The following is a 72,089-nucleotide window of genomic DNA, read 5'->3' as shown; positions in this document are numbered from 1 at the left end:
TTTGACCTCAGGTCAAGGTCATGACCTGACCGGAAAAGGTCATGTTGCATATCAGTCGATCCGCAACGTCGAGCCGAACACATCTAAGGCGTTTTCAGCGCTCTAGCACGCCTCTATCAGAAGTTATCATCGAAAAACTGTTAGATTCTGTTCGTGACCTGAGATGACCTCGCGGACATAACGAGGGGTCACAGTTGCCATTTTCTGGTTCAGTGTGTCTATTTTACCTACATCTCGATGTTTGAGAGTGTCTAGAATAGCGTTCGTGCAAAACAGGCGCTTTTCAATTTTCTCCCATTGACTTATAATGGAGAGGCCGCAAAATTGACCTGACCTTAGGTCACCGATATCAAAATTCCGAGATATAAATTTTATAGATAGTGTTGCTCTAATCAATCACTGAAAGTTTCAAGGCAATCGTTCAGTCTGTGTAGCTATGACGAGCATTCTTATTTTTTCTGAGGTGAGGTCACTTGGCGTGACCTGGTGACCTGGCCTAAGGTGACCTGGGTCTGAAATTTTCACAACATGTGCGGAAAAGATGCACAAACAGGTGTGCCAAAAACGGCGGCGCTCCGCGCCGCCGTTTTTGAGATATCTGCGAAAAACCGCAAGGGGGGTGTTCAAACACCCCCCCGGCCCGGCGCAGGTTAAGGTCAAGCTGACTGAAAACTGTAGCTCCCTGGAACTTTGTGAACAGTTCCTCAGCCTTAGGCAGCGGATATTGCGCCACCGGTGTAACCCAGTTTACGGTTAATCTGTAATCGCCGCAGATTCTGAGATTACCTGAAGCCTTCGGCACTGCCACGATGGGAGCCGCCCAGCTGTTCCACTTCACAGGTACCAGAAGTCCAGCCTTCAGCTGCCGCTCCAGCTCAGCATCCACCTGAGCCTTGTACGCCAGCGGCACCGTCCTGGGTTTGTAGAAGATCGGTGATGCAGACTCGTCCACTGGGATGCTGACCTCAGCATCTCGAGCACACCCTAAGTCGTCCTGGAAAAGCTCCGGAAACTTGTCCACCACCGCCTCGACATCAGTTTTACTGGACACCGTACAAATGCTCTGCCAATTGAGCCGAATCTGATGCAGCCAATTTCTTCCAAACAGCAATGGCCCCCTTCCTTCCAGGATCACAAGAGGTAGTTGGTACGTTGAACCCTGATAACCCACATCCAGCATCACCTCACCTCTTACCACCAGCTTTTCTCCAGAAGAAGTGCGCAGGAGAATGTCTGTGGGTCGTAACAACCGGTCACCAGTCGGCCAGAGTTCCTTGAACCTACCGTAGGAGCAGACAGACACGGACGCTCCAGTGTCCAGTTCCATCTGGACCTGCTTCCCATTCAGCGTCACGTCCAGCAGGATCGGAGGTCGACCTCTGCTTAGCCCAGCTGAACAGGTGAACACGTCTCCCGCCACAGTGTCCTCCGGCCCGGGCTCACCATCCTCAACAGTCACCTCGTCAGATTGGTGAGGCACATCTCCGAGGCTGTTCACGGTTCCTGCTCTATGAGCGGCACTTGTATGACCGTATTTGGAACAACGAAAACAACGCTTGCGTTTGAAAAAAAACACTCAAGACTCTGAATGTTTGCTACTCAAGCAGCGCCAGCACTTGTTAGCCTCAGAATCAGAAAACTTGGGATTACTTGAGTTTTCACGGCCTCCCTGCCGGTGCGGCGGCCGCGACTCCGATGTGTGGATGCGTTGTACCGCTGGCTCGGTCGGTGGCTGTCCGACCCGAGGTCCTCCTGCCCAAGGCCCTAAATACAAGGTTGCACGGACTAATTTCTACTAAACCTACCAGCATATAGTTTTACGGTTGAATATTTAAATAATTATTCAATCAAAATTTCTTCATTATTATCTTGTAATCATCTATGTATGTATGTATGTATGTATGTATGTATGTATGTATGTATGTATTTACGATCATGGGCGATCCACACATGGCGTGGCGATTACTGCCCAGAGTCTGTGTCGGGTATATGCATGCAGGAACAAAGACCAGTCAAACAACAACACACACACACACACGCCCACACAGGAAGACTATATGCACGATTTCTAACATACCGTGTACTTATATACAAGACGAGTCCCTAATTCAGGTCATCACGATGGTCTATCGTTTTTCCACAGAGACTTGACAGCGCGTGCGAATTTAGAGGGTGGCAGCTGTGAAAGTTCGGGAGGTAGGTCGTTTAGGAGCGCGGCGGCACGGTAACTGAAACGCCGCTTACCGGTTTCTAGTCGGGGACGCTGGAGCTGGAGAAGGTTATCCTGACGTGTATTTCTATCCCTGGTTGAGGAGTCCCGGTTTCTGGCAAACATAGAGGCAAGTGCTACCGGTTCGCCGTAGTGTATCGCCATGGATTAGAGATAACTGGATGGGGCACTCCGGCGACTTTAGCGTCACACGGCCGTTATGCGCATGCGCGAGGAACGTACACGACCGCGACCTTGGCGCCTGTTGTAAACTCAATGGCGGAGTGCTTTGCGGCGATCGTTATTTTGCTTTTACGTGTGATTACGTGTGTTTAAAGAAGAAGTTGGGGCGGCATATTTTATATTGAAAGGTGAGAAATGCAGTGAAGGTAAAAGTTTGGTCCCAACCAATAGCTATAATTGATGAAATAACGCCATGCTCTGAAAACAACACCGTTTTGGCAAGAAGCATAAATCGGTGAATATCTCTTTGATACGGTAGGCTAAGTAGATGTGAGGTAGTGGGTTTTATTCAGAATCGTTCCGAGAATCGATGGCATGTAGAATTAAATGAATATTCATGTGTGGTAATAGGAGAATGGCCTTTGAACTGGTGACTACAAATATGGCGCACATTGTTCATCACAGATTACACTGCTTTTACATTGGTTTGGAATAGTTTGCCTTATTATAAGAATAATGCAAAATAAATACATTTTAAGGATACTGGAATGCATTCTTATTTAGCCCCACATTCATTTCAGACCTTAACTACAAGTTACAACACTATAATGACTTATAATGCTGCATATCAAAATAGGTATCTTCCACAGCGCAAAGTATTATATGTTGAGCTTGAAGTGTTGTCTGGATTGAACAGTTTATTTGTAAACCTTTTTTCATGAACTGACAAGATTTATAATAAATATACTATTAAAATATGGTCACAGAATTATTATCTTCCACCTACCAATAATTTTTCGTTACGAGTTTACGCTTCTTCAAGGAGTTCTTGATTGCAATCATTTTATCATAAATAGTTAATACCTTTTTTTAGGAAAAATGGAAATTTATGCCTAGTAAGATGCTAAATTCCTCCTATAAAAATGAAATGATTAATATTTTATCAAATATACAAGGAAGTGCATTCGTATTTCTACCTATCTTGTATTCAGGAACATTTCGTTCTTATAATGCTTTCTAATAATATAACTCAATTAAAATTACTATTATTTTATAAATATGCATTGAAATTGAGTTGATTCTTCATAATATCCACCTATTACATCTAATCACATCTGTACCTTTTCCACTTTCCAGTTTGACCAGCTACCAGCATGGGCGTCGAAACCGGGGGGGACGGGGGGGGACGCGTCCCCTCCAGTCGAGGAATCCGGGGGGGACGTCCCCCGCAAAAATATCCCCATGAATGATTTAAAAAGTGACCTACGACATTGGTGTATTGTCGTTTTGGGATGAAATTGCGGATACCTACTCGCATACAAATTGAATCTGCGAATTGCTTACACTGTACCCTTGCTTACAGGGCTGCGGAGTAGATGATTTTGGTAACTCCGACTCCGGCTTAAAAAAAAAAAAAAACGCTCGGAGTCCCTACTCCATCTCCGACCACGGCATCCCTCGGCCCGCATCGGAGTGAAAAAAACATGTGATGCGATGCTTTTGTCTCTTTGAACGTTTCTTGGCACATTAAAAGATAACATTGCCTACGAGGTGCAGCTCTGGACTGTCCGTCCTAGGTTCTCGATAGGGAGCCAAAGCTCCAGTTGTAGGGGCGACCATATTCAACAAGGGCTGAAGATCTGTCCCAAAGTCTAAGAGTGCAGTAGGACAATAGCTTGCAGAGACCACACATTTTACATAGGATATTCGTAATAGTCAAGACCTTCAGCTCACTCTCAAACGGCCCTCTTCCCGTTCGAGGCCATCCGACAGCAGAAGGTCTCACCATGGCCTTTGAACGCTTGATGCTTGAGGTTGAGAGGACCTCGTCCTGGTCTGAGAGAGCCCAGGAGGACGTAATGCTCAGTATGCCCCTACATTGGTCTTACCATGACCCCTACAATCACCACAGCCAACAGAATCTCCAGCTCTTATTCGACCCATCCTCGGGGATGACGTTGACTCTGACTTCAGAGTTGAAGTCTGTTACGATTTTGGTGACTCCAACTCCGTATCCGATCAAAACCGTCGACTACGACCGAAGTCGACTCCGACCCCGCAGTCCTGCAGCTACACTGCACAGAAGTTGGAAAAAAGCTGTATGTACCTATGGTTGACAGCGGTTTACAGAGGACCACACGATTTTTTAGAGGCAGGGCTGCTGGACTTGGTGACCAGACCCTAACTGTCCTGGTATCAAACTTATTACGCGGGATGCAAAATTTATGCGTTTTGGGACTGTTTTGCCAAGAGTTTTTGCCAATTTTCGCGGCGCTTCGCGCCGCCAATTCATGCACAGGTAGAAAAGAGTGTGACTAATAACGCCTCCACGCGAGAACATGAGAACATGTGTATTGTGTATGCGTTACAAGTAGTGCATAGGCCTGAAATTGTACGGTAAACTAACTAACTTTTGGGTTTTTAGACAGCCAATCCGTCCCCCCCCAGTCAAAAATCCGTGGCGACGCCCCTGGCTACCAGCCATTGGTTCTGGATCAGCCTGTTTATGAGCACTGGACTGGAAGGATGGGGATTGGGGCTGGGGCAAGATCATGATGGCAATGCTTGTGTGGTGCCTTGAGTGTTAAGCATGTATGTGTATTGGGTGTTGTATACAGTGCCTTCGTGTTAATGTTTGTAAATGCCAGTGTTTGCTTAATTTAACTGTTTGATTGATGCTTAGGGATGACATTGGGCAATAATGTATGTATTGCTAGGATGTTTGATATTGAAAGTAGTTTTGTGTATCACTTATGTTTATAAAGACCAATGGACACCTGAACCCTGATGCGTTAAGGCGTGGAGATCTACTGGTCATGTTTGTATCGATACGTCTCCACTTCCCTACTTGCCCCTTGTTCTATCAATGGCCTCCGTTACTGGAGGGCAGTGGGCACTGATCAGTGTTTTTTAGATGTCTGTGAACTTGTCCGTCCTTGGGAGTTGTTTCTGATGGGCTGTTGTTTTGAAGAAAGCTAATGCTGAGCGCTGTAGATCGGTGAGTTTTTGTTGCAAATAGAATCGTCTCATTCAGCATTCTGTTTACTCATGGCATTTGCTAACTTAATGTGCGGGTGTGTCGGTTCCTGTATAGCTTCTGGTGTATTATAATTCTTTGGGGCGTTAAATAAGAGAATAGGGGCATACATACAGTGGGCCGATTCGACCGTCGACAGGCGGAGCTGAGCTTCAGGCGAGACCGGCATGTCTCGGTAATGCAAGCACTGGAGGGAAATGGTTCTCCTCGAACTGCCCTAGTGCCCTCACCAGTCGCCAAGGAGCCGGGTGGGGTGGCTGGCTATCAGCTCAGAACAAATATGGGTGATCAGTGATGAGGTGAGTTGGTTGTGAGGATGTAGAGGACGAACATGCGCAGAAACTGTGGGCGGAATCCGCGATTCGATCGTCGTTAAGCGGGCTAACGTATCCGAGCGACCACGATTTTTATGAAATCGAGCACATTGCACACGTGTAGCATCGTGCTGACTACCCGTTGACACCCACCCACCCATCTATAGGCCCCAATAGCGCAGCTTGAAACGGCGAGGAGCGTAAGATACGGCCGCCGCTAATGCTCTCAGCCGGCCCGGGCGCCCGGCGGTCGTGTACAGTCACCAGCACTTGCTACTAATCACCTCGTTTTTGCTCAGTAGTTTGAAGACCGATCAATTCTCAGTCGAGCAAGATACGTCAAACGATCGGTTTGGTCCTCCGATTTTCGAATATCTAACTTGTTTTTGTATGTTCGAAGCATTTTGGGATGAGGAGCCAAAAAAACGTCTTTTCTGCCCTAAAGTTGCCCCAAGAAGTCGTAGAACCTAGCCCCGCCTCTGATCCACAGACCACTAGTGCCATCTCTTGTCAGCCGAACAAACCGCAGAAGTAAATAATGTCACGTGACCTTTGCACACGCTACAATTACTTCGCAGTTGTAGTGGGGGAAGCGGGGTGGAGGCGTGGAGAGGGACGCGATCGGTCGGCTGGGGTCAGGTCGCCGAGGTCAGAGGTCATCCGCCGGAGGGTGTTTGGGCGGTTGGGCCGTGTGGGCTGGGGCCTGCGGAGTGGGGAGCGCCTGGACCTGTCTGGAAACAAGTTCTACAGCGCTGTGGCAGTCGAGAATATTGTGAGAAAAGAGAGAGAGAGAAAGAGAGAGAGGAGAGAGGGAGAGGGAGAGAGGGAGAGAGGGAGAGAGGGAGAGGGAGAGAGGGAGAGCGAGAGAGGGAGGGAGAGAGGGAGGGAGAGCGAGAGAGGAGGGAGAGAGGAGAGAGAAGGAGAAGAGGAGAGAGATAGAGGGGAGAGAGAGAGAGGAGAGAGAGAGAGAGAGAGAGAGAGAGAGAGAGAGAGAGAGAGAGAGAGAGAGAGAGAGAGAGAGAGAGAGAGAGAGAGAGAGAGAGAGAGAGAGAGAGAGAGAGAGAGAGAGAGAGAGAGAGAGAGAGAGAGAGAGAGAGAGAGAGAGAGAGAGAGAGAGAGAGAGAGAGAGAGAGAGAGAGAGAGAAGAAAGACTGGAGGGAAGGGATACGGACGGGAGGAGAGAAAACAGAGACAGAAAAGGAAAACCAGGGAGGGTAAAATGAGAGAGAGGGTAATGGGTAAATCAATGAGGGGGAGCGAGAGCGAACATATTTAAATGTGTCAGCTTGTTTCGTATGTAAAATGTGCTTCCCATCATTTCAGCTTCGGATTGGAAATTAAATCTTAGCATCCTTATGATAAACAAACGCTGACGGGATCGGGACGTTTTTATGGTCGTCGTTGGCAGCTCGGCACTAATGGGGATGATGTTGAGGGTTTCGCAAATATTTCATAAAAGAGATGCTATTTTTTGCATCACCTATTAAACATTTTTTACGTTTGCTATAAAAATGTTAGGCCCAGTTCCTTCAAGATCAGCTCCACGACTCCACAGCTTACAACAGGAGCTAGCTAACATAACAATTCACCCGAGCCGTGTTGATGGCATGAACTTTCCGTCGAGTGCTGAGGGGGGGGGGGTGTTTCACGCCCCTCCGTCTAACTCAGCTCCTGGGCCACGTTGCGACACGCGGTAAGCGGCAATCGAAAGAGCGTCAAAAATAAGAAGGAAAACACTCGGTCATTTTAAGGTCAGGGCAAAGGTCAGGTCACCAGAGTTCATCAAAGGTCAAATTATGTCGATTTCAACGATTTTAAACACCCGACGACTAACTCTGGAACCAATAGAGCTACAGCGCCGTGGAAAAGCGCATTCGATAGCTCTTTTAACGCTCTTTCGCCAACATATCCTCAAATTTGACCTCAGATCAACGGTTTAGCCCCCAGAGGGCACCGCTCTGATTGACTTCAAATCTGACCTCAGATCAACGGTTTAGCCCCCGTGTTTTCACCGCTCTAGCACGTCTCTGTCAAATCAAAAGTTATAGTAAAAAAAAAACTGCTGAAGACCTTTCATGACCTGAGATGACCTCAGGGGCACACAAAGGGGGCACAGGTGCAATTTCCCGATTCAGAGTGTCATGTTTACATATGAACCGATGTTTGAGAGGGTGTAGAACGACATTCGGCCAAAAGAGGCTCATTTCAATTTTCTCCCATTGATTTATATGGAGCATTCGTAAAATTGAACTGACCTTAGGTCACAACTCACAGATAAAGAAAAAAATCCGAGATATCCATTTTATACATACTGTTACCCTAAGCAAGTACTGAAAGTTTAAAAGTGATCGCTCAGTCGTTGTAGCCACAGCGAGCTTTCTAACTTTTTCTGAGGTAAGGTCACTTAACGTTACCTGGTGACCTGACCTTGAATGACCGGGATCTGAAATTTTCATAGCATGTGCGAAAAAGATGTCGGAGCGGGTGTATCTAAAACAGCGGCGCTACGCGTCGCCGTTTTTTAGATATTCGCGAAAAACCTAGGGGGGGGGGCGTAAAAACCCCCCAGGACGGCGCGGATCAAACGGCCCCTGAGACCTCGGGATGGTGCCCCTGAGACCTCGGGATGGTGCCCCCTCAGATCCGGGGAGAGTGCTCCTTCAAACCTCGGATTTCGGAAAAAAGCCGCTGGAAACTTGGAATGGTGCCCCCGGAGACTTCGAGATGGTGCCACCAGACCTCGCGATGGTGCCGCCGGAGACCTCGGGATGGTGCCCCGGACCCTCAAGATGGTGCCCTCTCCGACCTTGGGATGGTGCTCGCGGAGAACTCGGGATAGTGCCAGCTGAGAACTCGAGATGGTGCCCCGCGAACCTCGGGATGGAAATAAATGGACAATATTAAACTAAAAACTAAAAAACTAAACTTAACTAAAAAAACCCGAGGCGAGGGACAGAAATGGGCCTCCGGGAGACCCCAAAAAAGGTACCCTATTCCGATAGACCTGGATGGTGCCCCCTTAGGAGACCTCTGGGTTAAAGCTCCCGTCGGTGACCTCCGTGATGAATTAAAAAAAAAACTCCGTGATGGGCCCCGGGAGACCCAAGGGGGGGGGGGGAGAATGGCCCCCATGCCCCCCTCTGGATCCGCCACTGAAATGATCTGACCCAAGACCTTACCTAAAAACGACCAAAAGCCTTCCTTCATTGTCCGAAAACCGCTGACAGTTGATAGCTCAATGACACTAGAGCCGTGCATAAGGAGGCGTGAAAACACTCTCCTCATCTCGATCTATTACGAGAGGACCATGTCAGGGCGTGAGAAAGGTGTTCTCAAAATAGATGACACTGTATGAATGAGTAAATAATTCGCGCCCCGTTGTGTTATTGGCGGACCCTACCACCTGATGGGGTGGTGCAGCCATTTCGTCCTCCACCTGAGATCTCGGAAAGTTACCGACCGATTTTGAAAATTCGAAGAACGTTCGATAGCCCCACCAGGGAACTACCTTGTTTACCAGGTTTCGTTGACCTAGGTGCAACCCATGATGTCACAGGTCAGGTCAAATGTTGCATTTTTTCACCGATTTAGTCTAAGGAATGCGTTACAGTCAGTTAACACATCAAATAAAAGGCATGTTATCGAAAAAAAATCAATGGAGCGTGGTTGCCCAATACATATGTTGCCTAAAGAGGTCACTGATGCCAGGTCAGGTCAAAGAGGTCAGGTCACTAAGGGTCACAATATGAACCCAACTATGCTAATTGCTAGGGTCACGTGATACATGTTTTATGGTCAATTTTACATTTAAAATTCAATGGTGTGGGCTAGACGGCCATTGGGGCCGGTTTAGATTGCGTTCTGGTGGAGGTCATGTCAAGGTCAGGTCAAAAAAGGTTAAATTTCAGAGTTTATATTTTGCATAAAAGGGGTATCTATTCGATGCAGCTCATGACGGGAAATCCAATGGTGGTCTTTGGCTTGCTCTATGTGTTCTGTGACGGCTAAAAATTGAGTTTGAAAATTTTACGTAATACATTTTGAGTAGTGCTTTTTTTGCCATAACTTTGCTAAAAATGGAGCTATCGAATTTAAGTTTGGCATATCTAGAGCAGATAGTTCTATAACATACAGCTTTATTCTGCTGTATATACAGCTGTATACAGAATACAGAATACAGAATATACAGCTGTATATTCCAGCTTTAATTTTGAATGTTGTTGGTATTTTCGGGGTGTTATACTTCTATAGTTTTGATGGTCGAACTAAATTTTTGTTTAGAAATCAGAGTTAGCAGTTTTGTGGTGCTGTTTATTTTACATCTTTTTTATCTTGAATATTTTTTGTTATCTTCAAAACTGTAAGCGTGACAGCTCTTCCCGCTAAACCTTTTATTGGGTCGAAAATGACAGAACATGACGTCACTCTGACGTCATTTGTGACTAGCCTTTTATAAGAGCTCTGGAAAAATTTGGTCACAAGGTGTAAAAATGATGCCCGGAGGGGTCTTGAAAGTTTGGTGGCGCCCTACGCTATACTTTAGGAGATATCGACTGAAAAGGAGAGGGGGCTGTTTCGCGCCCCCCTCCCCCCCAAAGGGGCTCGAGGCTTTCAGTTGTTGCTCTCACATAACTCTTGGTTATATTACAACGTAGTGGAATTGCAAGTGGCAATATAAGCTTCCTGCCAGCGCCGGACCCGAGTTTAAACATGCAGGCTGAATTTTAACATTTGACTTTAAAATTTTTACCGTTGAGCTTTTTAGAAGTTGTATGAACTGTTCAGCTCCTTTTTTGGTCCATCACAGCGGGCTTGTGTGTCATTTGTCAATCAAAATCGAATTAAAAACTTTTTATTGGGTCTGGTTATCTCGCCAAATTCTTAACTGAATCGTTTAGTAGCTTTGGATTGGGCACTGCCCACGTTGTCTGTCAAACTTTTTGTGTCAACGAGAAGAGGCTGCTGACATCGTTTGTCGCGGTTAGATAATACCAATCCACGTCCCAGTGTGGCTGCTCGATCGCACTTTCCCTGGCCCACCTCTCCCACCAGGCTAGGTTTTGCCCGGCACAGCCCTCAGTGCCTCGGGCGGTGACCCGTTCAAAGGGGCTCACAATTCGTATGGTGCCGTGGCTCTCAAACCAACACAGAACGGTGAAACGCACAGGCTAACCTTCCATATAAGGCGAACGGCTGATTCTGGCGCTGGGGCTTCATTCATGCTAAGGCGCCCAATCACAGCGCCGCATTTTAGTTAGTGTCGGGCGCAAAAGCTGCTATGCTCCGCCCCTCCATCACGTGACCCTGCCCTCACGTGGCCTCAGTCACGTGGTGTTTCCACTTCTTGGCGCATGGCGGCGCTAGTCTCGCAAGGGCGGTGGTAGCTTGCTCCCCCGCCGTCCGGGGGTGATGGGTAGCAAGTGCTGGTGACTGTACGTTGTTAGTTCCGGGTTCCGCCACCAGGCGGCCGCCGGCCGCGGCGGTGTGACGCGTAGATCAAAGGGTACCGCCGAGAGTGCCCCATCCAGGTATCTCTTATCCATGGTATCGCCTTACGTGCAGTGGCCATGGTTTGAAGTTTGTACATATATTCGGGCGGCATCCAGTTGAGTTTCTCGCGCAGGTCAGTGACGTGGTCGAATTTGCGGCGGCCAAAAAACTCGAGTAGCGAAGTTCAGGATCTTTTGGAGTCGATTCAGGTTCTTTTTTGTACCATTTCCGTAAACTGAGAGGCAGTAATTTACTCGGGAGATGACTAGAGCTGTGACAATGGTTTTGATGATCCCATCGGGAAGACAGTGCCGCACATGGGAGAGGCCGATGAGCAGGCCCATACACCTCCGGCTGAGCTCAGATATATGGGCTTCCCAGGTCAGACAGCTGTCAAAGACCACGCCGAGGTTTCCTGCCTGCGCACATGGTTCCAGCTCCGCGTCACGAAACGATACGACCACTGGGGGCAGGTGTTTTAGATTTTGACGGCTGCCGAATATCATGAGTTGCGTTTTGCTCGCGTTAACCTTCAGGGCGTTTGAGTGGAACCATTTGTTCAGTGCTTCTAGTGAGGCCTCCATGCGCGAGATAAGGCCACTTACATTGTTTTTTGGACCACTCGCTAGAAGCTGGGTATCATCTGCATATTGGAAAACGCATGCATCATCGGCGTGAAGCGCCAAATCGTTTGAGAACATCGTGAATAAAAGAGGACCCAGGGCCGAGTCTTGAAACACGCCCATAGTGTTAGGGAGTGGTCGTGACAGTACCCTGCGCTGGAGTCCATCGGTCATTGAAACGCTTTGTGTGTGACCTTTTAGATATGCTTTAAACCAAGGAGTTTCGATGCCGTACATTGCGAGTTTGTCGAGAAGGAGTTTATGATCTATGACATCGAAACATTTGCTGAGATCGATAAGGCATAGGAAAGATATTTCTCCCCTGTCCGTGGCCGCTAGGATGCGGTCGGTGACGGACAAAAGTGCTGTTTCAGTTGAATGCTGGGGTCGGAAGCCATGCTGACTAGATGCCAAAAGGTAATTTTGAGAGAGATAGTGTTGTAGCTGCTGCTGGATGACTCGTTCAACAACTTTCATGATAACTGGTACTAGAGAAATGGGTCGAAAGTTGCTGGGGTCAGATGGGTTTCCGGATTTGAAAATGGGATGGACTATGGAATGCTTCCATTGGTCGGGGATGTCAGATTTCGAGATGCAGGTGTTTACGATGTGCTGTATGACGCTGCCAATAGCCAAGAAGCTGGTTTTTAGCATGCGGATGCACACACCGTCCGCTCCGCAGGCGGCTGAGTTCCGCATTCTGAAAACCGTGCATTCGAGCTCACCGAGAGAGATAGGCCTCGGCTGAAAACCGCATGCGCAGACGCGTGGCAGCCGTGCGTTTGTGTAGGTACCTGTGTTTTGGTTTCGGATCTCGGTAGCAATATGGGGGCCTACGGACACGAAAAATGAGTTTAGTCCGTCAGCGGTTACATCGGGTTGAACTGTTTTGTTTCCTTTTTTACCAGCTATGACTGATTTGATTCCCTGTCACACCTTGTTGGGGCCATGTTCGCTAATTTCCCGCTGAATCACGTTGCGCCAGTCACGGCGAAGGGCAGAACGAACTGAACGATTCAGGTCTTTGTAAACTGTAGATTCCCGACCATGCAGACGTAGTGCGGCGCGCCGTTGGGCCATGATATCACGGGTGGAGGCTGAGACGGGGGGAGCGGTGGGGTTTCTAATGGTCAGGTTCTTTAAAGGGGCATGGTCATCTAGGACGGATAAGAAATTAGTCAGAAAAGCTTGCCATTTGTCATGCACGGTCATTGCAGTGAACACTTCGTCCCACTCGAATCTCGATGGACATCAAGTCATGATTTAGGGACGCGACATCGACACGGTTGATTGAGCGGGTAGTGATGACAGTTGCAGTTTTACGCTGTTTAGGTACGTTAACTAGCACGTTTACCAACTTGTGTGGGCTGAAGTGACAGTGTTTTACATGACAGTCGAGCACGAGTTCACGGGTTTTGACAATACATACGTCTAGGAGCGAGCCGGAGCTGTACGTGGGTGCAGTTACAAGTTGATCGAGAGAGTAGTCCGATAAAAAGTCGCTTAGGTGAATACGCGCGCGGAAACTCCGGTGTTTCAGCAAATCGCAGTTTAGGTCGCCGCAGATGACAAACGGAACCTTGGGGTGGTCGATCAGGATCCGTTGCAGCTGAGACTCGAGATCGTTGAAATCAGCGCGTAGGGCAATCTCATATCTCATAAATTAACTTTCAATTTGCTTGCCTTTTACAAGCAAAATAACTTTCTAGTATTGGGTCAACATAGTGGTGTTGCAGTAGGAACCATATCTGGCAAAATCCCAATACCTACATACAGCAGAAAAGCAGCCACCAGGTGTCGCTATAGTCGCCGAACAGATGTCGCGCGAGTCGCCAATCGCCACACTTCCGATTTCCATAAGGACGCATATGTACGGATATGTAACGGAAAGTCGCCCTTAAGGATTACGCTTACATCCTTTGCTTATAAGGTCGATGGTTAGAAATTGGGAGGGGCTTGGCTATTTTCGGACACGGATATGGCTTTATCAGATGATGAGGAACATGCTGATAAGCGTTTTATGTGTCATACCAGCACAAAAGTATTTTTAATCATTTTTCAAAAATAGCCGTTCTGCCGTATCTTTCAGTGCAAGGTGCCGTCGGTCACCCCCGACGCTACTTCACGCCGGGGATTGCCAGATTTTCCTACTAGACTTCGACGCCCCCTGCTCCTGCCAGCTCCTGCTGGTTCCGGCTGGCTGTCTCCAGCGCCACACTGAAAACAAAATGACACAAAAAACGACTAAAAACGCACAGGCAGAGCGTGTTAACTAGGCTTTCTTGTGTACCCTGCATCATGCATTTTTTGACCCGTCGCAGACATGTCAATTTACAAATGTGTTAACCCAGTCGTGTTGTGTCCTAAAACACAATATCATTGTGTCTTCAACACATCAGGCTTGTGTGAATAGGTACATTTGTAGAATAAAAGAATAAAAAGTACACTGAAAACAAAATGACACAAAAAAACGACTAAAAACGCACAGACAGAGCGTGTTAACTAGGCTTTCTTGTGTACCCTGCATCATGCATTTTTGACCCGTCGCAGACGTGTCAATTTACAAATGTATTAACCCAGTCGTGTTGTGTCCTAAAACACAATATCATTGTGTCTTCAACACATAAGGCTTGTGTGAATACATTTGCAGAATACAAGGTAAATGTGTTACTAAATTTAACACAAATCGCAAGTGAAAGAAGGAAACACGTGGTGATTATGTAGTTGCTGTTGCCGGGGCGCAGTTGAAGGGACTTTGGCTTTGGCTGGACAGGCTGATTGCCAAAGCCGGGCCCCGAGTGGAATCGGGCGCATGGGTACGGTCAGGGCTGAGCACCCGGCCGGCCGACCCATACGGACAGAGCGCGGTCAGCCATTCTTATAAAGAAAAGAACGGAGGGACGCTCCGTCATTTCTGAGATTAGACGGAATTTGGTTATCATAAAAGGACGAAGACGAAAGAGGGAACCCGTTAAAAGAACGAAGCCAGATTGACGCTACCCCCACCCAAAAGGACGCGTTTCCGTATCATAAAGAGACAAAGACGCCAAGACTTTGCGTTGTTCGTGAAAAATAACGCATCAGAAATAGCGCTGCTCTTCAGCAGCGCTTTTTTACGGCATTGATACGATATTTAGCTGGTTGCGAGAGCAACTTGTGCGAAATGTGTTCCAGGCTGCATGCTAATCGATATGTGAACTGTATGACATTGGTCGGGAGTTATTTCACACGAAAATTAGTCAATTTGACATGCAGACCAAGTACCTATAGACCGCCACCTTATCGTTCTGCAGCTATCGTTGTTTATCAGGCATACACATGAACAGGCAGGATTGGACGTCTTGAGATGCAATATCCAGTAAGTGGTAGGTGTTTGAAACTGCCTCCCGACAGCTCCACCCTCACCTGGCCTGTGTCCTGTGTCCTCTGGCGCCTCGACTGGTATCACGGTTGGAGGTCTGAGTCACGTGGCACTACAACTTCTCGTTAGCACTTAAAGATCTTGTTTGCACGCAGAGAAATTCGTATACACTCCGCCACGCTCAAGCGCTATTCGCCTCGTGACACCTCGCTAGGTGGCAGCACTGTAGAACCGTATAGATAGGATAGCGAATATGGCGCACGAGTTACGAATACCGGTAAACATGTATTTTGTGTATCAGCTTCAGTGGGGAAATTGGGGTTGGGGGAAGCTGATTATTATCGATTTTGATTCCTTTTATGTAACGTTTTGGGTTTTTGACCTTTGGAGTAAATTACCCTGCTATCCCTAGTGAATATCATACAGCATTTGGCTGCATAAATCGCCATGACCTTTGACTTTTGGTCTCAGTCTGAAGCAGCTTACAAAGACGCATGGCAATTCGTTAAATGATCTTGTTTCCATTATTAGAATGGATACATTTCAGGCAATAAGGTGCATATGCAATCTTTCATGCTGTAGCAATAGCATGGTATGACGACATGACCACACAAGTACAAAAGACAGGACTCAGACTACAACTAGTGGCATTTGACCGAAATCGGAAGTCAGAAGTGATGGCTGCCAACCCGATGCCACTGCTAACAGCAGCTGTTCCACTATGCTAGGGTTTCTGAGGCAGTTTCCAGCAGCAGGCTGCAGCCCTGGAAGGAAGGAACTGAGGAGTCTTTCTGCTAACCCTCAAAACCCACTTGCTGCTGAGAGGGCTGCTTGTTTCGAGGAGGTAGCTGAAGGGATTAGACCTAAAATTAAGTCTGTTGTTGGCATGTGTGGTGCAGCACAATATGCTACATGTGTTCTGCCACATGTGTCCAGCAGAGCACAGAACATATTTAGCTCATTGCACCTCACCTCAGTCACCTCCTTGCTCAGCATTGAATTGACAAATGGTCTGCTCAGTGCTCTATTAGTTACAACCTCTGAGTGCTCAGTGCTTTAGAAGTTGGTGCAGTATTGGTGGCATTAGAGGCATTGTAATCAATGATACGTTCACAGCTGGCCTGAATTTACACATCTATCTCTTTTGTTTCCTGAACTATATCAACATCATATGATCAATGGTGTGAGAATACTACCTGGGAGAGGGAAGCAATCTGATGTCCTCGGGTGTTCATTCATACCTTCCCTTCAACAAGCCTGGGGTACCCTGAGTTATTTTCATTGCCAGTTTTAGGCCATTTATCTTTCACATATGTAACTGATAACTGAATGGAAGAATGTAAAAGTCACAAATTTTTGGTGTCAGTGGTCATAAGGCCCCACCCTCTGAAGGCTTATGAATCTGAAGTGATAACTCAGAACTGAGTTTGAATTACACAGATAACATATCCAACCCCCTATCATTGGGAGCAGAATCAGCCCCTTCTGAACCGAATGCATCCCTCATTCCCTGCTCAGTGCTCAGGCTAGTAGCTACTGCCTTTTGGCCCTGACATACAGATATCATTAGCAAAAAGCAATGTGAAATGAACATGTTCCTTCGCCTTCCAGGCGCCGTTCGAGCAGCTGGTTTTGTAAGTCTGTTCCATTCCATCCCACTGGTCAACAGGTCATTTGATAGGTTGAGCGAACCCGCTCTGAACTCACCGTTGGCCCGCACCAATCATTCTACATCGGCACCCGAGGGTCCACGCTGGTTTCTGAAGGCTACAATCTACAGGTCTTTGAGGGCTCCACAGTGGCGTTTTGGGGCCCATCGCAGGTCCTTAAGTTCCGACGGTAGTCAATGAGGACCTTATGCAGGTTTCCGAGAACTCCATGCCTATTTCTGAGGGCCCCACGTCGGCCTGTGACGGGCTATAAAAGGTGAATGTCTTATGCCGGCATATGAATGCTCTTAAGATCTCAGGGCGGTTCCAAAGCATCGGGCGGTACCTACCTGCGTAGAAAACCGTTACGGCGAGGGTTCAGACAATGTGTCCGGACTCCGGAACCTTGCTCTTTCGGCGGATTGCAATATCCTTATCGGCCCCCCTTACCGCCCTAACATTGGTTTGGTTGTGATCACCAGTACTGCTTACGAAGTGCCAAGGGACGCTTTGTTCAGGGCCCTTTTGACTGTGAAAGGATGTATGATGTGCTATGCGAATCATTATTCGTGATCTATGGAGAATTTGGCGTCGAATTATGTGCATTGCTTTCCAATTTTGAAAGAAAAAGTATTCGAAATCCGAGGTCACGTGAGATTAGACCGGCCGGTCTGCCTGTGGAGCGGCCGCCGGATCCTACCTATAGTAGTTCGGGAAACGGCCACCAGATGTCAGCCACTTCTGAGTCACGAGGCGAATCGCTGGACTGTCCTCGCTGTCCCCACACAGAGAAGATCCACAGGCCATTTCTTCCCCCGCTCCCCCTCCCCCCTCTTTAGCGTCAGTCGAAACCGTCAAAACAACACCTGCCTCACCCGTCTCTCTCTCTACCTACTCCCACCCTCTCTCCCTCCCTTTCATCCCGAGCCGCCGCGCGCGTTCGCCGCGCGCCGCGTCGTCCCCTAGCTGATAAGATGCCTTATCAGTATCCCTTCCTCTTTTATCTCTACCGCCTGTCCCGAGCCGCCTCGCTAACTCAGGGTGTCTGCGTTGTTCCCTTACCGCTTATTAGACACCCAATCACTGAGTAGGGCATAGGTATTACCACATTTATACGCAAAAACAATCTTTGGTGGGTTTCAGCACAGCAGGAAAGACTACAGCATATTACACACCTCGCCTATGCATAGTATCCTTGATCGTAGCGATCGTAGCAGACAACAGCCCCCGGTCCCATAAAAATTCAAACATGATCCCAAATAATTGCAGGTTCTCATTTTATATAGTATACTATTTTTATACCTATATAGCAATCACAGTATTTTCTTAGTCTTATTGCATTCTTTGTGACGAAATTTATAAGAAAATATTACAGAAAATGATTCCTGTTTCATTTACTTAAGCTCTTGATCATTTAGACGAAAAACGCATCCTAGCAAAACAACGAAGGGGGAGGGGTAGAGGGACGGAACCTTTATGATAACCAATAAAAACGGAATCGTTTAATTCATTGAGTTCTTTTTTTTCCTTCCGTACCTCCGTCCTTTTTTTTATAAGAATGGCCAGGGCTGAGCACGCGGCCGGCCGACCCATACGAGGCTGCCGACCCATACACGAGCTGGAGTTGCGCCCGGTCGGCCGCTTCAGAGCAGAAGGGTGAACGCGTCACGTGGACGGCTCAATCAGAGCACCAAGTGACGATGCCCCAAATTGGAGGGCTATTGCCCAATACAGTTGTCCAGACAGCCGGGATAAATTTTCGGCCTTGTTTGTTTGTTTGTTTTGTTGGGTTAGGCCCTTTCGGTCCAATGAGACCATTTCAGAGCCGGGAGGATGATAGGATATAGGGGGAGACATTGGTCTGGGCAGGCACCCTAGTGAGTCGCCGGGGCTGAGCCCGTCCAGAGGACAGGCCACCCAGCCCCAAGGCACTCACTGCACCCGGCTACGGGGTGCGCTCCCTCGGGAGCAGCGGTGCCGCTCCAAGGGAGCAGCCCGCATGAGATAAAGTTGCCTGTCCAGCCCGGAGGGGGTGCGGCGTGGAGAAGGATTTCAGTATCCTGAGGATAGAAGCACGGAACGGTGAATTTTCGGCCACCGATTTTTCAAATATATCCTATATAGACCGAGGAGTTTCTTCCTCCAAGCACACGTTAATTACAGGGTCTTTCATAATGAATGTTGCTTTTGAACATTTAGTTAGGAGCTCTTATTTTATCACTTCCACGTGAATTTTATGTGCGTATTGTTGCAAATTGATTAGGGTTTGTCCCAAAAAATAAAAAATTCACAACACCAATTTTCCTTCACGCAAAAACAGTGTGTCAACAGTAACACCACTAAAACGCATTACGGATTACGGTCGACGGACAAGTCTTCATCCATTGGCTCTTCCCTGGGTCAACACTGAACGGGGTGGCTTACCTCAGGCTGCTCAAGGAATGATTCTGCCTCAGGCCAGGGACAAGTTTCAAAGAGACGGCCTGTGGTTCCAGCAGAATGGCGCCACAGTGCACACCACGGCACCTGTTGCGCCAGTGGCTGATCGAGAATTTCGAAGAGCCCGTTATCAGCCGCCTCACCGAGCGACCATGGCCACCACGGAGTCCTGACCTCTCCCCGCTGGACTACTGGCTTTGGGGAGTCGCATTGGCAGATCTGAGACAAAATCCCCCTGCAGCCATCCACTGCGAACCACAGTGGAGAGGTTTGCTGGAAGCCTGGACCCAGACGTTGTGAGGCGCGGGGTGCGACACCTTCGTCAGAGGGCCGAAACCTGTGCCTTAATTAAGGGCGATACAGTGGAAAATTCCTGAGGAGCATTAAAATGAAAGTTGTGTGTGCAAAAACGCTAATGTGTTTCTGTTTCATGTGATGGTACATATTACATGAGGAACATATATGTACTGAGAAATAGCTCTTTCAAAAGTAACATTCATTTGAAGGACCCTGTAGCTATGCTTCAGCTTGCACTTGATGTAATCAGCGCATATTGCTTTAGACAATTTATCATGTATCGACTCCCTCGGCTGTATTGTGCATTTTGACCTTTCTCAAAACACTTTGGCAAATTTTTACAAAAACGCAGCATAAAAGTCGGTGCTCGAAAAACGCCCTCTGTTATCCCCATCTGAAGTTAAGGTTCAGAGGTCGCTCACTGGTGGATGGCACGGTGTATTTGTGTAAGGGTACACGTCTACCATATCCGACAACACATGATTTCGATACACTGATGCATTACATTCGTCCAGCGTGCTTGGCACGAGAAAAGTGTGTCATTATTCTGTTTTCTGTGTTATCAAACGTGTCGAACGTCCCGCCAAGCGTGAAAATACACAGCCTTATTGTGTTTTGGGTGCGATTAACACATGACTGATGTGTTACCAGTACAGAACATGCCCTCACTGTGTCGATTTGTTTTCAGTGTAAATGTGTTACTAAATGTAACACAAATTGCAAGTGAAAGAAGGAAACACGTGGTGAATATGTAGTTTGTTGCCGGGGCGCAGTTGTAGGGACTTTGACTTTGGTTGGAAAGGCTGGCTGCCAAAGCCGGGCCCCGAGAGGAATCGGGCGCTCAATGCAGTCACGGCTGAGTAACCGGCCGGCCGACCCATACGGTCAAGGCGCGGTCAGGGCTGAGCACGCGGCCGTCCGACCCATACGAGGCCGCCGACCCAAACAAGACCTGGAGTTGCGCCCGGTCGGCCACTTCAGAGCCGAAGGGTGAACGCATCCCGTGGACGCCTCAATCAGTGCACCAAGTGACCATGCCCCAAATTGGAGGACAACACAGCTGTCTAGACAGCCGGGATAAAGTTACGGCCACCGATTTTTCAAATATATCCTATATAGACCGAGGAGTTTCTTCCTCCAAGCAGACGTTAATTTGCTATGCTTCAGCTTGCACTTGATGTAATCAGCGCATATTGCTCTAGACAATTTATCATGTATCGACTCCCTCGGCTGTTTTGTGCATTTTGACCTTTCTCAAAACACTTTGGCAAATTTTTACAAAAACCCAGCATAAAAGTCGGTGCTCGAAAAACGCCCTCTATTATCCCTATCTGAAGTTAAGGTTCAGAGGTCGCTCAATGGTGGATGGCACGGTGTATTTGTGTAAGGGTACACGTCTACCATATCCGACAACACATGATTTCGATACACTGATGCATTACATTCGTCCAGCGTGCTTGGCACGAGAAAATTGTGTCATTCTGTTTTATGTGTTATCAAACGTGTCGAAGGTCCCGCCAAGCGTGAAAATACTCAGCATTATTGTGTTTTGGGTGTGATTAACTCATGACTGATGTGTTACCAGTACAGAACATGCCCTCACTGTGCCCATTTGTTTTCAGTGCACGGCCATTTCAGTCGCCTTCTGTAACGATTCAGGCTCCGACAGCAGAAGGCTCTGAATCAAATCTGAATTGATTCCGCACACTAGCCGATCACGAATCATTTCTTCCAAAAACGAGCCAAATTGACAATCCCGTGACAGCTGTTTCAGTCGGGCTATATAGTCTTGCACCGGTTCATTTATGCTACGGGAGCAAGAGAAAAGTCTGAACCGCGCCACAGTGACCGACGGTCGCGGATGGATGTGCTCTCTCAATGCATACCTAGTCATATGAAACCTCATCGGGTCTCACCGGGGACAAAATTGAACGCAAAATGCCATAGGTTCGGGCTCCCAAGTTGTTCAACAAAATTGCCCTTTTCTTTACATCCTCCTGTATCTCGTTTGCAACAAAAAATTGGACCAACCGTTCGATGTACTCCTCCCAGTTGTCTTCTGCCGCTTCAAAAACTTCCAACCGGCCGAGTGGCATCTTGCGGATCTCGTCTCGTCGCCAATGTTATCCCCGCCACCAGAGCCACACACGCTCGTCTCTCGGCATGAACGGCATGAACTGTATTCTCCCCGGCCGGACGCACACCTCCAGGCAATCACGTGATTAGGGCGGAGCCTCGACGGCACAGCGGCCGCGGCCCGCTCCCGCGCACCGATCCCCGAACCGTATTCGCCCGTCTACAACATAAGGCATGCTACGCGTTTTGCAGAATAAGCTCTAGGCCACCTCTCATCCCAGCCTGGAGTCGCTGAAGACTCACATCATGACATCATGGGAGGACAGGAAATGTCCTGCATCGTCAAAACCCGCAGGCGTTTCCGCCCTTGCGTCGAGGCCGTCGTCGGCACAGACGGTGGTTACCTACAATGAATGGGCACTTAGCAGAAGCATGTGGCTTGGTGTTTCTGGTCATTGTTTTGTCTCTTGTTGAGTATCTATGGACCAAAGGCATTTATTTTAAAAATGTTGAAAAGCGCCATGACTTTCCGGATACCCTGTAGACCTAACATGGCGCGTCATATCACGCGTAATTTTGGCAGCCACCATTGCCCTTTCACCTTTGTATCAGACCCTGAGTCGGAGTCGGAGTCGGAGTCGGTCAGGAGCCCGGAGTCGGAGTAGGAAGAGCACTACCACGACTCCGAAACCCTGCCACTGTGTCAATCGGCCCAGGTCGCACCAGCAGCATCAGGCACCAGTACCTAGCAAGTACGGTCTTCTAGCGGTACACAATACACGAAGTCATAGACACAAACAATCATTGTATTGTGTACACAAACAATCATACAGGAGGCACATGGTTGGCCAGACATTTGACGAAAAGTCGCGGGCAGTGGCGTAAAGTGTAGGTCCAAATTGAGGCCTGAGCTAGTGAAATTCTGTTCGGCGGGTACCACACGAGCACGAGCACTGGTGCACATGGACCGCGCTGCTAAGCCGCCGTCAGCCTTTCACCCAGTCACGGATGCAGCGATCCATGTTAAAGCTCCGTTCTGCCATCATGCAACTGCCGCTGGCGGCAGTGTGCGAGGAAACATATACAAGATGAGTGCAATAATAACACTGTCGACGGCGGTACTTAAATACATTGCGTACATATGTACTAAAGATGAGCGGTATCGGCCACCTCGTAGGCGGTGGAGCGCACAAACAGCTGGCGTGCGGCTTCGGCGAGCTGCTCAGCTGAGCGGAGCCGACACTGCACGGTCTCCACAGCGCCTGGCTGCCAGGCCCGACTGGGGTCGCCATCGAATCCGCCTGTGGAAAATCCCACCCCCGACGTCACTCACGCATCCCACGACGCTGGAGCAATGAGCAAAGGCACCTAGCATTCTTCCACCTATAAGCAAACGGACCATTGGTCAAAAGCAGGGCGCAGAGAGCCTGGTTAAAAGCACTAGCCATTAGATGTCGGCGAGGTCGCCCCGGCTGAGGCGACAGGCGGCCTCCGGTGGCGCCGGCGCTCAGGGGCTGGCCCGGCCGCCGGACGGCGCTCTCTGCCCCGCTCCTCGGTCGCCGGCGGGCCTCTGGAGCAGGTCGGATAGCTGCGCGCTCAGGCGGCCCACGTCGGCCTGCAGCCGCTCCAGCTGCTCCTCCAGCGACTGCGGCTTCAGCACCAGGTCCAGCAGCTGCTGGCGCGTCGCGGCCGGCAGCTCAGACAGCTGCTGGCGCCGCTCGCCCACGCAGCCGTCCAGAGTCAGCCAGCGGGCGCAGAGTGACGCGGCGCTGCCACACTGGCGCTTGCCGCACGCGTGCGCCACGTCCCGGCAGGCGAGCGGCCGCTCTGGCCCGTTCGGCAGAAACCGGTAGCGGCCCGAGCTGAGCGCCGTGTGAAAGAGCAGCACGCGCCGACGCACTCGCTCCTTGAGGCCCGAGCAGGCGCCCTGACCGGCAGCCCGCAGCGGCCCGCCAGGACGTTTCAGCGATGACGGCAGGTACGACAACAGGAGAAAGTTTTCCAGGTAGCCGAGCAAAACGATCCGGTTGTCGGCGGCCATGACGGCCGCCTGCCGCGAGATGGCCTGCGTGTCGTCCACCGCCAGCGACGTCAGCAGGTTCATCAGCACGATGAAGATGAGGAACAGGAAGCAGATGAAGAGCAGCCCGCCCGAGAGCACGTGCCCGGCGCGGACGCCGGATGCCTCGTCCACCACCATCGCCTCGCTGAGATCGCCGTAGTCGAACTCGCCGGTGGCCATGGCGATTACCTTCGGCATCGAGACGCCGAACGTGGCGAAACTGCTGACGCCGTCAAACACCAGGTAGAAGGCGATCGCGAACGCCATCACCAGGCCAAAGTAGAGGAAGATGAGCCGCCCGAAGCTGAGGGCGATGCTCTCCATCATGGTCTTGTAGGGAGCCAGTGCGGGTGTCCTACCGACGTTCATGGCCACCTCCAGCCAGGCGGCAACCATGACCCAGGCGGAGAGGTGGCGCGCCGTTGGCAGCGTCAACGGCGCCCACAGCAGCGGGTAGCCCAGCGCCAGCACGGCCAGCTCAGCCCAGTTCTCGGCGCTGAGCAGGTACAGCGGGCCCGTGATGAGCATCTGCAGCAGTTCGCGCGCCGTCAGCAGCGCCAGGCCGGCGGTGAGCGCAGCGCGCAGCGCGCCGCCCGTGGCCCAGCCGCCCAGCGCCGCGCGCCCGTCCAGCCCAAACACGTACACCGTCAGCAGCACGGTGAAGGCCAGGAACAGCAGCACGTTGCAGTAGTGGAACCAGCGGGCGCGGTCGTACTTGAGGTAGAGCAGCGCCGTCAGCACCGGGTGCTGGAGCAGTGCGCGCAGCTGAGGGTCGGCGCGCAGCCGCATCAGCACCGGCATCTCTGGCGCCTTCTGCGGCCGCAGTGGCGGCGCCAGGCACGAGAAGTCCACCTGCACAGACAATCAGGACGTAACTAAAGGACACTGGGAAGGTACACAGAAAAGTGGGGTACACGGGACACTGGGGTACATAGCCCGATCCCGGGTGGGAGTTTCAGTCAGCTTCACCATGGTCGGTGGCAGGCGCGCACACAGGATTTTTGAATGGGAGGGGCACGACCAGCGAACTGGGCCCCCCATGCCGAACGCCCCCCCCCCCGCCAAAAAAAAAAAAAAATACGGCCTACCGGGTTACATTTCGGTTGGCGCATGGTAAAACAATTATTTCGGTACCAGCTTAATTTTCAAAACATTAAGGTATAATATTTTTTTTACGCTGGCATGTTTTATTCAACTGCGACTCAGACTCGGTACCTATGACTAATCATTGTGTGCGCCCTCGGTCGGTGGGGGAGGGGAGCATACAGATTGTCCCAAAAATAAGGTTATCATTTAAAATTGGGATATCTCGAGAAATAAAAGTTGGAATGTCTTCAAATTTTAGCAATTGCAAGGTACATGCATAAACTTATTTTCTGGCATATTGAAACCACTTTTGATAATAGGTAATAGGACTAAGCAGGATGCAGAAAAGTGAAGTGATGAAATTTCAGCTTCAGACAACAAAGCGTAAATGCCAACCAGTGTTCGGCGCTAAGAAAACCCCTTAAGCTTGCCTCATCTCCAGACACATTCATAAGTTCCTCACAACCGGCCCCGCACCAGAACAGAGTATGAAGTGTGCACAAGGTATCTATCATGGGCCCAACGTTCTTCGAGGATGACAGCCGGAATGCGGTGACGGTAAACCAAGAGAGGTGGCCAAGGGTCCTCCAGCGGCTATTCAGCTCGCAGCAGCAGCATCGCTGTGACAGAGCTCACTATCAGCCAGCAGTGGGTTCAGCATGCAGAATGTCCTTCAGACCCCGCCGTGCCCGTGTCTCCCAGAGTATACGCCAGACAGTGTGAGTGCCGCCATTTCATGACACCCGCACTCCGCAGTCACCTCACTAAACCTCGCACCGACGGAGGGGGGAGGGGCGGGCGGATATCCACCCCCCGTGGTTTTTCGTAAATAGCGGGAAAACCACGGCGCGCCGCGAAATTTGGCATGATTTCTCCCTCATCAATTTTACATATGTTTGAAGAAATGAAAAATACATATGTTTACATATGTGTGCAAGTTTGAACTTCCTACCTCTCAAGGTCAGATCACCAGGTCACTTCGAACGACCCAACCTCAAATCACTTTTTTGCAACTTTGTCACCGTGTCAGAGCTACAGTAGATGACTGAGGCCTTTGAAAGTCGCAGGATGTAATGAAGTCATTGATAGCTACAATTTGTGTGTCTCAGAATTTTGATATCGATGACCTAAGGTCAGATCAATTTCTTGACCTCCCCATTATAAGTCAATGGGGAAAATAAACTCCGTTTTTTTTTTCTCACTAAAACGCGTCGGAATGACCCAATATGCCAAACATGACTCCATATACGATCAACCTTGACTACCTTGAGGCCTGTTTTGCTGTTGGGCAGCTGTATTAGCATATGCCGAAGTATGCCTTTAGCATTAGCGCGAGAGTGCGGTAAAAGCTTTTTGGATTAAACCGCATAATGTTGAAGGCAATTGGTCAAAGGTTTCGGCCCATGGCAAAACATTTTATCAGCGAACTTTTGAAGCATTTCCTGAGACGGAGAAAGGCGCTGGAAAAGAGCTTAACTGATAGAAATCTAACAAGAACTCAGGGTATATTGAATTAGAGGGTAGGACCAAGTTTAGTATGCATGGTCTCAGCAATTATCTTGTTTTATATGGCGGTTTTCATTTTCACAATATTATTTTTGATATGAAGTTTGTATATCTCGGTTTTACGAAAAATAGTAAGGCAACAAAGATAAATTTCGTGAAAAAATAATTTTAGTTGGAAACATCCATTCTGGTATGCAGAATTCAGTATGAAGCCCAGTATGGTGACCGTCTAGTGTGCTTCCAAAGCTGAGTACCTGATATCAACAGGAGTTGTTTACTATTTTGCGTTACGTTGCTAAGTGGTTGCTAGTGAGCTAAGGATACTCTCAGAGTATATAGAACACCGGGTACAGTCAGAGTTTGGGATATGGTAGCAGTCAAATGTCGACAGAAATGGCGAACAAGTTACAAATAGAGGTAGGTTTATTCCACGGTTATACTTCCTCTTGAAAACTGTTGGCACACATGACGTCATAGAGTAAAAAGTCCCCATTTTAGGTCATTAAGACGAATTTTTGACATTATTAAATAACAAAATTATATTGTGTTACCTGTTTTTTCTTATATTGTTCCAACAATCATTATTTATTATCTCTATTGGCCAATTATTTGTTGATTACGTCATCTGGGGCCGCGAGTCGGCGAATGCAGTCGGTCGGAAAAAAACACGTGTTTTCGGCGGCCGAGGTAAACAAATTACAGTATCAGTATAGGTAGCTTTGGGTGATATGCTATTTCTATTATTGAAATCGCGTCTCTTGCCGTCAGTACTTTTTCGTCGCAGTGATTTTCACTTTTAGAATTTTCTTCAATAATTGTGGTATTCAGTTCTGCCTCTGATTTGCAATGGCAATTATTATTTGAAGTGAAGAAGGCCTTGTTATGGCCCTGCACAACCCCGCTGAAAAGTGAAACTGAAACGGCTCAGGCTGAAATAACAGTATTGCAACTGGTTTCAAATTATTCTTCAAATTTCCTCGAAGTCAGGCTTAGACCTATGAATAACATCAGATTTGCAAGCATGTTCAAACTGCTCCGTTAATCTCCAGAACATCGGGCTCTCTTCTGATGCTTACAATGCCTGTGGCTGCAACATTATATTGCTAAGAATGGCAGTTCAGCAAGATGTATGTGCAGGCACAGGCACTTAGCCAATGCACAATGCAGTGCAGATTAATTGTGGTCATAGTCATGTCATAGTCATAGTCAGGTTTATTAAGAGCTCCATAAAACATGGCTTTTCTGCCCTCTCGTCAATACAGGTTGTAAAAAAGACGAACACATAAACTATCTAAAAATATGTCCTAAAATAGCGCTCATCAAACGTGTACACGAGTCACAGACGATTCATGCACATAGCATTCCAAACAGACACGGCTCTGTACGGAAAAGTACGTTTTCCACGCTCGGTCCTTACTCTAGGGAGCTCCAATTGACCAGCGCACACACCGCGAGTGGCCCTGACTGACACCTCAGAGCGACTGCGCACTAGATCGGCCAACGCCGGAGGCGCCCCGGACGACATCAGCCTGCGCAGCATGGCCGCGTCCCTCTCCTCTAACATGCCGTCAAGACGCTGCCACCCCAACGACTCCAGGGCGGGAGTGACGTGCTCACGCCGGGACAAGCCAGTAACTATACGGGCTCCAAAATTTATAGCCTTTTGCACTCGCTGGCGGAGAGTAACAGAACAGCTGCCCCATACCGTTAAGCAGTAATGCAAATGGGGAAACACGAGCGCCTCAATCAGTAACTTTTTTGTTTCAAAGGGCAACCTGTGTCTTCTCTTAGAGAGACCAACGAGAACGAAGAAACAGCGGCGAACAACCTGAGATACTTGTTTTCCCATGATAATTCAGAGTCAACAAATAAACCGAGGATTTTTGCGAATGGTGAAGGACTTAGATCTGCATCGCCAAATCTTATGCTAAAGGAAGTACACTTCTTCTTCTTTGGTTTGACTACCAAAAGCTCAGTTTTGCTTGGATTTACTTTAAGCCGGTTTTGCGTGAACCAAAGAAGTGCCACATCAAGTGTGCCTTCAACGCGCTCTTTGAGACATGCTAAATTTTCAACTGAGTCGCAATCTAAAAACTGTACGTCATCTGCGTATGTCACCTGCTTGCCAAAAGGTAAATGAGCCGTCAGATCGTTAGTAAATAGTAAATACAGCTTTGGGCCGATTAGTGAGCCCTGTATTACACCGTGCGTCACTGGCAGTGTCCCGGCGCGGCTACCCTGAATGCTCTGAGTCCTGTTCCTCAGCCAGTCCTCGAACCAATGTTTGTCTACACCGTACCAACCTAATTTATCTAACAGTCTTACATGTTCTATGCTATCAAAGGCACGAGATGTGTCGGCTGCTATCAAAGTGGAGACATGACCATTTTCCATTGCAGATGAAAGAAAGTTTATAGTGTCAATCATAGCCGTTTCAGTCGAGTGATGACCTCTAAAGCCGTGCTGGTTATCACACAATACATGGTAATGGTCGATATATGAAGACAGTTGAATACAAACACACTTTTCACAAAGCTTCGCTGGAACACTGAGGATCGAAATAGGTCTGTAATTCCCAGGATCACATCTGTCTCCCTTCTTGTGCAACGGCACCACGCTTGCATGTTTCCATCCAGCCGGAACGTCACCCGACCGTATCGAACAGTTAATCACGTGGAGCAGATGAGGAGCGACAGTGGGGAAAGTTGCACGCAGCATCTGAACTGTGACGCCGTCACTTCCACTTGCACGTGAATTGCCCATGCAGGGGCGGCGCCACGAATTTTTGACTGTGGGGTACTAGGGTGAAAAGGGCCCATGCATAGTGAAAGGAGCCCATGGTGAAAAAGGCCCTTGCACGGTGAAAAGGGCCCATACATTTATCATGGCGTAACCCACGCTGTGCTGGGGGGGGGGGAGCGTTTTTACGCCCCCCCCCCCGTCAGTTTTTTTTGCGAATATCTCAACATGTTCATACATCATTTCCGCACATGTTGTGAAAATCTCAGACCCGGGTCTCCAAGGTCAGGTCACCAGCATGAGTCAATGGGAGAAAATTGATATGCGCCTCTTTTGTACAAATGTCGTTCAAAACGCTCTCAACCATCGGTTCATACGTAAACATAACACAATGAATCGGAAAACTGCACCTGCGACCCCTCTGTATGCCCCTGAGGTCATCTCAGGTCAAGAACGGTCACCAGCAGTTTTGTGGCCATAACTTTTGATAGAGACGTGCTAGAGCGGTGAAAACACGTCAGATGTGTTCAGCTCGACCATACGGATCGACTGATATGCAGCATGACCCTTTCCAGTCAGGTCATGACCTTGACCCACTGGCGGATCCAGGGGGGGCCACCGGGGCCATGGCCCCCCCCCAAAAGCCTGAAAGGGGGGGCCAACATATCTTTTGGCCCCCCCCCAAAACGCTTGGAGAAAAATTAATGTGAGAAGGTTGCGTAGTAGATACCTACTAGAATCAGCAGCGTGATTCAATAGCGTAGAGAAAGTCAGGGGCGCGGGAACTACTTTCAGACTGGGGGAGCACACCATAATAGAGATCAACCTAGGGTCCCCCCAAATCTAGTTTTCTCACCGGTTTTAGGCCACTTATTTTTCATCGCTTGGCTTTTTCAACAAAAAAAGAAACAGTTGCAAAAAAGGACGGTATTCCGTTTGAAAGTTGTGGGGGCACCGCCCCCACTGGCGGATTCAAGGGGGCCACCGGGGCCATGGGCCCAAAAAGCCTGAAAGAGGAGGCCAACATATCTTTTGGCCCCCCAAAACGCTCGAAGAAAAATTAATGTGAGAAGGTTGTGTAGTAGATACTTACTAGAATCAGCAGCGTGATTCAATAGCGTAGAGAAACCCAGGGGCGCGGGAACTACTTTTAGACGGGGGGGGGGGGAGGTCACACCATGATGGAGATCAACCTAGGATCCCCCAAATATAGTTTTCTCGCCGGTTTTAGGCCACTTATTTTTCATCCCTTGGCTTTTTCAACAAAAAAAGAAAACATTTGCAAAAAGGAGCGGTATTCTGTCTGAAAGTTGTGGGGGCACCGCCCGCACGGCCCAAGAGTTGGGGGGGGGGGGGGCAAGCTGCCACCACTGCCCCCTCCCCCCGGTTCCCGCGCCTATGGAGAAACTACCGGGTTTACTAGCTTCCTTCATAAAGTGTCGTCATGTCTTATCGTCACCCGAGAAGGTCTTATTGCATAAATATCGATTGAGCTGTCAAGTTAACAAACTTGCTGTGGCAGCCTGACCTGACATGACCCGGCAACTTTTCATTCACGGAATATGCGCAATAAATTTTTTAGGAAAACTCACTGAGTTTTCGTTGAAAAAAAAACTTGTTTTGTTTCGTAATTGTACAAGAAGCATATGAGGGACCTTTTTGTCCCTTCCTGCGAAACGGTAAAAGACTTATTTCGGTCACAGCTCAGGCCAATCTCTAAGGGTCAGTCGGGTCACTTATTTCTTAAAAGGGTCCTTACGGCATCCAAGGACCAATTCCGGCTTTTGAGTGCGCCACATCAGCATTTGATGCTACGACAGATGTCGAAATCTGAATATATGTTACAGGCCGTATGAAAATTCGGTCCGTTTGCAAACGGCCTGGCCCAGTCAGGCCATATGAAACTACCTGAAAACACCGGCCGTTTGCAAACTATGACCTGAAATATCAGACCGTTTGAAAACGACCTAGTTAGTTTCGGCCTAGCGGATCCAGGGGGGCCACGGGGTCATGCCCCCAAGCCTGAAAGGGGAACAACATATATTTTTTGTCCCCAAAAACACTTAAGAAAAATGAATGTGAGAAGGGCGTAGTAGGTAGAGAGAAAATACCGTATCATTAAAAATCTGTGAGCTTGATAAAAGTGTTGTTCTTGTCTTCACCCAAGAAGTTCTTATTGCACACTTTAACCATGGATGAAAGAACCTTCATCCCCTGGTTCTCCTTCATCCATGCTTTAACTCTCGATCGACGTGTGAAGTTATCGTGTAAGGTATCATGAAACCGATCGCGACGAAACTTTAGTACCCTCATGGTGACAAAGTCTGAAAATTTCATGACCCTGACCCAAGTGAACTTTGACTTGTGGCCTATTTCTCGAGACTGTTTGGCCATGTTGGAGGCTATGTTTGGCCGGAATAGCGATTCGGCGTATGTCGGCTCACATTATCCGCGCTTTTATAGTCTTTTCGTGGTTTAAAACGCTCAAACATGTGATATGATGTTGCTCCCACGCATTAGGGCGGATGCCAATGTCACCTTACGGTCAAGTCAGGTCATTGACCTTTGATGACCTCGGTGCACTTTTCCGAGTTTAACATGTTTCTAGGATAGTTTCGTTTAGCTGATTTTGAATTTAGCATTTTGCAGCCATTTGAACATTTACGAAGTAGTTTTGATGCCTTCGTATCATGTTACGTAGCTGCCAGTGGTAGTGGACACCTGCTATACGGACGCCCATAAGTACCCCTACTGGTTGATCTGACCTGACCTGCCCCGACATGGTCTAAACGCATGAAGACATTATCTATGATCCAAACTAATATGAAATTTGTGATCAGCACAAAAAAACGTATTACAGCCTTACTTTAGGAGGTTCTGACAGGTCCTGATTTTCCCGTCTTTTGGGTCTGTGACCTGACCTGGGCGGTGTTTCACGGCACGCTGCCAGCCGCTGCCAGCGCTGATGGCACTTTTGGTTTCAATGGAGACATCAACAAGCCTATACCCACAACACTACCGAAGGCTGACCTTAGCTCGCGGAATGCGCTGTCAGCGGCTGTCAGCACGACCGTGAAACACCGCCCTGGAAGGTCAACCAATGACCAAGGACCTTAAAATCGGGTATCATCGGCTTCGTCTCGTCACTCACGGGCAACACGCCTGTTTTTTTTTTCCGCGAGCTCTAGCTTAATCAGGGGCCGAACGGCAGGGGGTCCAACCGACACCTCCCAGCAGGGCATATTTTAAGGCACTTACTGCGTCCCATTCTGGGACGCAGCCCCCTCGCCTTGGGACATAGCCCCTGCTGATTTGACCCACTGCGTCCCTGCCCTGTGCCCTGTCCGGTTCCCTGACTTGTGCCCTGCTGTGTGCCCTGACCTGTACCCTTCCCTCTAAAATGTCCTGTGCCATGCCCTGAAACCTGCCGTGCCCTACTTTCTGCCCTCCTCAGTGCCCTACTCTGTTCCTTGCCCTGTGCCCTTAGTGGTAGCACGTGCCCTCTGCTCAACTTTGGGACGCAGTAAAAATTTGTTAAAATATGCCCTGCCTCCCAGCCCGCGAAGGCTGCGCCACGCACCGACCCGGAGCGGGCTAATTGGTCGACAAAAGCATGGGCGGCGCCACCGGGGGGGACGGGAGGGACAGGTCCCCCGCTATCGAAAGTTAGGGGGGTACAGTACCCCCCTATCGGCGAGGCCCGTTCAATAGTTGATAATAATGCATTGTAAAGTTATCCGTCGCATTTAATGCATCGTTGGTTAATCAAGGCAGGTTCTGAATAAAGATTGCTGTTGGGATGCATCGCAGGGGGTCCTGGCCATCTGCAAAAGGTGTGGAGCTGTGATGCCTATAAGGTGATCGGCAGGGCCTCGGGGATCGTGCCCCCCCCCCTTTGGGGCGCCAGGCAGGGTTATTACCTCCCCACCCCACTGCCAGACCCCAATGCCGACAAAACCAAGTTAACTGAAATTCCATAGATTTCCGTTACTATATTGATATTTTCCATTCTTAATTAGTCAAATTCAAGCATGGCAGTTCTACCGCAGGAGCCATTTGAAATCTATGCCATTTAACCCCAGCACTTGTGGGGAGAAGTGTTCGGATAGATCACAGGCAGGACCAAAAAAGCACGCAGTAGCCCAAGACCTTATAATTGGGTAGCATCGGCTCCCTCTCGTCAAGGGGTTCGATAGCACTCGTTTTTTTTTCTGCAAAACTAAGTTCGGTCGGCGGCCGAACGGCTGGGGGTCTAATCGAGCCCCCCCTCCCCTTCTTACGTCAGCGGCTGTGAAAATGCCATTACCAGCTGTTGAAACATGGCAGTTGCTTTTGCATGAGTGCACGAAAGTGTTTTAGGTACGTGATACGTGAAAGGTTATACATGGAAACTGAGATACACCAGCTTATCAAATTGTGCTTACTGTGGTGCGCTCGGTTTTACCTTGACTAGTCTTTGAATTCTGGGGTGAAACAGACCAGTCAAGAAACCTGTTCCATAAGGAGAGCCACTAATGCTAAAGAGATGAGGGATGAAGTTTCCAGAGACCTTCATTACCTCCCAAAGAGGGTGCCCCGCCATTTGCCAATCCCCTTGCTGTGTTGTTACGATTGGAGGGTGAATATGAGAACGATGCAGGTCGTGCCAGCTCGATCATGACGAACACAATGGTGCCGACATCACAGCTCTACTGCCATTTTTGACGAAGTTAATCAACAAGGACCGGAATCCTACCCTGGGGCATTTCACCTGCAGAGGCCGCCAGACCTGAGACCCTTTCACTCAATTCTTTTTCAACGGTGCATGCGGCATGCGCTCGTTTTTCCCGCGAAGCTCTTGGTAAGTAAAATCCATCAGAAAGTGTGATCAAAGAACGGCTGGTGACCTTCCATGACCTAGCATGACCTTTTGAGTGACCGCCAATGACATGACCACTGACGGCTAGCCATTAGCTGCACCCTGCCCGTTGCATATGGATCAGGTGGTGATGTCATGATTCTGAAATTATATTGCAGTTTTGGCGCACTTGTCAGAGCAGAAGACATTCCCACTTTTCCTCCATGACTATATGATGGTGAAGCCATGAAGCTGACCAGACGTAAGATCGAAAATTTGAAAGTACGAAACGTAAGAATAGTTGGCACTGCTACTCGACACTGACCGGCCGGTCGCGAACTTCCCGCCTCCGGATTTCCAGCCGGACACCCAATCCACTCGGCCACGCGGCCAGTATCACTAAGCAATTCGCAGCTTGTAGGAAACCAGCTTTGAGTTGGCAAGACTGCAAATTTTGATTTAGAGGCAAGGATGCTTGAAAAGGTGATCGATCTTAGGTGTCCTAGGATAAGTTTGGAAACGGGATGCACCATTCGATGTGTTTTGGGCTTTGCCAAGTTTCGCGGCGTTACGTGCCTCGTTTTTTCTTTTTTTGCATACACGATCAGTATCTACTTTTGGGATTTTCGGACAGCTACAGTCCCCGTCCCCCCCTATCGAAAACCCGTGGCGCCGCCCCTGGACAAAAGCAATTTGAAGTGTTTTCAAAGTAATATTTAGGCTCCGGTTGGGTGGGCTACCATTTCTATTTTTTTATTTTTAGTTTAAAAAAATATCGTTTCAGGGCTGTGACGAAAAAATAAGTGGCCTAAATCCGATGAGAAAACAGGATTTGGGGGTACCCTAGGTTTGGTTACTTGCAGGAGTTGGCCCCCCCCAAAACGCAAGTCTGGATCCGCCAGTGCCTTGACCTAAGGTGAAATTTAAAAAAGACCTTTCAAGGTCAACGAATAGTTCATTCGACGTGCCTCGACGAGAGGAACACGATGCTGCCAAAAGTAACGTCGTGACTCTCTTGAATCAAAAGTTATTGCCCACAAACATTGTACGGGAAAACGGCTATTTTTACAGTTTTTGACCTCTGGAGGCTAAACCGTTGCCCTGATGTCAGATCTGAGAACATTATTCAGAAAGGTCTGTAAAAGGGATATCGAATGCGCTTTTCCGCGGCGCTGTAGCTCTATTGGTTCCCGAGTTAGCCGGTGGCAGTTTCCAAAATTATTGAAATGGACTAAATTTGACCTTTGATGACCTCTGGTGACCTGACCTTTGACCTGAAATTAAAAATCACCGAAGCTACGTGGCCCAGGAGCCAAGTTAGAAGGGGGGGCGGGGGGGGGGACATGAAAACGCCCCCTTCCCCCAGCACTCGGCGGAAAGTTCAGGCCACCAGCACGGCGCGGGTTAAAGGCACTTGCAATAGCAATCTAGCAGTCGACAGTGAAAGATGATAGATCTTGAAAGCTTTTTTTCTTTTTATAAATTTAGTCCGAACCTTTTGATAGGAAGGATTCACAAGGACAGAGCCACCGCTAAGCGAAGCTTGTTGCAGTGACGCTGCCCTCTTCCCTCTCCGATCGTCAAATTCCAGTTATATGGCAGAATTTAGAGTCCAAAGATTATTGAGCGCATATAGTCGCGCACGGCCGGTCCCCTCGGCCCTCACTGACTTCGCCTGGCTACGGCCTGCCACCAACCGCAACCATACCTGTCAGGAGGCCCATAAACATGAAGCGCCCGTCGCGCTTCGAACCCTGACTGTTATAACCGGGAACCCGTGCTCTCACCACGTGGAGTTCAACGCTCTACCAACTGAGCTAACGGGACCGGCTTGCGTCGCCAAAAGACTAAAAACACTTAATGCAGTAGGTATTGCATACCTATTACCTACCAACAAAGATAACCAGCGTGATTTGCCAAATTTAGGATCTATTTGAAATGCCCTCCTTTCGTCACGACAAAGATGCTTTGATAGATTGCGAGCCTGCCAATTATTGTTCATATTACGGAATATGGACGAGTTCCTACTACTTTTTAACTACGGGGTGCTACTGTATACTGCTGTACACTGCATACTGTATATCCCTCGCCGGACCTTTTGGTTTTCTACAGACGCGCCGGCCGAGGGGGGGGGGGCATAACGATCCCCTCGCCGTTTCGCCCCTGGTGGAGCTAGCGCGTCGCGGAAAAAACGAGCGTGTGTGCCGTTACAAGATGCAGAGATTGATACCCGATTTTAAGGTCATAGGTCAACCGGTGACCTCTGAGGTCAGGTCAAGTGCCCCAAGGTACGGTTACGGTTCCGTTTTTGATAAATACGTCTCGTAACTTCGCAAAAAACGGCCGCAGAGCCGCGATTTTGGCAGCATCGTGTTCGCCGTTGCTCAGGTGCGTCGAATCATATACTTTTTGTTTGGGTGAGGTCAACCTAGGGTGTTGACTTCGGGTCACGGTCAGGTCAGCGCCCCCAGGTCACCAAATTGGTTCAAGGAGGTCAAGTCGCATGTCATTCGATTCAGCAGGTCTTCCTGAGTCTATTGGTGGCTTTCCCGACTCGCTTGCTCAGTTTGATCGGGAGTTATTGAAGAAAAACTATGACCCTAATGACGTCATAAATGACGTCACGCAAGGTCAACATTGCAAAAGTAACGCATCGAGCCTTGCAATAAGTGCATGAAATCACGATTCTGTGTGCTTGAGACAGTAGGAGATCGTTCCCGGCGCCAGAATAGCAGTTTTAGTTTTCATTTTTCCCCATTCACTTTAAATGGTGAGGTCACGATAATGACCTGACCTCATATGATCTTAAGACAAATCCAAAACACACAAGTTGTGAGACTCCTTATGGATGCTAGGTCCTGCAAGTTTCATTTCCCTGTGAAAGCTCCTCTGGCAGCGAGGGCGTTGCGAAGTTGCGACATCTAAAGACCGTGCAGAGGTTCACTTATGACGTCATCACTCAGTGACCTGACCTGACCGGAAAGTGCGATTGGTGTCAAAAGATCCGGCTTGAATCAAAGGCCAGGTATGCCAAGTTTCAGCTCTCTATCGTCATCGTGTTTGGAGCTATCGCGATAAAAACCTGGGGGGGGGGGGCAGTCACCCTCCCTCGGCCGGCGAGGGTTAATTTCCAGGTAATTACTAATTACCGTGCACAATTTGAAATCGATTATTTTTGGTAAGAAACTTTGCTTTTAGAACGGGACAAGTGTTAGTGTCGCATAATCTTTTTGGGGATAGAGGATGGAGCCGACTGCAGAGTTGGGTCGCTTTTCCTGGCCCGGATTCTGAACACTTGACTCTTAGCTACAGAAAGAGCCTCTGAGCACATGAAGGGGCCCCTGAATACTTGACGGGGTCCCCTGAGCTACAGAAGGGCCGTGTGAATACACAAGACCCTCTGAGCGCATGAATAGGCCCCTGATCTCTTTATGAGGGCCCTCTGAGCGCATACAGAACGCTCGACGGGGCCCCTCTGAGCTACAGAATGGCCCTGATTACACAACAGAGTCCCCTAATTGCATGAATGGGCCCTCTGATCACTTGACAGGGCCCCTGATCGCTTGAAGGGCCCCTGATTGCTTGACGGGGCCCTCTAAGTCAGAAAAGGCCCTATGAGTACGCGACAGAGTCCTCTAAGCAAATGAAGAGGCTCCTGGTTGCGCATGAAGGGCCCTCTGAGCTAAAAGAAAACTCCGAGCATATATAGGGCCCCTAAACGCCTGGCAGGGCTCTCTAAGCGACAGAATATCTCTTAGTACACGAGAGGGCCTTCTAAACGCATGGAGGGCCCTGCTTCCCTGATTGGCGCCCTCTGAGCACATACTTAGGGTCCCTGATTGCTTGACGGGGGCCCTTTAAGCTACATAAAGGCTCTCTGAGTACACGACAGGGCCATGGAGCGCATGGAGGGCCCCCTGATCGCGTGACGGGGCCCTCTGAGCTACATAAAAGCTATCTGATCATATAAAGGACCCCTGAACGTTTGGTAGGGCTCTCTAAGCGACAGAAGGGCCCTCTAAACGCATAAAGGGCCCCTGAACGTTTGACGGGCCGCCCCATGAGCTACAGAAAACCGTCCACGTACACGACGAGGCCCTCTGACCCCATGCAGGGGCCCCAGATTGTTTGGCGGGGCCTTCTAAGCCATAGAAAGGCCATATGAGTACACGACAGGGTCCTCTAAGCGCATGAGGAGGTCCCTAATCGCACGTAACGGGCCCTCTGAGCTACCAAAAAATATGAGCATATAAAGGGTCCCTGAGCGCCTGACGGGGCTCTCTGAGCGACAAAAAGGCCCCAAGCGCTTAGAGGCCCCTGAATGTTTGACGAGGGTACCATGAGCTACAGAAAAGCCCTGAGTACAAGAGAGGGCCCTTTAAACGCATGAGGGGGCCCCTGATTCCTTGGCGAGGGCCCTCCGAGCACATGATAAAGGCCCTGATTGCTTGACGAGGCCCACTTAGGTAAACAAAGGCCCTATGAGTACACGGCAGGGACCTCTAAGTGCATGAAGAGGCCCCTAATCGCGCGTGACGGGGCCCTCTGAGCTACAAGAAAACTCTCTGAGCATTTAAAGGGCCTCCTGAACGTCTGACAGGCCTCTCTGAGCGACAGAAGGGCCCCCAGCGCTTAAAGGGCCTCTGTACGCTTGACGAGGGCCCTATGAGTTACAGAAAAGCCCTGAGTACACGAGAGGGCCCTCTAAACCCATGAAGGGGTCCCTAATTCCTTGACGGGGCCCTCTGAGCATATTATAAGGGTCCCTAATCGCTTGACGGGGGCCCCTCTAAGCTACATAAAGGCCCTCTAAATACACGACAGGACAGGCCTTAAAAGCGCCCTACCGATCAGTAGGGGCCTGTAACAGCCACCTGTTAAATTTTTCAGCATTGGCCATCTGTCGGCAATAGTTATTTGATCACTGCTAGAACCTATTTAACGGTTTTAGAGGGCCATTGCACGACTACTAAAAAGTCTTGAAAAAGTTCAGACTGGGCTCCTGACTGTGGGGTACTGGGTATATGCAGTACCCCACAGTCAAATGACTGTGGGGTACTAGTACCCCACGTACCCCACGGTGGCGCCGCCCATGTGCCCATGCCCCTGAGTGCCAGAGACAGTTCAGGCAGCGTCACAGGCCGCACCTTGAAGGCGCCGCTGACCACTCGCGTCGGCCTCGGTGGCAGCGGCGCCCCCTGTGGCGCGGCAGACAGCGCAGTAGCGACATCTGCCCCGGCCGAGACGAAGTGGCGGTTGAGTCGCTCTGCCCATGTTGGGTCGCTGTGATGGAGAGGCGTTATCTTCGGTTCCGGTTTTCTTGATGCAGGCACGTAGCTAGGATTTGGCCAAGGGAGGGGCGGAGGAATCCCGGGGGCCTCCTTTCTACAGGGGGCCTCCTCCCTAAAGGGGCCTCCTTTCTACAGAGGTCTCATGCCTACACAATTACATATACAACATAATGCATTCACTTTTGTTCAGCTTTCATATGGCAAGCGCACTGGTATGTTTCTTTATTCTTACCGCTGCAGGCTGCAGCGGTAAGAAACATACGCTACGCATATCACAAGTCTCCGAGTGGCATGATAACGGGCAAAAAAAAAACTCGGGCGCCGGCGGCGGCCGAACCGCAGCAGGGAGGGGAGGATCTGCGAGGAATGGGAGGATACTGGATGACGGTCAGAGTAACACTTGGTGTATTATCATATATCGTTCAAGCGCTTAACCGTATTCCGGGCGGGCTCTGAAAGACTCTGAATCGGGCGGGGGCCTTTTCTGGCCCCCGTCAGAACTCGAAAAACACGAATCGTAGCGACAAACGGCAAGGGCGTTTGATAGTTCGTTGAACGACTTACAACTTTTGTTAACAACTTTTTTGGGTCAGGTCAATATTGAGGTCGCCAGAGGTCATAACAAATAACATGGTTTATAACGACCTACATAGATAGGTCAACTTCAAAATCTAACTTAGGAAAGTCACGCTGGGTACCAATCGACGCGTCATGACCAGGCGAACGGTTTGGTACACTAACAACTATTTAGCCCCATCATGTCGTGATTTATTGGCTAAAAACTGTTGATGACCTCACCTCACCTCAGATGATCCTTCCCGGTGCTCCTGTCAGTAAATGCCACCTGGGTGCTTACAGATCAGATAATCTGACGTAATTCAGAAAGAATTGGGTGGTTTTGACTCGTTTTCTCGAAGCAGGACACAGTTCATTATATTTTCCAATAGGCTTGTCACGATTCTGACCTTACTGACGTCTGCAAGATTGAAACTATACGGTTATCGATTCTTTTTGTGTGGATGATGCCACGTTTACTTGCTGTAAGTAAAACATGGTTTCGTTAGTAAATTTTCCTAGGTCCAGGTGGTTTGCTTCATTTACGCCGTAGATGAAACCAACAATCGATGGATAGGTATACATAGGTATATTAATTTCCCGGTCAAATAAATTATTATGAGTTGTGCGAAGCACGGCTATGGGAATATCACCACGGTCTATTAAATGGTTTGGGTAATTGCATCCATCGTAAAAATACCAACACAGCCACAGGTATATATTACAGAAATGGGCTGCTGTGTTCATGCATTAACCCGCGCCCTGCCGGGGGGTGTTAAACACCCCCCTGCAGTTTTCCGTGAATATCTCAAAAACGGCGACGCGGCACACTTTATCCTACATCATTTCTACACATGTTGTGAAAATTTCAGACCCTGGTCACTTAAGGTCAGGTCACCAGGTCAGGTCAAATGACCTCACTACATAAAAAGTTTTAATGTCTGCCAAAGGTACACGGAGTGACCAAACGCTTTGAAACTTTCAGAGATGCAAATGCACAAGAGCGACAAAATGCAAACAATGTATGTCTTGGAATTTTGATATCGATGACATAAGGTCAGGTCAATTTTGCGACCTTAAATTGAAAGTCGCCTTGTTAGACGGAAGTCATTATAAACACTCTAAAACACTGAATTACTAGTATCTCTGACACATTGAACATGAAAATGGCACCCGTGACCCTTTCTATAACCCTGAGGTCATCTCAGGTCACGAATGGTATCTGACTGTTTTTCGCGAATAACTTTTGATAGAGGTATGCTAGAGCGATGAATACACCTTAGTTGTGTTTGGCTCGACGATACGGATGGACTGATATGGATCTTAGCCCTTATCGGTCAGGTCATGACCTTGACCTGAGGCCAAATTTTCAAGTTGACCTTTCAAGGTCAATTCATAGTTCATTCCACACGTCTGGACGAGAGGAACACGATGCTGGTAAAGGGAAGTTCGTGCAAATTTTGAGACGAAAGTTATCGCCGAAAACTGGTTTCCGAAAATATCGGCCATTTTGGCAGTTTTTGCGGCCACTGCAGGTAAAACCGTTGACGGCAAAACCGTTGACGGCACCCGACATGATTTCTCTGAGCGCATTTATACAAATAATTTGTCTACATAGAATAGGGCCTTCTGTTTACAGAGGACCTCCTCCCCTGTCCCTTCCTACAGTGGGCGGCGACGCGGTTGGGAGTCTATTCTGTACAGTTTCCTGGGTTCTCAGTTTTCACTATAGTGAGAACTGATAACTCTCTATAGAGAGTAGCAGGGACCAGAAGCCAGAAGGTAATTTGCTTACAGTGGGCCTCCACTCTATGTACTTAATATACGACGCTGTCTTTGACTACCGGGGGCCTCCTGCCCACAGAGGGCCTCTTATCTACAGAGGGCTTCCTCTCTACAGATTGCCTCTTATCTACAGAGGGCCTCCTCTCTGCTGAGGGTGTCTCTCTCTCTCCAGAGGGCCTCCTTTACAGAGGGCATCCTCTCTACAGAGGGCCTCCTCTCTAGTCTCTACAGGGACCTCCTCTCTACAGAGGGCTTCCTATCTATGTAGGGCCTCCTCTCTTCAGAGTCTCGTCTCTACACAGGACCTCCTCTATACAGAGGACCTCATCTCTGCAAAGGGCCTCCTCTCTTCAGAGGGCCTTCACTCTACAGAGGGCCTCCTACCTACAGAGGACCTCCTTTCTACTGAGGGAATCCTCCTTTACAGAGGGCCTCCTCTCTTCAGACGATCTCCTCTCTACAGAGGGCCTCCTCTCTTCAAAGGGCCTTCTGATTTCAGACGGTTTCTTCTTTACAGGGGGCCTGCTCTCTACAGAGGGCCTCCTTTTTACAGAGGGCCTCCTTTTTACAGAGGGCCTCTTTTTTACAGAGGGCCTCCTTTTTGCAGAGGGCCTCCTCTCTACAGGGGGTCTCCTCTCTAAGGGGGCCTCCTCTCTACAGAGGGCCTCCTACCCACAGAGGGCCTCCTGTCTACTGAGGAGTCAGAGGGGCCCTAGCGGTCAGACACAGACACTAGTGGTTATTCACAGGAGATGAGAAGGGCCCTAGCTGTCACTTGTCAGGCTGGTCAGAGGGCCCTGATTGTTCTGACGTCATTTTTTAGATTCCCGCGTGAATTTCGTTCGCCTCCGACGTGATTTTGGCCAACGTGGGCCTTCGGCCCACGTTGGATTCAGGCCGAAAGGATTCAGGCCAACGTGGGCCTTCGGCCCACGTTGGCCTGAATCCTTTCGGGGGGCCTCCTGAAAACCCCAAGGGAGGGGCGGGCGCCCCCTCCGCCCCCCCCCCCCCCCTTGGCTACGTCCCTGTCTTGATGCGAGCAGATGTCGTCGAATGTCGGTCCAGGTTGTAGATGTCGTCGAATGTGGTGTGAATTTTGTGTGGATCAGTGCACAATGCGTGCCATTATGTGGTAAATGCCAAGCCGAATGGCTGTGCTGTGATATGAGCTGACACTGTTGAGTGTTGATGCAATGCTATCTAAGAAATTTTCAGAAGGCAAATGAGACATCATTGAATATTAGTGTAGTTTCCATATAAGTGCAGAGTTCCCAAACTTGCAGCCTTTTTTCGTGTGATTGTGCACATTTCCAGCCTATGTGCGTGCTAGTGCGGAATACTTAGTTACTAGATTGGCTGGCACAGCTTGTCAAGTGTCAACTCTGTGGTAAATGTGAAGATGAAGTCCAGTGAAGATTTTGAACATCTAACCTGACCTAACCTTACCTTCTAACTCAAAGCTTTCAACCTACCAATATACTACCTATGAACCCACCAGCCTAAAACCTACAACCTAACTCCTACAACCTACCAAACTCAGTCTACAATCTGGACTTCATCTACTCATATATCAACTCTATTGCCTGATAATCTTTTCTTGTTTCACACAATCTTATGGTCTGATATGTCTTTCTGAAGCAATAGTCAAAGAATGTGATAAGTTAAGTAATTTTGCACAAATGGAGATAAATAAATTTATGTATATGAGTGTTTTTGAGCTAAGTTGTGTTTCAGTGGTGATAAATGGAATGCTGTCATCATCACATTGCATTGCCACCATGATCAAAGGCTGATGGAGACAGAAGTATTGACTATTGAGATGAGCCATCCATTTGTGTTTTTACCAATGCATTACCTTAGGCCTTTAGGGAAAAGTGATCAAAAGTTGTTGAGTGAAGGGGAATATGGAGAAGAGCATTTATTGTTTGTTTTTGGGAAGAAGAAAATCAATTAAACTTATGAAAAAGAAGTGATCATGCATTGTATTATGAGCCCAAATCAAACAGGATTCTCTCATGACCATACTAAATGCACAACCCTTAGCTGTTAATGCACAGTGGAACCCGCTTAACCCTCGCCGGACTTGTTGGTTTTCTACATACGCGCCGGCCGGGGACCGGGGTGGGGGGGGGGGGGGCGGGGGGTACGACCCCATCTCGCCGTTTCGCCCCTAATGGAGCTAGAACGTCGCAGAAAAGACGAGCGTGTGTGTCGTTACGAGATGCAGCGTTTTGTACCCGATTTTAAGGTCTCAGGTCAACCGGTGACCTCTGAGGTCAGGTTAAGTGGCCCAAGGTACGGGTTCGGTTTTGGCGAATAACTTCACAAAAAATGATTGCAGGGCCGCGATTTTGACAGCATCGTATTCGCCCTGCTCAGGCGAGTCGAATGGTATTCTTTTTATTTGGGTGAGGCCAACTTTGGGTGTTGACCTCGGGTCACGGTGAGGTCAGAGGTCCCAAGGGCACGAACTTGGTCGAAGGAGGTCATGTCACATATCTTCGATTTGGCAGGTCTCAGACCTGCCCGAGTCTATTGGTGTTCCCGAGTCTATTGGTGGCTTTCCGGACTCGCTAGCTCAATTTGATCAGAAGCTATTGTCGAAAAACTTATGACACTAGTGACGTCATTAATGACGTCATGCAAGCTCTTGGTGCAAAAATGAAGCATCGAACCTTGTAAAGAGTGCATGAAATAATCACGGTTGCGTGTGTTACAGCTAGTCTGAGATCGTTCTGGGCTCCAAAATAGCTGTTTATAAGTTTCCCCCATTGGCTTATAATGGTGACTTCATATGACCGGCCTGACCTCATGTGACCTTGAATAAAAAAGCGAGATATACACGTTGTGAGACTTCTGGAGGATACTAGGTCCTGCAAGTTTCATCTCCTTGTGAAATCTGCTCTGACACTGAGGGCGTTGCGAACTTGCGGTATCTGAGAACCGTGCAGAGGTTCACTTATGACGTCAAAGGTCAGTGACCTGACCTGACCTGAAAAAGCTGCTGGTATTGCAATATCCGGCTTGAATCAAAGGTCAGGTTCATCACTACTCGGTATGTTCCGAGCATTCGAAAAAGCAACCATCAAGATGTAATTGAATGATACCGTTTACGATTGCACCTTACCGCCTATCGCCAAATTTCAGCGTTTTATGTATGTACCATCGCCAAAGTGGATGCGGGTATCGATAGAAGAAAGATCAGGCTGTCGTATGGTACACTCGGTTTATACGTATCTCGACTAATAAGTTAATAAATCGACTTTTAGTTTTGCCTTCGAAATCGGTATCTCCCATAGGTAAAGCACTAGTGAAGGGAAAATAAAAAACCTTCACGCTCTGCTTACGTCACCAGAGCGTGAAGCTACCAATGCCATTGACTGGGGGCCGGATACTCTCTTGCGCGATCATTTGCACTTATTTTTCCTCATTATATCGACATGTGTGCTGTTTCTGAGACCTAACTCATGCTAAGAAAAAAAAAGTTTTCTTAAAATGTGTATTTAAGTGTCGTAGTATTAACACAGCTCTGCAATTCTGCTTAAATATCTGCAAAATCCTGACTTCCCGGAAAATTGTTGGTGGTGATGGGGATCGAGCCCGTCGATGAAAAGTAAGTCAATATTCAAAGGCTTCAAAACTTTATTTCTTGTTGTTCTGTGAAATAGCCATGCAAAGACCGATGATAGTGCCAGTGTTGAGCTTTCCAATGAAGCATTGCAATTAGTAGTAAGGTTATTATCGCCTAAGATATCTTCCATCAAATATTAGAATTCTGCCATTGTCTTGCTGTAGAACAGGGTTACTTTCAGTCTCTTGGGAACACGATTTGCCGGTCTCAGATCGAAAAACATTTCAAAAAGCGGTAATAGACAATGAAATTTCCCACCTGATAGCATCTCGGGTTTTTATATATCCTGTTTAGAATTTTCATAAATCCGACGTAAAAATGCCAATTTCGTCAGATTCCGAATTTTTGCCATTGGGTCTAATGTAGAGCATGGCTACTTTCAGTCTCTTGGGAACACGATTTCCGTACCTCAGATCGAAAAACATTTCAAAAGTGGCAGATAGTAGACTATTTAATCTACAAGATAGCATCTCGCTTTTTTCTGTATCTGGTCATGTATCTTCATAAAACCCTCTCAAATATAGTCAATTTAGCATTAAAGTCTATGGATTTAGAAGAATTTTCATATCTGACTAGATTTGGGCTACCATGTCTGTTGACCGGGGGCCGCGAGAACTTACGTGTTGCATTTGGTCGCTTTGAACTATTGAACATATTGTAAATGTTGGTTTTCAATAACATTATATTTTAAATCCTAATGTAACATATTAGTTAATCACCTACATTTATGGCGTCAATTTCATGCCTTTTACAACTGCAATGAATTGACAAAAACGCATTTCACATTGATCAGTAAAAACTTTATTCATACTGACATGGGTAAAAAACCAAGCGCTCACTTCACAGGATGGTATACCTTCCACTCTTCTCTAACATTGAAAACGAACGTTACTCTAGCTTCTCATATGACATATGAAATAGATGTTCTTGGTTTGATATGAATCCAACTCAGAGCCAGACACAAGGATGGAACACAGTGATCTTGAGTCGGCTTGGTTTATTATCTTAAGGTCAGGGAATATGTACATTTTTTAGTTCTTGATATTCGTTCTTGGTTTTTTCACTTCTTTCAAGCATGTACAATTGTTAAAGAAGCTTAAATATGGAAATTAAACGGCATATGCTAAAATAAATATCACACTTGGGCCGGAATGTTTCATTCAGGACCTCGGGCTTTGTTGAATTTTCCGCCCTCGACCTTCGGTCTCGTGCGGAAAACTCAACAAATCCCTCGGTCCTGAATGAAACATTTTACCGGCCCCGTGTGATATTATATAAGGTCATATGATGGCATCAAAGGTCACCGCAGGTTTTTTTTTTGCTGATAACGTTTTACAGGAACGAGATACAGCCGCGCGGATGGTCTCATTCTGTTCAGCTCGTCAAGGTGCATCGAATGATGTACATGATTACCTTGAAGTCACGTGACCTGAGGTCAACCTTTGAACTAGATCGTTCGAGGTCAACACATATGATTTGATGTAGATTGATGAGAGCATCACGATGGTGCCATTAGTTTGTTCCTAGCTTTGCCACTTCGAAAGTTATTCGAGATAAAACTCTCCTCATATCTAGCGCCGCCATCTTGACCTTTTTGACCCATGTGACGTCATTTCTGACCTGACCTGAAAATGACCTTAGTAAAAATTGTAGACCTTGTCCGTGCGTACCCCATGCCATTTAGGGGAGAGCGGGGCACATTCGTACAAAAAAAGATAAATCCATGTATCTGTTCTTTGGTTGGTGCAATGGCAAAATTGTTGATTGTAGTATGGAAAGGAACCATTGCAGATATTTTTCCTCTTGAGCTCTCGCCGGACCTATGGTTTTCTACATACGCGCCGGTCGAGGGGGGGCGGGTACGACCCCCCTCGCCATTTCGCCCCTGGTGGAGCTAACGCGTCGCGGAAAAAAACGAGCGTGTGCGCCGTTACGAGACGCAGAGATTGGTACCCGATTTTAACCCGCGACCGCCTGGGGGGGGGGGGGTCGGATCCGACCCCCCCTCCGTTTTTCTTGAATAACTCATGAACCGCTTTCGCTATCTACTTGAAACTTGGCATACCTTCTCCCCCATCAATTTGACGTCTTCTGTGCAATTTTTAAGAAAAAAATTCCAAAATTTTTTGAGATATATCGATTTTAGTGATGTAACTACATGGCGTTTTTAGTCAAAAAGTGGTAAATGTTTAAAAAATCGCCAAAAATCAGGGTTTAAAGCAAATTGCAAATTAAGGACATCAAAAGACGCAGCTCAACGAGTTCTTTAAAATGGCTATCTCGGATTTTCCATAAAATGCGTTTTTCACCCCTAAAAATTCAAAAAACCATATTTTTTGGAAAACAGCTAATAAAATCCAAAATTTTGGGAATTTCCAAAAAACCGGAATATATGTTGTAGAGCTCTATTAGAACATTAGATGCCCCAAATTTCAACTTTCTATCTTGATTTTTGACCCCCAAATTGTAAAAAATAGCTCCAACATGCATACCCAGCCAGCAATTCGCTTGGGCTGAACTGTGGCAAGCGTCGGGCAGCTTGGGCTTAGCTTGGGTTTGCCCACTTTGATCCAAACCAATGTATTTTTTACTAGGGCTGAGCTGGGGCATGCCGCAGCTATGCCCACGTGCGGATAGCAGTAGCTCAGCCCGACATCTGCCCGCGCATCCAAAACAGGCTTAACTTGGGCGGAGCGCGGGCTGATCAAGCTGGCTGTGTCCTTCGGCTAACTGGAGTAAAGCCGGAGCTTAGCCATACTTGTTCGGCTGTTCGCGCATGCGCAGTTCTGCGCCAATCATGTGCAGCGTTTGTGACAGTCTGTGCGCTGTGCGACGAAACGACACACCGGTGTTGGGGCATTTGGTGATTGATGTTTGGGCGCGTGTGACAGCCGCGAAGAAGGGATAGCGCTCACTGCTCTTATCAAGTGGACTGGCATGGAGTTTTACGGTAGGTAAGTGTATTGAATGGTGCGCTTGATCGTATGTAAACGTCATGATTTTGACTGAGTTTGACGCCATCAAACATGAAGGTGAATAGCTGTTCAGCCTGGCGACTTATACCCTCGCTCAGAAAAGCTGCATTCCGTGCCTTTATATCTTTGTGAAATACCAGCACTTCTGACCCAGGAAAATGAAATACAAAACACACATATTTATCTACTTAATATCACCGAGCACGCTCATTCTCTGTCCGCATTTAAAATCAAATGAACATTTTATACGGATCAATGAGAAGTGTTTTTACAGTATTAACCCTCGCCCATGTAGGGGGGGGTTGGTGCAACCCCCCCTGAGGTTTTTCGGAAATAGTGCAAAAACGGCGGCGCGCAGCGCCGCCAAATTTTGGGTACCTTATGGGGCAAACCTTGCGCATCTTTTGATAAAAAAAAAAAAATTTGACCGGGTCATGTCAGGTCACGGAGTTATGACGTCACAAAGGGAACAGCCTCCGGCCGGATTTTCACAAACTGAGTGCCAACGCCCGAGGTTTCCTGCCGGTGGTACGGACATCGGTTGATGGATCGTGATGAAACTTCCCATGCATGTTGGGGCAAGTATTGGCTATCATATGGTATACGAAACTTGACCGGGTCAGGTCAGGTCACGGAGCTATGACGTCACAAGAGGAACAGCGTCCGGTACTATTTTTGAAAAGCGCCCGAACCACTATTTTGCTAATTCTTGTCACCTCAATGGAAATATGCAGCAATATTAGCTTCTATAGGGAGCAAATGGACCTCCCAAATCCAAAAATACAATCAGATTTCAAAAATTTAAATTTTGATTTTTCGAATTTCTGCCGCCGACTGTGACCTTGCCGACTTCCGGCGCTCCCAACGCGCCATTTTTAGAGCTAGGGAAACGAAATACATACCAAACGATAGAGAATTGATCAAGGAACACGATAGTGAAGGTTTCAAGTCGATATCTCCCACCGTTTTGCCGCAATCGCCGCGGAAAGTTAAAAAAAGGCTATTTTTCCGAAAATTTGACCTTTGACCGGTCAAAAGTAGGTCAAATGTTGACCTAGGACCAAAAAATATACCACCAATCGCGAGATCTCGGCGAGAGCAATCCGTTGGTCTTTTCTGCTAAGCTCTACGACGCTCCGTTTTCAAACGCCAAGGGGGGGGGGGTCGCACCAACCCCCCCCCCCCTGCATGGGCGAAGGTGGCAGATCGCCGTTTACGGGCGAGGGTTAATGCATCAATAAGTTATTTTTCAAGCAAACATGCAATGTAAATTAAACCATTAATCTCTTTTTCAGGTACGTACCATTAGAGTAAATGGTTCCAAAAAAATGGAATAGTTATACAAACCAGGACCGGGTGGACGCCGCAGTCGCCCTCGCCAAGTGGTTTAGCGGAAACTGCCTGCTTATAATTAAGTAGGTATACCTACATATACGGAAACTGCGCCGAAAGCTGGCCGACCACCTACTGCTGATGTGTGTGTGTGTGTGTGTGTGTGTGTGTGGAGGAGCCAGACGCCTCCAAAGCTCCCATTCACCAGAGTGAAGTTCCTTATAAACGATTGTTTGCTTATTGCTTTATGTCTTATGAGCGATTACTTGCTGTCCTTACTTTATGCTTTCAGTTGAGTGTTTAACCAAGTATTATGAACGGGGAGGAAGGCTAGCGGGCCTTGTGATTGTTTTATAGTTTTGATGGCGTTTTTTTCATGACTTATGCCATATTACTGCTGCAGTTTGCAGTCCACTGTTTCATGTATTTGTGTTTCATTTGACGTGTCTGTAGTCGTTTGAAATATACATTCAATCAAAGTCAACCACTACTTTCCTTTTGCAATGCTCGAGCCTCGATGACCGGTTAACAGAGCATATGAGTGACCGTAACAATTTTAAATATGCAATGAAACCGCACAACCTGCTGAAAGTGCATTGGCTGCTCCTTGCTACTTGATCCAGTGTGAAGCAAAAGCAAGATGAAGTCAAGTCGAGACTTGAGAAAACAGGAGCCATCACTCGAGCCGAACCCAAGCAAAGCCACAGCAGTTTGCAATGTATAAACCCCATTCACTTCTATGGCTTAAGTCGGGGATAGACAGGGCACACAGAGTGGGCTTGCCGGAGTTCAGCCCGCTCGGGCCCAGAGTAATCTCCATTATATAAATAGATTCACTGCTCGGGCTTAAATCGGGCTAACGCCAATCGGCGCTCAACTAGGGCTAAACTACGGCTGTCCGGAGCTCGCAGAGCGGGCATACCTCCGGCAGAGCATGGGCTTTAGTCGGCGTATTTGTGTCATACGCCGACTTTAGCCCAAGCCCTAGCCGACTTTAGCCCGACTAAAAATCTCGGGCAATCCGCACTTGAGCCTGCTTGGGCCCGGAGCAAAATTGCTGGCTGGGTAGGGCATGGTGACGTCATAAGCATTTTCGTGAATTAGAGGCACTTCTGAACATCGCATGTGAAAACAAATGGCACCACTAGATTCCTGAGACAAAGCTTGTCTAGAAAAGTGCATTTTTATGTCAAAAATAAAAAGTTGAAAAATTGACTTTTTTTCTTACCCCTCGTTCAGTTATGTATGGTATAAACGATTTTTATGCTTTCAATGCACACTTATCACCAGTACAGTGACTTGGGGTCACATATAACCATTACCATCGGATTCGGCGTGAAAAATAAGCCATAAAACATGTGTCGCACGCCCATGTAGCAGAAAGTGAAAACCGTGACCTTTCGTGACCTGACCTGACCTTGACCCGTACTTAGTATGACCCCTATACGCACATGGTACCTTCACTAGGCCTTTGAGGTCATTTTTGGTGAGTTTCGAGCAGCAGCTATCGATCCCGCTGTCCGTAAGCCTAATCATGCAAAACCCCTGAATTTGACCTTTGACCTGACCTTGACCCGAAAGTTGACCTCAATCTTAAAATCTTAAGAGTGCTTTGGGAAGGTCTCGTAGAGACCTTTCGAACGCCGCCTCGCGGGGCTCGATACGACCATTGGTTCTCGAGATAACAGGGGGGGTCGGATCCGACCCCCCCAGGCTGTCGTGGGTACGGAAATAGCCCAGGCGGTGCCGGGTTAAGGTCCTAGGTCAACTGGTGACCTCTGAGGTCAGGTCAAGTGCCCCAAGGTACGGTTCAGTTTTTGGTGAATAACTTCGCAAAAATGGCCACAGAACCGCGATTTTGGCAGCATCGTGTTCGCCTCGCTCAGGCGCTTCGAATGATATAGTTTTTGTTTGGGTCAGGTCAACTTAGGGTGTTACTGTTGACCTCAGGTCACGGTCAGGTCAGCGCCCCCAGGTCACGAAGTTGGTCGAAAGAGGTCATGTCGCATATCCCGCGCGGGGCTGGGGTCTCCAGCCGAACGCGCGGGGCTGGGGGTGGGTAAATTTTACCCCCCTTGTTATCTCCCGAACTAATAGTCAGATTTGGAAAATTCAAACGCCACTCGAAAGATCTCATCACGAACAACAAAAACATGTACTTTATTTAAAGTTTGAGCCTTGAGGTCAAGGTCAAGGTCAGGTCAAGGGTACAAATGGCAAGTTTCTACAGTATCGGCCTTGCACCGTAGTTGCCGAAGAATGGACTGAGACTGATTGCCCAAAACGTGTTCTTAGGCTACCAAGACAATATTCGCTGCATAACATATCATTCAGAGGTCAAGGTCAGGTCAGGTCAGGTCACCAAAAACAAAGTATAGAAAAGGGCATGTGCGACACATGTTTTAAGGGTCATTTTATTCATAGAATTCAATAGGCACACTCAATAGGTGATATGGACCACATCTGGATGAATTTCAGGTCGAGGTCAGGTCAAGGTCAGGTCAAGTGAGGTCAAATTTTGAAGTTGGCTGTAAAGGCCTAAAAAGGTGTCTATCTGATGCAGTTTCTCACGGCGAATCGAATGGTGCTATTTTTGTTTCCGTACGAGGTCTAGAACTTCCAAAAAATCATTTTTCAAACTTTTTGTGTGTCGTGACGTTATGAAATTTTTAATAACTCCCACATTTTTGAACCAATTCTTCTAAAAATTGGTATGTAGGTGAACATAGACCACATCTCTGACATATTTTCCGTTTTTTTTTCGATACACTCAAAATTTTGGATTTTATAATTATTTTCCCAAAAAGTCAGTTTTTTGAAAAAATGTTGGCCAAAATCCAAAATTTTAAAAGCCGAGATAGCCATTTGATAGACAAAGTAAAATTACGTATAACCTTTTTTGTACGTCTTGATTCCTTTAAAAATGAAGATGTTGGCGGCGTTTGAAATTTTGCCGTTTTTGAGGCGAAAATGGCGAACATGACGTCACTAAAACGTCAACTTCTCAAAAAAAATTCCGACAGATTTCGCTCAAATTTTCAGGGAACGTGTCAAATTGATGGAAGAAAAGGTACTGAAAGTGCAGCGCCGCCGTTTTTGAGTTATTGCAAAAATTCGCGAGGGTGGGTAAAATTTACCCTCCCCCAGCCCCGCGCGGGATATCATTCGATTCACCAGGTCTTCCTGAGTCCATTGGTGGCTTTCCCGACTCGCTAGCTCAATTTGATCGGGAGTTATTGACGAAAAACTAATATGACCTTGATGACGTCATGAATGACGTCACGCAAGGTCAACATTGCAAAAGTGACGCATCTAACCTTGCAAGGAGTGCATCAAATCACGATTATGTGTGCTTGAGATAGTTGGAGATCGTTCCCGGCGCCAGAATAGCAGTTTTCATTTTCCCCATTGACTTAATAATGGTGAGGTCACGAAAATGACCTGACCTCATATGACCTTTAGGAAAAATCCGAGATATACAAGTTGTGAGACTCGTAATGGATACTAGATCCTGCAAGTTTCATTTCCCTGTGAAAGCTCCTCTGGCAGTGAGGGCGTTGCGAAGTTGCGACATCTGAAGATCGTGCAGAGGTTCACTTATGACGTCATAGGTCAATGACCTGACCTGACCTGAAAATGCAGTTGGTGTCAAAAGATCTGGCTTGAATCAAAGGTCAGGTATGCAAAGTTTCAGCTCTCTATCGCCAGCGTGTTCGGAGCTATCGCGAAAAAACCCTATGGGGGGGGGGCGGCACCCGCCCCCCCCCCCTCGGCCGGCGAGGGTTAAAAGTCATCCTCTTAAAATTATCGCTTCTATTAGAAAAAATGACTTTTAAAAACCTTGAACGTTTGCACGAACCTGCCCCAGGTAGGTATGGCCCTAGCGAGATTAGCGATAGGTTTTGCACTTAGAGACAGGAACACTACGAAGGACATCGACTGACAAAGTGAGACAGGAATTAGGATGGACAACCCTCAAAACGAGACGTAGCATTCATAAACTCACAATGTACTATGCACTCAGACAACCACAATCACAACTTCCCACATATATCACTTTCATTATTCCCAACACTCGATCACAAGACACGGCAGAACTAGTCTAGCTATCCTGTTTTGAAGCCTTTCCAGTCGTAAAGAGTCAGTCACTGTTATATTTCCGTCATAAATAATGTCGCAGTAGTCAAAGTAGGGTTGGATGTACGAGTATATGTTACAGGCAATGTGTGGAATCAGGCATTCTATAGGATGCCTGAACGACCAGGCATTCTATAGAATCCCTAGGTATTCTATAGAATGCCTTTCTATAGAATCCCTAGGCATTCTATAGACTGTCTAATTTTCAGGCATTCTATAGAATGCCTAGGAAATAGAAAATATTTCCAACAAGTTATTGTAATTTGTATGTACTATGAGCACAGACCGATATGTAACAATCATTACTATCTTCTGGCGTCTGCCAGCCTACCTTGCTGTCAATTATATATGTTCATTCAGTCAAATGTTCATTCAGTCATTCATGTTAATGCATTGAAATTATCCGGTCAGTTATTCAATCTAACCTTATTCTGTCAAACTGTAGATTATCTTTCAGGTTTTATTTCTGAGAGTATAGAGTATTTATCTTAACGCTAAAAAGACGATGGTGGTAATGTAAATATCGGAAACGCCTTTGGTAAACAGTTTGCACGTAAAAAGTTTGATAAATCGTCCATTTTTGGAGACATTTGCCATCTAAAGCATCGATTTAAGGTCAAACCGGACAAAACAGCTACGAGCCAAAAATGGCCAAAAAGTGGCCTGACCTAAAAATAGCTTAGATATTTGTTTAAGTTTTGGCATCCTTTCGAACATTGCCAAAGCATTACTAGAGTAACATTTCATAATTCTGACGACCTTTCGAACACCGCATGGCCCAGGAGTCAAGCTGGAAGGGGAGAACGAACAACACTTAATCTGGCTCTTGTCACGGCCGGGCCACCGCCCCGGCGTGGAATAATGAACCATTTATTCGGGTTATTCCCTGACATTAGAGTGTAGGTTGAGCTGTCAATGTATATTGAGTGTAGTTACACGAAGTGCTTATGACGACATAAGATGTGACCTTTTGTTACGAGCGAGCGAGCGCAGCGAGTGAAGGAGTCTTTTTAATATAACGGAAAACCCTCAGTATGAGCGGCCCGGCCCGGCCCGGCCCGGCCCGGCCTGTAACGCTTTTGAGAGGCTTATATCTCAGCAACCGCTAGACCGATTGACCTGCGGTCTTTTTGCTGGGTAGCCCCATCTCTTCTACCCCGTAATTGACTACTTTTGATACATCTCAGTGACCGTCGTGCCACGTGCCACGTGAAAAGTCTAGGGTGTTCAAGCTGTTTTGCGAAAATAGTGATTTTGAGAGGCTCATATCTCAGCAGCCGCTTGGGCGATTGTCTTGCGGTAATTTTTGTAGGGTAGCTGCATCCCTAAAGGTCGGATACTTTTGATGTATGTGAGTGACCCCCACTGCACATGCAAAATACAAAAAGAAGAGGTGCCAAATTTGTTCCCATTTCAATAACTCGGTAATTACTGGGGCGATTTTGCTGAAACTTGGCATACAGGTAGGCACCCACCAGGCAATGCATGCCCATGTGTTGCGGTTAGGGTGCTACTGCACGTGCGCACGTGCAGGGGGCGCTTCCAGATCTCGAGAACGGCTGGGCCGATTGGGCTCAAATTTGGTACACGTTTGGGGACCAGTTAGTAGGGTGCCGTGCAAAAGTCAGTTTTGACCCCGTTTGCACGTGCGCACGTGCAGAATGCCGCTCCCAGATCTCAGGAACGGCTGGGCCGATTGCGTTCAAATTTGGTACACCGCTAGCGACCGGTTAGAAGGGTGCTTTGCACAAGCGCGTTGGAAGTAACCTCTCGCCCTTCCGCACGTGCACGGTGCAGGGCTCACTATCTCGCTCGCTCGTTCTTCGTCCAAAAGGCGTTTTACTGGTTATATTATTCACCGCCATTTCTAACATGGCGGTGAATAAAGCCAACGTAACATAAAGCCATCGTAATTGGCAATCACTTTCGATTCAAGCCTACGGTCCACCCATCCAGCCAACACTCTAGTAGTGCAGCTTCGTATCTGTAGCAGCATAATCCTCCGTTTAAGGTAAGGGTAACCGTTTAACCCGCGCCCCGCTGGGCTATTCAGCCATACGCGCCCTGCTGGGGGGGGGGGGGGAGGGGCAGATTCTGCCCCCCCCCCCTGTCTAACTTCCGAACCGATGGTCGTAGAAAGACGGGGAAAACGGCAATCGAAAGCTCTCAACAAGGCGGATCTTAAGAGCCCATTTTTTGCTTAAGTAGGTCAGAGTTCAGGTCAAAGTCAGGTCAAGGGTACAAAATGCAAGTTTCTACAGTATCGGCCTTGCACCGTAGTTGCCGAAGAATGGACTGAGACTGATTGCCCAAAACGTGTTCCTTGGCTTCCAAGACAATATTCGTTGCATGCAATATCATGCATAGGTCAAGGTCAAGGTCAGGTCAGGTCACCAAAAACGAAATATAGAAAAGGGCATGTGCGACACATGTTTTATGGGTCATTTTATTCATAGAATTCAATAGGCACACTCAATAAGTGATATGGACCACATCTGGATGAATTTCAGGTCGAGGTCAGGTCAAGTGATGTCAAATTTTGAAGTTGGTTGTTAAGGCCTCAAAATGTGTCTATTTGATGCAGTTTCTTCACGGCGAATCGAATGGTGCTATTTCTGTTTCCGTACGAGGTCTAGAACTTCCAAAAAAAATATTTTTCGAAAAATTTGTGTGTCGTGACGTCATAAAATTGTGAATAACTCCCACATTTTTTAACCGATTCTTCTAAAAATTGGTAAGTAGGTGCGCATAGACCACTTCTCTGACATATATTCCGTTTTTCGATACACTCAAAATTTTGGATTTTATCATTATTTTCCCAGTCAGTTTTTTTTTAATTGGGCCAAAATCCAAAATTTTCAAAAAACGAGATAGCCATTTGATAGACAAAACAGAATCACGTATAACCTTTTTATAACGTCTTGATTCCTTTAAAAATGAAGATTTTATCGGCGTTTGAAATTTTGCCGTTTTTGAGGCGAAAATTGCGAACATGACGTCACTAAAACGTCATTTTGTCACACAAAAAAATCCGACGGATTTCGCTCAAATTTTCAGGGAACGTGTTAAATTGATATATGATAAGGTACCTACTGAAAGTTTGACGTCGCTGGCGTAACGCGTTTAGAAGTTATTGGCGAAAAACGGGAGGGGGCAGATTCTGCCCCCCCGCGGGGCGCGGGTTAAGCGACTGCTTGGCCTGTCCCTTGCGCCGTGGCTCTCCCGTGCCAACGGGATTGCATCAGTTGCTGCTTGCGGCGCGCACCATTTGGTGGTCGGCAGAGCCCAATTTCTCCCTCGCTTCCTCTCATCTCATTGCCCTGAAATGGTTTGAGGTGACGACCGGCCTAGGCCAATCAAAATACTTAGGCATTCTATAGAATTCAAGGTAGGTACGTTTTTCGGCTACTAGTCGTTTATTGTTTTCGTTTCTGTTATAAAAGACTAGTAGCCGAAACGACTAATAAACGACTAGTAGCCGAAAAGCATACCTACCTTGAATTAAGATGTCTAGTCGGAAAAGCCTGAAATCATATTCTATAGAATGCCTGGGAGCTTAAAGGGACTATCCCACCTTTACATTAGGTTTGAGTTGAGATAGCCAAGTTTGCGGCGAGGTTCAGAAACCACTATCTATCTTGGTCTGAACCCCCGCAGCCTCGTGGTGTTGAAAAATTCGTTCCCTTCATTTGAAAATATTCCCTGTACGGTCCAATCTCTTAACCATTAACGGCAATCTAATGACGTCATTTGCCTTTTGAACGCCTGTCACGCAGTCAAGTGAAGTATCACTTGATTTATAAATAAGCCAATCAGAGACACTTTTGTTGGTGTATGAACCGCGTCATATTTGAGAGCAAAAATATTTGCTGCCAAATTTTCCCCAACATTGACATGAAGTAAATCCTTCATTACGTAACAGATTCGATCTAAATGACGTCACGATGAAACATAAAAGTCGCAACACCTCAAAAGTATACAATCAGAACGCGTAAAAACTTGCAGAATTCGTCACAATATCATGAGTAACATTTTCGAATCATAAACTGTGCTTTTTTGAAGGTGGGATAGTCCCTTTAAGCCAGACATTCTATAGAATGCCTAAGCAGTCAGGGATTCTATAGAATGCCTAGGGATTCTATAAAATGCCTAGGCATTCTATAGAATGCCTGATTCCACACATTGCCTGTACCATATAATACGGTAAATGAGATCAAGCACATGTCTTGGTAAAAGTGATGCTGTGGAGTAGAGAGGGCTTAAGGATCTATTGACTTTCAAAATTATGTCATTTACATGTTGATAAAAACGCAAATCTTGAGAAAGGGTAATACTGAGATGCTTATAGGAAAGAGATATTGGAATTGGTTTTCCGCTAAAGATAAGATGTGGTGATGTAACCGGATTTGAAGAGTTTGAAAGCGTAATTTTGATAGTCTTTTCAGAGTTGAATGCTATTATCCATTTCTGGCCGTATTGCTCTATTTTGTTGAGGTCGTTCTGGAGTGATTTTTGAACGTTAACTATGTTAGTGGAAATATGAGACGCGTGCAAAGAAGTGTCGTCGGCAAAAAATTGGGTGTTGTTCTAAGTTATTTTTGATAGTTCAATGTTCATTGAGATAAAGAATTGCGAGAAGGGGCCCCAGGACTGAACCTTGGGGGCAGCCAGCAACTATTTTTCGAAACTTAGAAAATGACGAGACATTTTGACGCGATGTTTACGATTTTGACGGTAAGATTCAATCCAAGCCAAAAGAAGTCCTGTAATTCCAAATTCGTTTTCGCATTTGTAGATTAGTCCTTTGTGCCAAAGTTTATCAAAGTACTTTGAGATATCGAGAAATATAGCTGTGAAATCGTTTCCTAAATCGAGAGACTTCCTTCCTGAATCGAGAGATAATCTGTACAGATTGTACAGATTGTGACAAAGCATGTTGGTAGCTTGCAGACAATTGTCGTTCTGGCGGAGGCTACATTCGTGTGACAACTCAATCGTGAGAGCGCTTCTTGCCAGCGGCATTGATGCACATGGCCTGCTTGCTACCACACATGTGCAGATCAGACGCTCCTACGACCTGCTGGGACTGAACCTCCATGCAGTGAGTGGACGCGATTTAACGAACATGTTCGTCGGTCGACTGAAACGCTTTGTTCGCACACGAAACGAAATGGGAGGCATAAGAGTCTGATACCAATAGTTTTTGTCGTTTATATCTATGTGTGTACTGTGTGTGTTTGGGAATGTGTGTGTATCATTATCATTGTCGCGTTTTATTCTACCATGAATATGTGCCTCATGGCATGAAATAAATGAAATGAAATGAGATGAAAACTGAAATAAGGAATTAGTTAATCAAACATAAGCGACGTCTCGCCGCACGCCTGCTCCAGAAAGTCGGAGGAAGTCCAGCGCCGTCTACAGGGTGTCCCATAAGTTCGTTCTCACATTATATTTGCATGTATAAGAGAGTACATTACATTTTAATATAGTTGCAACGACCCAACGTGCTCCCCATTTCATGGGCAAACATATGGATACACGATCTGCCATGTCAGTTGCCATGTTTCGCAGCTTAGCAGGCTTGAACTTAGCCAAGGCTGACATGGCATGCGCCGTGAGCTCCTGGAGGCTGGAACAGGGCTTCGCTTCGACGAGCTCTGATTTCAGCATTCCCAACATATTTTTATGGAATTTGGATCCGATAATTGTTGCCTGACCTGTGGTCAGTGGCGCGGGAACCGGGGGGAGGGGGCTAGCAGGGGCTGAGCCCCTCCAGCTTTTCGGCTGGGGGGCTCGTAATGTATTTGAGCCCCCCCCCCCCCCAGCTGGAGGAATCGAAATCGGAAATCTACCAACATAATTTCATAGATTCATACATAGGCGCGGGAACCGGGGGAGGGGGCAGTGGGAGAAGCTTGCCCCCACAACTCTGCGGCCGTGGGGGGGGGCTGTGCCCCACAACTTTTCATGAGGCCAGAAACCGTTGGGCAACTTGTCCTCCCCAAATTAGGGGTCGTGGGTCACAATATAACGGAAGAAAGCATGTACCTAAGTGAAAAATCCACCTCTTTCTGTGTCTCGGCAACTCATTTGGCAGATTAAAACCATTATTCCAGGTTGCCAAAACGGTAGTTTCTTCACTCAGCTGAGACGGAATACCTCACTTTTTTGGAAATATAATATTTTCGTGTTTTTTTTTTCGTTGAAAAGGCCAAGGTCTGAAAAAATAAGTGGCCTAAAACCGGTGAGAAAACTAGATTTGGGGGTACCCCAAGTTGATCTGTTATGGTTCAGCCCCCCCCCCCCCCAGTCTAGAAGAAGTTCCCGCGCCACAGGCTGTGGTCTTGCCAGTGCCACAGAAGCCTGTTTCAGTCCCCTGTAACCACTTTGAGCTTTTCTTGACCTTTGTTCGGATGCTCTGTTTCGCTTGAAGACGGACTTGCGACCTTCCTGATGCCATTTTCTCCTCCAAAACTGAGTCCATACTGGCGGTTCGAGTTAACCCTCGCCCGTATAGGGGGGGGGGGGGTCGAACGGACCCCCCCCCCCATGTTGTTTCGCGAATAACTCGCGTAAAAAGCGGCCGATTGCGACGAAACTTTCAGTAACCTCGCGTTAATCAATTTTAAACCTACCCTGAAATTTTCGTGACCCTGACTCTAATGACCTTTGACCTGTGACCTAGTTTTCGAGACCATGTTTGGCCGGAATCGCGATTCGGCGTATGTCGGCTCGCATTGGCCGCGCGTTTGCAGTCTTTTCGTGGTTTCAAGCGTTCAAACATGTGATATGATGTTGCCCCCATGCATTAGGGTGGGTGTCAAGGTCACCTGAAGGTCAGGTCAGGTCATTGACCTTTGGTGACCTCGGTTCACTTTTTTCGAGTTTTACATGTTTCTAGGCCAGTTTTTGGAGCTGAATTCGAATTTAGCAACCATATGAACATTTACGAAGTATTTTTGGTGCCTTCGTAACATGTTACGAAGCTGTCAGAGTCGGTTGGCACCTACTAGGAATACCCGGCAGGACCCCTACTGGTTGACCTGACCTGACCTGACCCGACCTGGACTAAATGCATAAAGACATCATCTGTGATCAAAACTAACATGAAATTCGTGATCAGCGCCCCGAAAAACCCCATAGCAGCCACACTTTACGACGTTCTAACAGGTCCCGATTTTCCCGACTTTTGGGTCATTGACCTGACCTGCAAGGTCAACCAATGACCTAGGACCTTAAAATTAGGTATCATCGGCTTCCTCTCGTCACGGGCAACACGCTCGTTTTTTCCACGAAGCTCTAGCTCGATCAGGGGCGAAACGGCAAGGGGGGGTCCAACGGACCCCCCCCCCCCCTTATACGTTCGCGGCTGGAATAACACCAATACGGGCGAGGGTTGAGCTAGAGGGTAGATACTTCTAGATCTCTGTGGTGAATCAGTTTGCGTCCAAAAACTATTTTGGGACTACCTCGTGCAACTTGGATAGTCAGCACCTGGGCGCCTATAACCCCACAACACCGTGGCCCTGGCCTTTTGCATAGGAACCAAGCGGGGCGAAACGGAGGCCTTCTCCTTCGCCCTTATGATAAGGTTTTGGGGTTTGGACGAGTGTTTCATCTCGATCATGAGCTAGATAGTCTACAGGGTGATTTTTTTTTTTTTTAACTGTTAAAAAGTGAACGTCAATGGTGGTCCCTAAATCGAAAAATCGCGTGCAAAAAAGCAATGCACGTGATAGATAAATCTGGGACATTTTGTATGGTGTCATCATTTATCCCTTTTCATCGACGGCCTCGGCCCCAATGGAGCCTGAAAATGTCCCACCAATCGGGCACGCATGGTCCACTGCCGTTCAGTAAGGAACGACACAAAACGATGATTTTGAAGCATTAAGGCAGTTCGAAGCATACGATGATCGAGGAGATACCTCAGAAAGACGTTAAATAACGCATGAACAAGCTTGTAGTCATAAATAACCTTCAAACGGTCTATCTGGCGTAAGTGCAGACTCTGAAGAATCAGTCTTAAAGAAAAACAGCGAATCAGACACCACCAGTGCCGTCCGTATCAAAATCCTCGACCTGCCCTCCCTAGACTTCTAGTTTTTGGACCCATCTATGGCAGATATAACGAGAAAACAGTGGAAATATCTGGCAGAGCTGAAAATGGGCGATAGGAGCCTTTTCAGTCCGCCTAATGAGTATGGGAGTCCATGGTGCTGTTCAACACGTGCTCAGGCGGGCTGATTCGTGTCGGTGAGAGAGGGGGTAACTTCAATCACAAGTAAAATACACGATGGACGTTCCTTCACATCGTGTCTGCATGAAATCAAAATGTCCCAGAATGCTCGTCATCCTGGTATATAATTTTGCTACATATATTTGCATTTTAACGCCACTAGACCTCCTTACTTTTTAACAAGTAAAAAAAATCACCCTGTAGATGACCTGAGTCATCTACAGGGTGATCTACTAGTGTCCTCAGTGCTCCAGTTTTTGAGCGTCAGGCGTCATGGAACTAATTGTTGGCCATTTTAAGGCATTTTCGACCGTTTTAAGTCCTCCGGTTAGTTTTAAGCTTAAGTGACCGAAAGTTGTTTACCTCGAAAAAATGATGTTAAACAGCTGGTAATCCATCCTGAAGAGCCTAGTTATCAGCTTCCCAACGCTTTGACATTTTAACGGCAGCTTTGGTACCGCACAGTTTTGGCCACTTGGCTCATTTCTGAAGGTTGACTGGAAAGAGGACCCCCGTGAGGACCCTTGCAGTGATTGACCCCCGACAAATCATCGGCATCACTTGATGACTGTGCGCCCAATTAGCGACAGATGTTGGCTACAGACTGGCTGGCTAAAACCACCTTCAACCAAAGCGAATGGCCCATGGCTGACTAAATACCGAGACGTGTCCTTATTGGAGGCCTCCATGTTGCGGCGTCATACGGCTCTACAAATACTGGGCGGTCTAGCAGAAAATGATTTGTCTCAAGAAAAAAGTCATCGTTCACTGGCGGATCCAAGGGGGGGGGGGGGCATTTGGGGCATATGCCCCCCGGACAGAAGCCGGGGGGCATTCAGTACAAGTATGCCCCCCCCATTCAGAATTACACTTCTTACGCCTATAACGAGGAACTAAATAAAATGGATTAGAAAGTCTTCCTAGTAACTACTTTTGTGATCAGAGTCGTTTTAGTAACCTCAATTTAGTTGTCATTGCCTTTATTTTGTCTAAAACTATGTTGCTTCTTACCACAGGGGAGCAATGCCGCTTCAACCCTATTGACCGTATTGTCTAACGACGGCAGTCATATTGCGCAAACCAGGAATCGGCCGCCGCCTATGCTTGGGAATAGGGACGGTTAGAATACGATTTACCTGTATGGCCGCAGCCAGCGCAGCGTAACCGGGGGGAGGGGGCACAAGGGGCGCGTGCCGCCTCATTAGATGCATGGTGCCCTATGGGCCCGAGAGGCCCTGCAAAGCCAATAGGCCGCTCAGGGTCAAAGCGTGCCTTATTTCGAATGAGATAAGACCCACAGGACTCGTGAGAGCACCTCTCGGAGTCACGGGCTCCTGAGTCGCCACACATCACACATCTCCATAAGGGCCCCACTGCGGCTTCTGAGGGCCCTGTGCTCGCCTCTGAGTGCCCTTGCTGACCTATTAAGCGTCAGCTCTAATTAGGATCCTGACCCATACCCGCATGGAGCGGCTTCACACCAGTGTCTCTGATGGCCCATAACGGCTCCTGTGAGGGCCTCACACCGGCGCCTCTGAGAGCCCAACTTCACCATTCTGAGGAACTAACACCAATTTTTCTTAAGGCCCTACATCGGCGGCGGCTCTGAGGGCCCCACACTGGCGCCTCTGAAGGTCTTACACAAGCGCATCTGACGGCTACCTATACCTGCAACTCTGTGGGCCCCACACTGGTGACTCTGAGGGCTCCCAGCGACGCCTGAGAGTACCACGCCTGTCTCCAGGATCCCGCAGGGCTCCTGAAGGCCTCTACCGACCCCTTGCTGGCCTCTCGAAGACCCCTTGCCCCCATGCCTGTGTCTCTGAGGAGTGATGACCCCCACAACGGTGCCTTTGAAAAATGAAAGTCCACCGGCAACTGTAAGGGCCCTACACCGCCACCTCTGAGACACCAGTGGCTATTTAGGCCCCACATCCACGAATCTGAGGGTCCCACACCGGCGCCTCTGGGGCCTCACACCGGTGCCTCTGGCACACAGCCACCGGTAACTCTGTAGGTCCTACACCGGTGACTCTCGAGGGCCCAGCCGGCGTCTGAGAGTCGGCCCATGCTGATCTCTAAGGACTCCACAGGGCTCCTGAAGATACTGCAGGCCCTCACTTGCCGGCCTGTGAAGGCCCATTGTTGGCATCATACGGCCCGTCACCGGCCTCTGAGGGCCCTTTGTCGGTCTCTGAGAGGCCCTACTGGGTTATTAAGCATTCGCATTTCGCACCAACAACTCCAAGGGCCCCACACACAGCCATGTGTGAATGGTGTGGGCTTAGCGCCACACCAGTGTCTGAGGCACCACAACGGCGTCCATGTGAGTCCTTTGTGGTTTCTGCACCAGTGCCTCTGAGGGCCCCACACCACTGCCTCTGGGGAACCCACACCGATACCTTTGATGGTCCCACGCCAGTACCTCTTAAGGTTCCACACCAGCGGCCCTTGGGTCGGCTCTACACATCAGTCATTCTGAGGGCCCCACCGGCCCCACCAATTCTCGTCGATTTCTGGCGCTGCCCGGGTATTTGTCCCAAAAGCCTCCTCCTCCTGGATCTGCCAATGGGGTCAGGTGTCCTACCATTTGTTCTTTTTTTAGAAAAAAAAACTCGTTTCAGGGCTATGACGAAAAATAAGTGGCCTAAATCCGATGAGAAAACAGGATTTGGGGGTACCCTAGGTTTGGCTCCGTGACCTGGTATGCCCCCCCCCCCCGCGCTGACACCCTGGATCCGGCAGTGTCATCGTTGCGCATACGGCCAGTTGCCATTGCAACCACATAAGCTAATTCACGAATTACGTCGAACGTGTCGTGAAACAAGAGAACGCCTAAAAGTAAAATGTAGGTGAGAACGAAGTTATGGGACACACTGTATCATGTGCTCAACCCGACACGTGAGTCATGTGGAAAAGCAGTAAATGTGGGGTCTACCGTCTAGGAAGCGAGATGTTGACTAATTTTATTAACACAATAAAATTAGAAAACGACCTTTCATATGATGCATGCTCTATTTCTGTCCAGCGTGTATTCTGGGCGATATGAACAAAACAAAGGATAACCTTTCTTTGGGATTTAACGATCTAAGGCAAACAAGGTACCGCCAGCGGCCTGGTGGCTGGCGCCTCACCTCCAGCTGACAGTTGGCCGCCCGCAGCCGGCGCCTCTGCTCCCGCTCCCTGTGCGCCTGCTCGGTCTCGGCGGCCGGCTCGTCGCCCTCAGAGGCCGCCGGCGGCGGCACTGGCCGCACGCAGGCGTCCAGCGCAGCGCGCAGCGTCTCCGGTCGGACCAGCTCGACGGCCAGCCGGCCGGCACCGTCGGCGGCCGCCAGCGAGGCGCCGGCCGCCAGCAGGCGCAGCGCGCCGCCCTCGAAGCCGGCCGCCAGCGCCAGGTGGAGCGCCGTGCGGCCGGCGCCGTTGGCGCGGTTCACGTCCACCTCCTCAGCCAGCAGCAGCGCCACACAGCCGTCGAAATCGGCGTCGGCCGGCGCCGGGCCGTGGCGGGCCGCCTTGTGCAGAGCCGTCTCGTCACTGCCGCGCAGACCAGAGTCGCGCAACGGTGTCAACTGGACGGGTTTAGCGTCGCAGCGATGCGCCTCCAGCAGCAGCCGCAGCAGCGGCGCGTCGCCCCGCTCGGCGGCGTACAGCAGCGGCGGCTGCGGGTTCAGCGCGCTGGCAGCGGCCGCCGAGGCGCCGGCACGCAGCAGCCGCCGCGCCACCTCCAGGTGGCCGCTCCGCGCCGCCCACTGCAGGCATGTGTAGCGGCCGAACGGGCTGTCGAGCAGGCGGCGCCGCGCCGCCGCATCAGTCGGCAGCCGGTCGAGCGCAGCGCTGACGGCGTCGGCCGTCCCATCCAAGTGTACCGTCTCCCAGAGCTGCTGGTCGGCGGGCCGAGGGCGCGGCGCGCGGCTCACGAACGGCGTCAGCGGGTGCAGCGCCGCGTCAGTTCCTAGCTGGCGTACGGCAGCCGGCGGCACCTCGGCGCCCGCCTGAGCCAGCGCCAGCGCCGTGTCCGGCAGACCCAGCTCCAGTGCCAGCTCCAGTGGCGTGCGACCACGCTCGTCGCGCGCCCCCAGATCCACGTCCTCACGGACGGTGAGCAGGCGCAGGCCGGCCTCTGCCGCCTCCCGGCAGGCCGGCCGGCCAGCGGCCGCCACCAGCAGATGCAGCGCCGTGCGGCCGGCGCTATCGCGCGCGTTCAGCTCCAGCGCCGGCCCGATGAAGCTGGTCTCCTCGGCTGGCTGCGCGCCGCTCGACTCGGCCAGAAGGTGCGCCAGCAGCTGGCGGTCGGCGCCCTCGGCTGCCCACAGCAGCGCCGTCCGGTCTCCCGACAGGTCGCGCGTGTTGAAGTCGGCGCCGGCCCTCCGCAGCCAGCCGATACGCTCTGTGTCGTGTCGCCGGCACGCGGTCAGCAGCAGCGGCTCAAACGCCGGCTCACCATACACAAAATTTATGTCGAGGTGCGGGTCGCGCCGCAGCTGTGTCAGAAAAGTAGCGCTGTCAGAGTTCAGGAATGTTTCTCGAAGCCGCCACTGGCGCACTTCAGTACTGTCCGTAGCCATCTTGGATGTACCAGTCTCACAAGACAGGGGCAGTCATTGATGCTTCACCAGTCTGCAAAAAAAAAAACACGAAAAACATTATGTATCAGTGCTGACCTTCCATGGTAAGATAAAAGGCAACCAGGTATGGTGCTATGGTTCCAAAATTGGGGACAACACAATGGTGATTCATTAGTGTTAAACATCTGAATGCCACTAAGGTAATGAATCATAGCGGTATCCGTCAACATAAGGTCTGATCTACAATTGTGGCGCTGTTGATAGAAATATGCAGCAGGGGCGTTCCACGACAAATCGACAAGTGCCCTGCACCCTCATATTTTATTTTTTGCTTAAAATTGGTCTAATGGGTTGTGATGGGCGGGGAAGCCAGCTGTGGCAAGGATTTTTTTCTTCGAACAACGGTTTCCGAGATATAGCCTCGGGCAATTCCTGGATGTCGCGCTGCAGCCCTATGTTTGGCGGCCTATAACTCAAAAACTATTGGTTTTCTACGATAAAAACTTTATATGGTTCAACTCACAATCAACCAACAAACATTTTGGCTATCTCGGATTTTCAATTTTTGAAAATTTTGATCGCGTGACCTTTTGACCTATTTTTCGAAGAGTGACCTTGATATTTTCCCCACTGAAAGTTGCAACTTTGTCTGATGACGAATAAAGCCTTATCAATTGTCATTTATATGCGAAAATAAAAAAGTGGATATCGCCCTGCGTTGACCTCAGGTCAGGTCATTTTTATGACCTGTCCGTTATTACGAGCGGGAGCGACAGCGAGATCTCGAGAATAAAGCAAGATAGCGACAAGCGGTAAACGGTGCAGGGTACAAATGGATAAGGTCTATAATTTTTACTCAGGTCATTTTCAGGTCAGGTCAAAGATGACGTCACAGGAGCAAAAAGGAAGTCAAAATTGCGGCACCACATATATATGAAGTTTTTCTCGAATAACTTTCAAGGTATTCCAGCTAGGAACAAACTAATAGCACCATCGTGATCCTCTCGTCGATCCGCATCGAAACATATGTATGTTGACCTCGAAAGGTCGAAAGGTCAAAAGTTGACCTAAGGTCACGTGACCTAAGGTCAACTTTTGACCTTTCGACCTTTCGAGGTCAACATACATATGTTTCGATGCGGATCGACGAGAGGATCACGATGGTGCTATTAGTTTGTTCCTAGCTGGGATACCTTGAAAGTTATTCGAGAAAAACTTCATGTATGTAGTGCCGCAATTTTGACTTCCTTTTTGCTCCTGTGACGTCATCTTTGACCTGACCTGAAAATGACCTCAATAAAAATTATAGACCTTATCCGTGTGTACCCTGCACCGTTTACCGCTTGTCGCTATCTTGCTTTATTCTCGAGATCTCGCTGTCGCTCCCGCTCGTCACGTGACCTAAGGTCAACTTTTGACCTTTCGACCTTCCGAGGTCAACATACATATATTTCGATGCGGATCGACGAGAGGATCACGATGGTGCTATTAGTTTGTTCCTAGATGGGATACCTTGAAAGTTATTCTAGAAAAACTTCATATATATGTAGTGCCGCAATTTTGGCTTCCTTTTTGCTCCTGTGACGTCATCTTTGACCTGACCTGAAAATGACCTTAGTAAAAATTATAGACCTTATCCATTTGTACCCTGCACCGTTTACCGCTTGTAGCTATCTTGCTTAATTCTCGAGATCTCGCTGTCGCTCCCGCTCGTAATAATGGACAGGTCATAAAAATGACCTGACCTGAGGTCAACGCAGGGCGATATCCACTTTTTTTATTTTCGCATATGAATGACAATTGATAAGGCTTTAATCGTCATCAGACAAAATTGCAACTTTCAGTGGGGAAAATATCAAGGTCACTCTTCGAAAAATAGGTCAAAAGGTCACGTGATCAAAATTTTCAAAAATTGAAAATCCGAGATAGCCAAAATGTTTGTTGGCTGATTGTGAGTCGAACCATATAAAGTTTTTATCGTAGAAAACCAAGAGTTTCTGAGTTATAGGCCGCCAAACATAGGGCTGCAGCGCGACCTCCAGGAATTGCCCGAGGCTATATCTCGGAAACCGTTGTTCGAAGAAAAAAATCCTTGCCACAGCTGGCTTCCCCGCCCATCACAACCCCTTACACCAGTTTTCAACGAAAAATAAAATATGAGGGTGCAAATTTAATTTTTTATTTGTCGATTTGTCGTGGAACGCCCCAGCAGTAGAAATTATAAGTTGTAGGTTAGGTGAAGTTGTAGGTTTGTAGGTTTGAGGTTGGTAGGTTTGTAGGTTGTAGGTTGTTAGGTTGTAGGTTTGTAGGTTGATAATTTGTAGGTTGAAGGTTGTTAAGTTGTAGGTTGTTAGGTTGTTAGGCTGTAGGTTGTTAGGCTGTAGGTTGTTAGGTTGTAGGTTGTTAGGCTGTAGGTTGTAGGTAGGTAAGAACATAGGTAAGGTTAGGTCAGGTTTGTTTGATGTTTTTCCCTTGTATTTGCAAGACACGTATCATTTTTGGATTCATTCAGGATGTCAAATAACGTAAGAATATGAAAAAAAAAATATCCTTGAAATCAGTCGGGCACACTGTGGTATTTCCGATCCATTTATGGAAACGTTTCCATTTTTGGAACAATGTTCCAAAAATGGATACGCCGTTTCCAAAAATAGAAACGATCTGTTCCAACTTCCATAAATGGAGACGCTGTGTGCATCGCTACCTTTAAAGCAAACTGGGCATTGATTGGTGCAATTTGGCATGCGCAGGATGCCACCAATCGACAGCCAGCATTCTAGTTTATGTTACTGTTCTCCGACTTTCCGATCAGAAAACCGAAAGTTGACGAACGAGGCGATGCTTATAACATGTTGACGTGATAAAAAAATTCACACGTTTTTCTAATAGAAAATAATAACATTTATGAATGTTTTGAACAAAAAATAACGTTTTTAACAGACTACTGAAAGACTGACCCATTGATTGGAACAACCACATCACCGGGAACTTCAGTTTTTCATTCATTTTCACGCTGCGTTTTCCGGTGTACCAGCGGCCTGGTGGTCGTCAATCTTTGATTAAATCGCATGAAAGTTGTTGCAAAGCCCTATTTGGAGACTTAAGTGGGCATTTTATGATATTTCAAATGTGCTGAATATGATCGTAGGCTCGGATCAACGTAAATCTCCGTGCAAATACGTAAAAAGCAGGATGGAAATAAGGTCTGTACCGTCGTCACACCAAATACCGTTGTATTCTGACGACGAATTTATTCATTCTAGCTCATGTGTAACATTGATATTAATTTTATATATTGAAATGATATCTACGCTTTATGTATTGCCCACTTTGGACCACATCTGTCCAGTAGTTTCTGGGAAATCTTAGTTTTAGTTGACTTTTGAATGTGCTCAAGTTGCGGCGCGTAAGGTATTATTATCGAACCCGACGTCCAAGGTAACTGCCGAGAGCCGAGATGCTAAACCAGTCCCAAAACATCAAATTTTTAGTTGCATGTGAATTTTAAAAACACATTTAAGCTAAGTTTGCACACATTTGAACTTCAGCGTTTCTATTTTTGGAACATCGGCGTTTCCATTTTTGGAAACTAAGTCTCCATAAATGGATACGATTCAGGAGCATTTTAAAGACGTGAATTTTAATGCATACGACAGCTTTCCATGCAAGAAGACAAGTGCTTTTGGTGTATCTGAGCTTGTTTTACGCGAAACAGTTGTTATACATCGAATCCAGCCACCCTTGGCAAGAAAATATGTGCGGAGATGTTAGCGTTTCTATTTATGGAACGAGCGTTTCCATTTTTGGAACAGAAGAGTAGTCAAAATTGGAAACGTTTCCAATAATAGAAACGTCTCCATAAATGAATCGGAGATACCACAGTGCGCCCGACTGAAATCTTCTCCGAACTTGTTGTTGCATTTATATTTTATAGTCACCGTGACATTTACCATCATAGATCGCATGAGAACCCACCACAAACCATTTTCTGGCACATTAATGTTGGATGCAAAAACAAACAAACAAACAAAACATGATTGCTGGACAGAAATTTTTCAAACATGCCAAGGCTATATGGCCAAGGTGAAGAAGTAAAAAAATCACACAGCAGAGCAACTGGTGGCATTTTTTTTTTTACATTAGAAAAGTAGAAATGGATTCATATAACCAAAACGAAAACGCTTGGGGACCTCCGTGTTTCTGACCATAGTTTCCAAATTAAAGAATGGCTGAAGTACGTGAAATAATAAACTGTCAAGCTAACCATTCAACCCATGCTCCAACCACAAGGAGGGGCGCAGGATCTCAATCTATCTGACCTCCTCCTCCCATCTTTTGCCAATAGGTATCCTCTGAATCCGCAAGTTGCGCAGGGAGGAGTTAAACGCCCCCACTTTTTTGCAGCGCTACCTATAGCATAAAAAACGGCGCGCCAAACTTTGAGTACCTGTATAGGGAATAAATTGAAGTTTATTATGATAGTTAAAAAAAATGGTAAGATTTTTTTTAGATATCGAGGTTTAAGTGACATCAAAATTTCTGAGTTTTCGACCGCCTAACCCAACAAAACAAACAAAAAAATACAGGTAACGGTAGCGCAGGCGTCACTGGGCGTCTATAGCAATAGCAAGTCTATAGATGACCCTTGGCGTCACCCAGGTAGAGGTAGGGCGTCACCGACTCACCTTGGACTCACCACTCACCGGCCTCGCACTCACCGATAGCTTCGGGTCTTTATTTCTATGGCCTCGGTGGTGTAAACAGTCAAGGTAGGTGTATTGTAAGTATATTGACGTGGGTGTGGAAGCACTGTTGAATTAAATGACGTCATTGGAACATGAAAAAGTCTCGGTATTCTTATAGCAGGGCGTATTTGGAAATTCCGACCTCGACGAGTATCTGTGGTAGAAAACCACCACTTTGATAGGGGAAACTACTGCTGTCTGCTACCATTTGCACTGCATATGTCGCTGCGACATCTATGCGACACCGCGACATCTGTGTGCGCTGATTCTAGTTAGCGATTAGCTAGGGCACCAGGGTGGATTCAGACTTTCAGTTTGAGCCTTGAGGGTGGGGGACTCATGGCCGGCCCGATCCCCGGCAAAGTCAAGGTTGCTGAGCGTGGGGGGGGGAGGGGGCAGGAAGCATAGGCGGCGGAACGGGGAGGGCACCGGGGCACCGTGCCCCCTTTGATTTTGGCATTTTAACATTAGCGCTATGGGTGTTGCATGGAAAGCATGGGACCAAAAGTCGGCAGTGCCCCTACCCCCTTAAAGGGACCCTCCCACCTTCAAAAAAGTTAATGAATTGGCATGAAAGTGATGTCCCTTGGTTCAGAAAGAGCGAAAACGAATATCTACCAAATTTCACCGAAAAATATTCACTGGTTTTCAAGATATTAGGCTTTTACTTTTGTTGATCTCCCCTGTTACTAGCGACTTTATTTGGAAGCAATAATTTGGCAGCCTTAAAGTGCGGCAGACGTTGCGCGCAAAGCAGCGTACACGAGTGCGTCCAAGGCACTGAACTCTATAATTATCGGGGTTACATGAGCACAGTAAATACGTATTTAGCCTCTAATTCGAATTAGGAACGCATTACCGACTCATGTAGCCACCTGCTAGTACGAATCGGCGATCCGATCCGCGGTTACATGAGCAAAGCA

The 72,089-nt window shown here is 48.0% G+C and overlaps 1 protein-coding gene across 3 annotated transcripts; it reads right to left on the bottom strand.

The window, feature by feature from the left end:
• Nucleotides 1–22,466: 22,466 nt before the first annotated feature.
• On the bottom strand, nucleotides 22,467–71,187 carry LOC122384433. Of its 3 annotated transcripts, none has more exons than XM_043371816.1 (3): nucleotides 71,107–71,187; nucleotides 64,991–66,473; nucleotides 22,467–24,592 (listed from the first exon to the last, which is right to left on the bottom strand). In XM_043371816.1, the coding sequence occupies exons 2-3, from the start codon at nucleotides 66,419–66,421 to the stop codon at nucleotides 23,186–23,188; spliced, it is 2,838 nt and encodes a 945-aa protein (XP_043227751.1). In that variant the 5' UTR covers nucleotides 66,422–66,473; nucleotides 71,107–71,187; the 3' UTR covers nucleotides 22,467–23,185. The 3 variants fall into 3 exon arrangements, with proteins under 3 accessions (XP_043227751.1, XP_043227752.1, XP_043227753.1); XM_043371817.1 differs by lacking the exon at nucleotides 71,107–71,187 and adding an exon at nucleotides 71,006–71,085; XM_043371818.1 differs by lacking the exon at nucleotides 71,107–71,187 and adding an exon at nucleotides 70,869–70,911.
• Between the last annotated feature and the right edge of the window lie 902 nt (nucleotides 71,188–72,089).

This window comes from Amphibalanus amphitrite, unplaced genomic scaffold, assembly GCF_019059575.1.
Source record: "Amphibalanus amphitrite isolate SeventyFive unplaced genomic scaffold, NRLGWU_Aamphi_draft 000189F_arrow, whole genome shotgun sequence".
NCBI classification, from domain to species: domain Eukaryota; kingdom Metazoa; phylum Arthropoda; class Thecostraca; order Balanomorpha; family Balanidae; genus Amphibalanus; species Amphibalanus amphitrite.
Note: the sequence above shows the minus strand (reverse complement) of the source record. Positions and strands in the feature narration are given on the sequence as shown.

Excerpts from the sequence above, each read along its gene's own strand:
- LOC122384433 (XM_043371816.1), bottom strand. The coding sequence starts at position 66,421 with ATGGCTACGGACAGTACTGAAGTGCGCCAGTGGCGGCTTCGAGAAACA. Across the intron at positions 24,593-64,990 it reads CGGCCAACTGTCAGCTGGAG|GTGGACTTCTCGTGCCTGGC; the intron begins GTGAGGCGCCAG and ends TTGTCTGTGCAG.